The sequence below is a fragment of the Scatophagus argus genome, chromosome 13 (assembly GCF_020382885.2).
Source record: "Scatophagus argus isolate fScaArg1 chromosome 13, fScaArg1.pri, whole genome shotgun sequence".
In the NCBI taxonomy this organism is placed as follows: domain Eukaryota; kingdom Metazoa; phylum Chordata; class Actinopteri; family Scatophagidae; genus Scatophagus; species Scatophagus argus.
The window spans coordinates 23,862,974-23,935,062 of NC_058505.1; the positions used below are offsets into that span (position 1 = coordinate 23,862,974).

Genomic DNA, 72,089 nt, shown 5'->3' on the forward strand with positions numbered 1-72,089 from the left:
AGAAGGCCGAGAGACCCTTTAGGCTTCTCAATTAGTTTTAGTCTCTCAATATCTAATATCTATCTTGGATGCAGAGTTATTTCCTGGTTATGTATGCATGGTTATGTGAGGTATTTTCAGGCTAGAGTGGCACATGTGTAATATATTATCATCTGACCTCATATTTCTATTTCACTGTTTACTTTTAAAGAATCTATTAGTCATAATGTATATTCATATTCATAAAAGTGCTCTGCTTTTAGTCCACTTTTAGCAACTGCCAAAAATGGCTAGTACTGAGGTTAACTAAGCGGACCTGGATTCGGATAAGCGGAGGAAGACAAGACGAGAAGTTCTGAACAGTTGCAGTTTGGTTAGGCTCAAAACAAAATTATGTTTTTGGATAAAATAAGGAAGTTAATTTACGTAAATAACATAAGTATGTGTCTTTCGTTCCATTACTTATTTTGCATATGAATTTAACATACCTTCAAAACAAGGCAACTAGCAATTGGTTACACTTGGTAACACCACAGTCACCCCCAAAGTTTGTAATAATCACATGTAGTAATAATAATAATAATAATAATAATAATGATACATTTTATTTTTCAAGGATTCAAGGAACTTAAATATGGTAAGATTATAATTCACGCGCTAATGACACTCGGCTACGCCAGTCGGAGGTCACCAAAGTCAATATTGAGTCGGTGTGTAATTTGGCAAAAACCTTGTCGGACTCCGTAGCATTCTCTGGTCCCCTCCCGAATCTGACCAGTGATGATATGTTTAGCCGCATGTCATCGCTCCGTCGCTGGCTGTCACGGTGGTGTCCAGAAAACAACGTGGCCTTTATAGATAACTGGGAGACTTTCTGGGGAAAACCTGGCCTCATTAGCACAGACGGCATTCATCCCACTTGGGGTGGTGCGGCTCTTATTTCTACCAATATGGCCAAGTTTATTAGACAACCAACCCCCTGACAACCCAGGGTCGAGGCCAAGAAGCAGAGTCGCTGTCTTACACACTTCTCTGCTGCTTCTGTAGGACTGCCACCCTCCGTTAAAATTAGAATAAATAAAAATATAAATGCACACAGTAATACTAAGTTTAACAATCCCATAGAAATAGTGTCAGTGCCTCGTCCTCCCATAGTCCAACCAGCACAAAATTTAAGAAGTGTTAATCATAATAACCTCATAAAAATACAAACTAGCAAATATTTAGAGCCAAAAAATAGGACAGTGTGGATTATTAAATATACAATCCCTCCACTCTAAATCCCTCCTAGTCAGTGATCTAATTATTGATCATCAGTCTGATACATTCTGCCTCATTGAGACTTGGTTACGGGATGAAGAATATGTTAGTTTAAATGAATCAACTCCATCTGGTTATATTAACTGTCATGTTCCTCGAGGCACAGGCCGAGGAGGAGGAGTGGCAGCAATCTACCACTCCAGCCTTCAGATTAACCCCAAACCTAAATCTATCAATAGCTCATTTTAGAGTCTCGCTCTCAGCCTGTCTCACCAAAACTGGAAGTCAGAAAAGCCAGTTTTATTAGTTGTTGTGTATCGCCCACCTGCTGCTGCTTACTCAGAGTTCCTGTCTGAGTTTTCGGACTTATTATCTAGTTTAGTGCTCAGTACAGATAAAGTCATTATAGTAGTTGACTTTAACATTCATATGGATGTTGACTCTGACAGTCTTAAGACAGCCTTTAGTTCACTCTTAGATTCAATAGGTTTCCTTCAAACAGTAAATGAACCAACACACTGCCACAATCACACACTCGATCTGGTTCTCACCTACGGCCTAGAAACTAAGAACCTGTTAGTTGCCCCTCAAAACCCTCTCCTTTCAGACCATTCACTTGTAGTTTTTGAACTAACTCTAGAAGACTTTACAGCACACAACAAAAAGGTCTACTACACCAGATGCCTCTCTGAAGATAGTGTAGACAGATTTAGGGATGCAATCCCATCACAGCTCCCCTCAGCACCATGTACCAGTACAACAGACCGTACTGATTTAAACGTTACTCCTGCAGCAATTGATTCTTTTGTTAATAACACTGCAGCCACGTTGCACACAGTTTTAGATATGGTTGCCCCACTGAGAAAGAAGGTTAGAAATCATAGGAGGCTAGCTCCTTGGTATAATTCAAATATACGAACACTTAAACAAACATCAAGAGGGATGGAGAGGAAGTGGTACTCCTCCAAATCACCTGAATCCCAGAGAGCCTGGAAAGACAGTCTATTGGCATACAAAAAGGCCCTTCGTGAAGCCAGAACTGCCTATTATTCAACATTAATAGAGAAAAACAAGAACAACCCACGTTTTCTCTTTAGCACTGTAGCCAGGCTGACCAAGAGCCACAGCTCTGTTGAGCCTTGTATTCCTGCAGCTCTTAGTAGTGAAGACTTCATGAGTTTCTTCACCAATAAAATCAATAACATTAGAGAAAAAATCAATAAAGATCTTCCCAGAATAGCCGATATAGTGCCATCTCTAGAAATCTCTTTTAATCCTACTCCATCTCTGGACAGGTTCCTGCCCATAGACCTCCCCGAGCTGACCTCCAGCATTAACAAATCTAACCCAACTACATGTCTCTTAGACCCCATCCCAACTAAGCTCCTCAAGGACGTCTTTCCCTTGATTGGCGTTTCCTTCTTAGATCAGATCAACTTATCCTTAACAACAGGTTATGTACCACAGGCCTTCACAGACCTTCACTTGACCCAGACATCTTAGCAAACTGTAGGCCGATATCCAACCTCCCGTTCTTATCTAAAATACTCGAAAGAGTGGTTGCAAATCAGTTGATTGATCACCTACACAGGAACAGTCTCTTTGAGATGTTTCAGTCTGGTTTCAGAGCCCATCACAGCACAGAAACAGCACTGATTAAAGTCACAAATGACCTCCTCATGGCATCAGACCGCGGGCTTGTCTCCATACTTGTTTTGCTAGATCTCAGTGCTGCTTTCGACACTGTAGATCACAGCATTTTATTACACAGATTAGAACATGAGACTAGGATCACAGGGACTGCGCTACGCTGGTTCAAATCATATTTAACAGATAGATTTCACTTTGCTCAAGTTAATAATGTTTCCTCTTCGTATATAAGGGTTAGCCTCGGTGTTCCACAAGGTTCAGTGCTTGGGCCGATCCTGTTCACCTTATACATGCTCCCTCTGGGAAATATTATTCAGAAACATGGCATAAACTTTCATTGTTATGCTGATGACACTCAGCTGTACTTATCCTTAAAGCCTGAAGAAACAGAGCCGTTAGCCAGACTCCAGGCATGTCTTAAGGACATAAAGGACTGGATGACCTCCAATTTTTCATTATTAAACTCAGACAAAACTGAGATCATTGTTCTAGGCCCCAAACACCTTAGAAATAGAATAGCTGATAATATTCTCTCTCTGAATGGCATTACTTTGGCCTCCAGTACGACTGCGAGGAACCTCGGCGTTATCTTTGATCAGGACGTGTCATTTATTCATCACATTAAACAGACCTCTAAGACCGCCTTCTTTCACCTCCGTAATATTGCTAAGATTAGGAGTGTCCTCTCTCAGAGTGATGCTGAAAAACTTGTCCATGCTTTCGTTACTTCTAGGCTGGACTACTGCAACTCACTATTGTCAGGATGTCCAAATTACTCTATTAATAACCTGCAGCTGATCCAGAATGCAGCAGCTAGAGTTTTAACAGGAATCAGTAAAAGGGATCACATCTCCCCCATCTTAGCTTCTCTTCACTGGCTTCCGGTAAAATTCAGAATAGACTTTAAAATTCTCCTACTTACATATAAGGCCCTAAATGGACTAGCCCCATCATATCTGCAGGATCTAACAGTCCCATATATTCCCAATAGATCACTCAGATCACAGAGTGCAGGTTTACTTGCAGTTCTCAGAATTCCTAAAAGTAGAACGGGAGGACGAGCCTTTAGCTATCAGGCAGCCCTGCTGTGGAACCAGTTGCCAATCTGGGTTCGACAGGCAGACACCACCTCCACTTTTAAGACTAAACTTAAAACCTTTCTGTTTAGTAAAGCATATAGTTAGCACCAAATAAAGTGTGTAGGGCTGGTAGGCATAGTTACACTCACCTCATGATATATAGCCACAGGTAGAATAGGTCTGACTAACTGTTAATCTTTAATCTCTATCATAGCTAAGCTGCTATGGGCCTATGCTGCCGGGGGACACAAACATGATCCACCAAGCAGTTTCCCCTCCTCCTTCTCCTCTTCTATCCTCTCCCCTCGTCAGATTAACATGCAGTTCATTATTTTATGTCACTAACTGTGTGTCCAGTGCTCCTTGTAGTCTTGTGTCTCTCCCTCCCTTTCTCTCTCTCTCTCTCTCTGTATTTTTCTGCAGATATCTCTCTATCCAGATCTTCAAGTTGAACTGTAGCCGGCTCTAAGACCAACCCAATGTGTATTGTTGACATCTGCCTGTCATTCCTCTGTGTACCGACTATCGGCGGGGTGGTTCTCCCTACGGGCCGAAATCGAACTGATAGGATAGTGATTCTCAACATCACATAAAAAAGAATACATGAATGTTACAGCAGTTCATTATAATTTTCATTACTATAATTTTCTTATAACTTGTGAAATGTTAAAATCATATTGAGGTGGTAGCAAAAAGTGAAACTAAACAGTTGAGATTTTGTTTTACTTATCTTTTTAGTAATGTCATTTCTCATGTTGTTAATTGCTTTCCTGCCTGTACAACATCCATTGCACGTCTGCCCGTCCTGGGTGAGGGATCCCTCCTCTGTTGCTCACCCTGAGGTTTCTTCCATTTTTTCCTGTTAAAGGTTTTTCTGGGAGTTTTTCCTTTGTCGATGTGAGGGTCGAAAGGCAGAGGATATTGCTGATGTTATGTTAAGCCCTTTGAGACAAACTGCTTGTAAAAATGGGCTATACAAATAAAGTTGACTTGACTTGACTTGACGTTTATTGTCATACCAGCTCACATTTACATGTTTATGGTACAAAATTAGGACTCAGGTCCTGGGAGCAATAAGTAGTTCAATAAAAATAGACTATATAAGCTAAATACAAATAGAACAAATAGAATATAAAACTAAATATTTAAATAAGGAAGCCAGTTTTAGCATGTGCAGCATAAATATGCATGTGCAAATGTGTGCAAGACATGTGAGATATATGAGGTAGTCCAGGAAAGTAGTCTATAATATTGCACTTGTGGTATTGCACTTGTAGGATAAAGTGTTTGTAGTGCAGGTTTGTGTTGTCGGGGGTGGGGGGTCTACAGGGCATGATTGTGATTGTGATTGGAAGGTCGCCGGTTTGATTCCCCCACTGGACAGGCAGGAAAAATGGAGTGATAATGCCCCCCCCCCACAATTAGCCAGCTGATGTGCCCTTGAGCAAGGCACTTAACCCCCAGTTTGCTCCCTGGGCGCTTGATGCGCTCCTGTGTGTTTCACTGCATGTTGCATGTGTGTGTGTTTCAATCAGTGATGGGTTAAATGCAGAGAAGTAATTTCCCAGCTTGGGATTAATAAATTAAATTAAAAAAAAAAAAAGCCTGGTGGTCCTGCTCCGGATGCTCCTCAGCTGCCTGCCTGAGGGGAGGGATTGGAAAAGTCTGTGTGCAGGATGGGTGGAGTCCTTCATGATACGGAGGGCCCTCCCCCTGCATCGTGCTGTGTAGAGGTCTGAGGTGGTGGGGAGGCTTCCCCCCATGGTCCTCTGTGCAGCCTTCACCACCCTCTGCAGAGCCTTCCTCTCAGCAGCGGTGCAGTTGCCGTGCCACACAGTGATACAGGTGCAGAGGACGCCCTCCACCGCGCAGTGGTAGAAGCTCCTCAGCCCAGCTCGCCACCACTTCCTGAGGGAGTAAAGATGCTGGTGGGCCTTCCTGACCAGCCGGGAAGTGTTGGCATTCCAGGTGAGGTCTTCGGTTATGTGCACACTCAGGTACCTGTAACTGGAGAGCACTTCCACAGCTACTCCTCCCATGTGTAGGGGGGAACCTGTCCCTTCTGAAGTCCACCACCATCTCTTGTTGTGGTTGTTTTCTCTGCACCACTGCACCAGGTGTTCCACCCGCATTCCGACTCATCGTTGTTGTTGATGCGTCCAACTACTGCTGTGTCGTCTGCAAACTTCACAATATGACTGCTGGGATGCCGCGCCGAGCAGTCATACATCAGCAGGGTGAACAGGAGGAGGCTCAGCACACAACCCTGGGGAGAACCAGTGCTGAGGGTGATGGAAGAGGAGGTGGAGTTGTGGATCCTGACAGTCTGAGGCCTGTTGATTAGGATGTCCAGGACCCAGTTCCCCAGTTTTTGGGCGCCTTTCTTGACACTCAAGGTCACCGTACAGATAACACGTAATTAAATAAAGGTGTATGATATGTTTCATTACAAACTGCAGCTTCAACTAAGACATTTAATTTTCTGAATAGATTTCTTTTGTTGTGTGATGAATGCCATACACTAAATGACAATTTAATGTTTGACATTCACCACACAGTGAAAGATTGAGAAGATAATCATTGTACTGAATTTTACCATTAATATGACCTTGTCCTAAAGCATGATGACTATCTACTTTTACTTTCCATTGTTTTCTCTCCCACCACATTAACATCTTTACACCAACTAATAGCAAAGGCTATTATTATTACAGCTTAACATCATACTTTAAATGCCCTAATTTAAAACAGCGTTGTTTCGTCTTTATAATTGTATAGTGCTGATTGAATCTTGATGGCTGTAAGTACCACTGTCTCTAAAACCCTGGGGATAGATTCTATTAGACAGTTTCTGGCTTCTTTCTCTTCACTCTGTTTCTTGAAGGTCATTTTCTCTCTTTCAATTAATACCCTGTTATTAAATTATACTGTTGCTCCATAATGATCTGATGGCAACATTTCATCCAAAGAGAATATATTGGCAGTGTATGGAGAAGGTCTGTACTGTCTAAAAAGTGTCTTTTACAGTGTTGGTTGGAGCTTTCCATTTTCTTCACGAATCCTCTCATTTCAAAAAGTCTTATCTTTTACAATAGAAAGACATCTTTGGTACTGAGCTTTGTGTTCCCGCTGTGTGGGCAGTTCCGTGCACTTCTCTTTGGCTTGACCATGCCTGAATTTCAACAATTAGATTTTAACATTAAGATTTCCTTTGTGCAGCCACAGTGACTCACACGCACTGACCAGTTTTTTCTTTTATATATTCTTCACCAACTGACTTGCTGATATGCTTGTAATTTGCGTTGGTAGTTTCATAATTCAAATGCTGTATATTCTGTGCCTCCAGATTTAGTTCCCTTGAAAAACTTTGTCTATTCCTTCAAATTCACACTTTTTGCTGAAAGAACACAAAGATCACAAAAATGACAAATATTTTTATTTTCATGTTATTCATTCTGTTAACTGTTCAATTCTGTTGTCTAGGTTTGATTTTCTCACATGGATGTCTAGATGCTGTGTCAAGCTTAATGTGCTCCCTTTATGATTGTTGTCCATATTTTGATATGAGTACCTTTGGCGATCAAAGGCTGGTGTCTTGTAGAAAGCATCCATTTCTCCTGGCTTAATGTTACAAACACAAAAGGTGGCCATTTCTCAGGAGACAAGGCCACTAATTATTACTTCAGAAATCAGAAATTTCATAATAACAAATACAACATATTTCTGTTACACAAAAGCGTTCAACAACAATTGAGTGTTAAAATTAAAGTCATGAAGTTTGAACTATTGTAACTCAAAAGTACAATAACATAACAATGAGCTACACTGTTGGACTGGGTAATATGTTCTTGAATTACAATGAACACATACACTGTCTTGGCAGCAAGGTGGTGTTGGGGTTAGCGCTGTCGCCTCACAGCAATGGGGTTCGATGTCCAATGGCCTACTTGGAGTTGGATTTTTTCTGCAAAGAAGCCGAGTGGCAGAGGGTGTCAGCTTCGGTGGCATAAGGATTCCATCTCTGCTTTTTGCGGATGATGTAGTCCTATTGGCGTCATCAAGCAGTGACCTCCAGTTCACACTGGGATGGTTTGCAGCCAAAGTGTGAAGTGGAAGATCAGCACCTCTAAATCCAAGGCCATGGTTCTCAGCCAGAAAAGGGTGGATTGCCCACTCTGGGTCGGAGAAGAGTTGCTGCCTCAAGTAGAGGATTTTGGGGTCTTGTTCACGAGTTAGAAGACCATGCCATGAATACATAGCCAGTGCTTTGAATTTCCCCTCTGGGATAAATAAAGGAATTCTGATTCTGATTAATATCTGGGCGATTACATTATTCACTGTACCAGTAGCCATACATTTGTAAAGTAGAATGTTAGACTTAGATTTAGTTATTATATTACATACTTTTGAACTGTTCTCGGGACAAGACCTGGCTTAAAAAGTAATTTTCCAAAATTATCTTTCAATTTGTTTCCAGTGCTAAACCATATATTTATTTTGGGGCAGGAATCATTTTCATATGTTGTTTAGAAATGAGTTATGAAAAGCTCATTGCAAGTTTCCTCACCATTCTCAAAATTGTGTTTTTTTCTCCCCATAAACCTGGAGTAGACGTGTGATTTCCAGTTTTCTGTAGCCTATTAAATATGAAAGACTGGTAACACACTCATAGATTGCCATGTCCAGAGTATTTTTTCCATTTTAGAGCCACAATTTTCAGATTTAAATGAGTGACCATGTCAAATGAAAAATTTATGTATGAGACTCCACAAGGTAGAAAATCTTATACAAACAGTAGGCTATGTGTGAATTTGCTTATATTCTAGGGCCATTCACCTCCTTCTTCTGTGGGCCTATAGTGAATATAGTGGGCCAATTGTTTGTGCTTTCTTAACAATGTACCATTTGCATATTAACGTGTGATCAACATATCAATATAACACCAGTATTTCACAGCAAGGTAAAATTGTTTTGTTCTTATTAATAGCAAATTCTTATCACTTTACCATACAGTGAAATGTCCCATTTTATATTTCGCTTTCTGCTACATCAATAAACTTAGACCTCGATTAGAAATGCTTCATACTCGTAGAAACATTATGATACAAAATTGATTTTGTAGATTTTAAAAATGTTTTTATCTTAGATTTCTGGATTTGTTAATTCGTAAACTGGGCTCCGTGAAACCTCTCCGTGACACTGTCTTGTTAAGACAATCTAGGTTACACGTTTTGATAAAAAAAAAAAAAACACAAAAAACAGATACATATTACAGGGGTATCACGTACCCGTTAGAAAAATATATTTTAAAATTCCTGTCTCTGTAAATCACTGAGTAATACTTTCGATCAAACCTGTTTATATAGAGGCGATATAATAAAACTGTGATATAGAAAACACAAAATAAATGAATACACAAGAAAGAACACATTACATCACCCCCCTGAGGCTTTCAGAATGCTGTAGTCCAAAGCGCGCTCAGCGATTTGGCGCTTGAGTGTCCCCGGTTTACTGTATGCTCCAAACTAGCTGTGGTTATATAGACACGTTACTTTAGCATTTGACTGGTTTTACATATACATATACCCCTATGCTGTTAATGGAAAATCATGTCTGAGGAAGAAAATAAGGTTTCCGATGCACTTTTCAAAGATGTCAAATTCTACGTGGTAGGGGACATTGACTATAAGGTGAGGCTCGAACCTTAGCTTCTTCTAGCTAAAATGGTAGCTCGCTAACTTGCTAACACCATTCGATCCAAATGAGATGGTGCAGGAGCAGCTAACCAGCTAGCTAACTGTCTAACAGACAGGCTATACAAAACATTGAGCTTCCTCTTTGGCTGTTTGTCTGGTGATTCCTATATCATGCTCTGTGAAGTTGTGTGTGATTCTGTGTTGATGATACTTGACGGTAAATATTTTGTACAGAACCTAACGTTTCCTAGCACTGGTCATCATGAAGCCCTTTAGCGTGAGCTATGAATTTCGTATTTACACAGATGGTTAGCTGTGAGCTTTAGACTTCGATTTCTAAGTTAGTAATAAAGCTGGCGTTTGTTAACTTGCTTCATGTAAATCGCGACCGCAACATTGTTACTGCGTCGTTCTCACAGAGGTGAATATGATTTTGTACGGTCGTATTTTGCATTCACCTGCAATTGTCAACATTTTGCTGAATTGAGCGCCCCTTACTGCGCAGGTATTGCCGCTATTTCATTCGCTGGTACTGGAGACATGTCACACAGAGGTACTTCCTGCTAAATAGTGGTACCTAGGCTCACAGAGTGCATTAATACAGCAGATGCTACGTGTGAGCTGTTATATTATTAAGTAATGTGATTTTGGCAACAAGTGAAATGCAACATCGTTGTGAGGTGAAGTAATAGACCGTCAGGTAATTTCTCAAGTGAAATAAGAACATGAGAGTATAGTAGTAGTAGTAGCAGCTTGTTGTAGGCTTTTTACCAAACATGTTCTCTTACTGATCTATATCTTCAATGTTAATGAATTATATAATGTTCTTGTTGTGTAAAATATTCACAATTCCACTTTTCATCCTTTGCGCTTGGCTTGTCTGGTGAAAACCACTCTCACTGCTCACTTTTTTCATCCTTTGCATAGTGTGACTGGTATCAGATATAACAAGCTGGATTTGCATTATGCTCGAGTGGACATATGCTCATTTTCAGCTTCATATTTGTATTTTAGGTCTTTTGGAATAGGTTTACATGTTTTAATGTTTAAAAAAAAACACATTATTTTTCTCATACTGTCCATTGCTGCAGCAACATATTAACCCACTTCAATTTCTCAAGAACCGCTCCTGAAAAGCCCATTCAGATCTGAGTCAGTGCCACTCACTGTGTGTCTGGTCAGCACTGTTGCTGTTTTATCTTCCATTTAGCTGCACTTCTACAATGAATATCACCACAAGAAGTGTTTCTAAACCCAAAACTGCTGGCTGCTAATCAAATTTATGCAGAGTTGTGAAGCAATTCAAATAGTGACATTAACCTAGAAAGTACCTGCCCTTGCTGCAGACTTTGAGCTTTCCAACTTTGCAAATGTTTTACATGCACAAAAAGATGTATAACATTCAGGACATGAAAAAACCAGCCAGCAAACCATTTGTGACTGAGGGAATAGATGGATGTTCATGTTCACACGACAGTGATGCCTGTTGTCAGTGCTAACTTTAGTTTTATTATGGTTTCTCCTTTGCCAAGCAATAGCCTGTTTATCCAAAACACATTTTCTGGAGCCTGGTTCGCTAAGGATTCTGTTGGAGTTGATGGTATGCCATTCAAGCCCTGCAATCCACTATGGCATTTTAGCACCTTGTAAAGAATCTGTCTTACATGTTTGTCTGGTTTGTGTTTGGCTCTTCTGGTCAGCCTTTATAGAGAACAAGAATTGACACATAACGATTAGTGGCAGATCAATCAAAGTGTGTTTGTTGCATTATTGCTCATTAAACTGTAAGCCCGATATGTGAAATTGCATAAATAAACATATATATAGTCAGACACAAAGGAAAATAGTACAAGTCTATAGCTTTAGTTGTTAAGTTATATTTAGATATTTATGGCTTTACATCTGTGCAGACATTTTTAAAAAAACCTCACATCCCATTAGTAAAATGCTTGAACAGTGAAATCAGTCTAATGTTAATAAACAATAGGCTACAACTATGTTTTATAGACTATGCAGTTTTTGATCTGTAGCATAAATGCCTTTGGTTGCTCTAACTGATTAACATTACCATCAACCACCCAACATAGATTCTGCTGACAGTTTAAACCCTCTAAATCAGACAAATAAAATCAAAATGCCTCCAATTCAACAAAAATAAAGTTTCTTTAAAATGTCATATTTTTGAGTAAATCTAAAGCAGTCAACTGTTTGCATGAGTGTCAACCCTTTTCCATCATGCCTTTTTCCAGGATCAGGTCGATCTACCAGATGATAGGTAGCTGGTGTAATGGTCAGGTGCCCAATACTTTTGTCCAGATAGTGTATTTGAATGAGAGAAAAATGTTAATTTAATGTTTAATTAATTGGACGAAAGAGAGACCAGGTTAGTATGAAAATGCGGGTAATTATTATGCCACAAAGGAAATTGTGACAGTGGGCACAGGTGAGACCTTTGTATAGTTTTTATTTAACATTAAATGGTAAAAATAAATAAGTTGAGACAACGTGTACAAAGAGCTGCTGGTGAGTAAGACACAATTTAGATTGGCAAACGGGCTGGTACTGTGTGTCTACTGTAGTGTATTTATTCCAAGTGACATGTAGTTTAGTAATAGAAATTTAAAAGGTAGTGGATGATGGCTAAAAGAGGATTATGTGAAAACACTTGTAAATGTTCAATTTCAAGGCCATATGTCAGAACAAGGCAGTGTGATTGAAACAATGAGTGGGTTTATGTACACATTGACAGGAGCCAATTGAGTCTAATAAAGATATAAATGCAGTGCTGGGACTATCATTATCAATGTCCACATGAATATTAAGTAGTAAGTACTAAGTAATATAATTTTGCTGAAATCTCTGATGATATTTCAGGTGGTGCATTTGCTGAAAGCAGGGAAAGGGAAGGAGGTGTCCTACAATGCTCTGGCCACTCATATCATTGCAGAGGATGGGGACAATCCAGAGGTGGGCGAATCAAGAGAGGTTTTTGACCTGCCTGTTGTCAAGGTAAAGTTTGTGTCAAAATATGTACACACTTTTACAATTTGCCTGTCTGTACTCAAAAGGCTGGTTTTGTCTGTGGTGCCCATGGTGAATATGAAGTTACAGCCAGCAACCAGTTAGCTTATCTTAGCAAAAAGACGGGGGCTGACTAATAAGATATTTGCCAAAATGTCAGACTATTTCTTTGATGGAATCAAAAGCAGAACATGTGGTATTTTGGTTATCCTCAGCACATGGTAGGCGATCATTTTGTTATGTTACATTGAACCAGTGCTTCTCAAATAGTGGGGTGCGATGCCAGGGGGGGGCGCGTGTGACCCTGGGGAACATGCTTTTTTTGCCGTACTAGAATAAAGTGTAATTGCACATCCACTACAGTAGTTGGCAGTGGCGCTCTCATTGTCAGAGTGTGGGCAGGGAGTATTAGCTCTATGGTGTAGCATTTTTTTTGCACCGAGCAGGCGATATGAAGTGCAGTAAACGAACCCTTAAGAGACAACATGAAGAAATTTTTAACAGGGATGAAAAGAAAGGCGGAGAGAGACGAAGATAATGAGACAAAAGTAACTCACCCGAAAGCTAAGACGAGGAAATATGACGAAGCATATGTAGCGCTTGGCTTCACTGTGACTACAGTGGGAGACAAAAGACCGGTGTGTTTACTGTGTCTAAAAATGCTGGCAGCGGACAGCATGAAGCAAAATAAATAAAGACGCCACTTGAAGACATTACATCCCAATCATGCTGATAAGCAGCTGGAGTTTTTTCAGCGAAAACGTGCCGAATATTGCCAACAATCATCCCGCTTTGTGAATGCTACTTCAGTAAACCAGCGAGCACTGTTAGCATCATATTATTACATATTATTAAATATTACGTATTATTATTACTATTATTTATAGTCGCGGCGGAGAGTGGGTGGGCGGGGGGGCGTGAATTGTTTTCTTCTTGCTGGGGGGGGGGGGCGCAACAGAAAATAATTGAGAAGCACTGCATTGAACTAATGTAACATAGAGAAAGAAGTTAATATCAAGAACTAACTTATTGTTCTCTTAATGTTTTCCAGCCGTCCTGGGTGATCCTCTCTGTCAGATGTGGAGACCTTTTACCGTATCTTTCCACCATCAAGTCTAAAATATCTCAAATAATTGTTATGCATGCTTAAAAGGTTCTAAAAACAATTTCTTGGGGACTCCTTGGTCCAGAGGATTAAAGGTTTATCAAAATTCCACAACTGCTGTTCTTTTCCTTAACCACAAACACTGCAGAGTTAATGGATTCTCCCCAGAATCAGGACAGATATTCTTTGGTGTGACAGCTTGTCTTCCCAGGGTAAGTCTGTGTGTGTATGTGTGTGTTTTTGTTTGTGTGTAAGTATCAAGTAAGAAAACCATCAAAACAGTCAAATGTGAGCAACATTTAATGTGTAATGTTAAATGTTATCCCAAAAAATATTGTGTACAGTGTAAGAGCCAGTCGAAACTTTGCATTCTTCAGTAACTGTTGCTCATACCTTTTAAAGAACATTTGACTATGAAGATATGACATTTCAGTGTAAATTATGACAATGTGTAATTTATATGTGTACTGTAGTAGCTAAGCCTAACTCAAATGGCTGCATAGACAGGCTAATAACTGACGTACCAGCAGTACAGCCTGACTTCCCCTTCTTGTTTTTGATGGAATATTTATTGCTCACTGTTAAAGTTTTTAATCTCCATTCTGCCAAACATTTCCCTAGTACAAAAAAGCAGTGTTCACCTAGCTCAGCACTCGAAAAAGCACATTTATGCTCCTCTGTCGAGCAACACCTGTCCCCTGAGTGACATTTTCTTCATCAAAATCAGAATCAGAATCCGCTTTATTTGCCAAGTACGTGTGACCATACAAGGAATTTGACTCTGGATTTTTCTCTCTCCTGTGCACCATACAAAATACAAAATAACAAATAATAGTAATAAAAAATGGAGAATATTCACAGGCTATTTACGAGAAGAAGAAAAAAAAATGAGATAAAAATATATATACATGTAGTGCAAACAGTGGAATGATGTAGTGCAAACAGTGTGATGGTTCATACAATGGCAGGTGGTTTACAGGGAGATCAGGGAGACAGCCTGGGGGAAGAAACTGTTTTTGTGTCTGGTAGCCTTGGCATACAGAGCTCTGTAATGCTTACCAGAGGGAAGCAGATCAAACATTTTGTGTGCAGGGTGTGAGGGGTCTGCAGTGATGCTTCTTGCCCGTTTTTTGACCCTGGACTGGTATAAGTCCTGAATGGAGGGCAGGTCGGCCCCAATGATTTTTTCTGCAGACCTGATTATCCATTGCAGTCTGTTCCTGTCCTGTTTGGTGGCGGATCCAAACCAGACAGTGATCGAAGTGCAGAGAACAGACTGGACGATGGAGGTGTAAAAGATGGTCAGCAGCTCCTGAGGCAGGTTGAACTTCTTCAGTTGTCGCAGAAAATACAACCTCTGCTGGGCCTTTTTCCTGATGAGGTCTACGTGGGACTTCCAATTGAGATCCCGGGCGATTGTGGTTCCCAGGAACTTAAAGGAGTTCACAGTAGACACTGGGTTATTGAGAATTGTGAGGGGCGGTAAGGTGGATAGGTTCTTTCTAAAGTCCACTGTCATCTCCACAGTCTTGCGCGGGTTTAGCTCCAGGTTATTCCGACCAAGAATTTCAAGAATTTCCCTCCAGGGATTAATAAAGAAATTCTGATTCTGATTCTGATTCTGACCACACCAGAGGACCAGCTGGTCTACTTCATGTCTGTAGGCAGCCTCATCATCGTCCCTGATGAGGCCAACTACTGTTGTGTCGTCCGCAAACTTAAGTAGTTTAACGGACGGGTCCCCTGAGGGGCAGTCGTTTGTGTATAGGGAGAAGAGCAGCAGGGAAAGAACTCACCCCTGGGGGGCGCCGGTACTGATGGACCTGGTGCCGGAGGTGATGCTCCCCAGCCTCACCTGCTGCCTCCTGTCAGTGAGGAAGTTGTAGATCCACTGAGAGGTGGAGGTCGGCACTGTGAGCTTGGAGAGCTTCTGGTGGAGGATTTCTGGAATGATGGTGTTGAATGCTGAGCTGAAGTCCACAAACAGGATCCTGGCATATGTCCCTGGGGTGTCAAGGTGATGGAGGATGAAGTGCAGTCCCATGTTCACTGCGTCATCCACTGACCGGTTTGCCAGGTAGGCAAACTGCAGGGGGTCAAGCCGGGGGCCTGTGATGAACTTCAGGTGGTTCAGCACCAACCTCTCGAGGGAGTTCATGACCACAGACGTCAGGGCGACGGTTCTGTAGTCGTTCAACCCTGTGATGGTGGGTTTTTTGGGGACTGGGATGATGGTGGAATGTTTGAAACAGGAGGGTACTTCACACAGCTCCAGAGATCTGTTGAAGATCTGAGTGAAGATGGGTACCATCTGGTCAGTGCAGATTCTCAGACAGGAGGGGGACACTCCATCAGGTCCTGGAGCCTTTCTGGTCTTCTGCCTCTGGAAGAGCTGCTACACCTCCTCCACATTGACCTTCAGTGCTGGTGGGAGGTATGAGTTGAGGGGGGAGGGGGAGGTGTCAGGTATGGCACAGAGGTTGAGTGTTGTGGATGGGGTGGGTGAAGGGTGTGAAAACCGGCAGTAGAAGCTGTTCAGCTCCTCTGCCAGTACCTTGTTACCAACAGGGTGGGGGGATGGGCTCCTGTGGTTGGTGATGTCTCTCAGGCCCTTCCACACTGAAGTAGGGTCATTGGCTGAAAACTTGTTTTTCAGCTTCTCAGAGTAGCACCTCTTTGCAGCTCTGATCTCCCTCAAGGGTGTGTTCCTGGCCTGTTTGTACAGGGTCCTGTTCCCACTTCTGTGGGCCTCCTCTTTGGCGCATCTTTGGCGCAGCTTCCTGAGTTTATTGGTGAACCATGGTTTATTGTTGTTGTATGTGCAGAAAGTGTTGGTCTGCGCACATGAGTCCTCACAAAAACTGATGTAGGATGTCACAGTCCCAGTCAGTTCGTCCAGGTTTGTGGCAGCATCCTCGAAGACACTCCAGTCAGTGCAGTCAAAGCAGGCCTGTAACTCCAGCTTTGACTCAGCTGTCCATGTCTTAATTGTTCTCACTACAGGCTTTGCTGATTTTAACTTCTGCCTGTAGGTTGGGATGAGATGGACCATGCAGTGGTCAGAGAGTCCATAGGTAGCACGGGAAACAGAGCGATAGGAGTCCTTTAAAACAGTATAACAGTGATCCAGTGTGTTACCATCCCTGGTGGGACACTTTATGTGTTGTCTGTATTTTGGGAGTTCTTGGCTGAGGTTTGCTCTGTTAAAATCCCCAAGAATGATGAGCAGGGAGTCTGGATGTTTTGCCTCCATGTCTGATACCTGGTCAGCTAGGTGTTGTAACGCCTCCGTTACACAGGCCTGAGGTGGAATGTAAACATTGACCAGGATGAACAAGTAGAACTCCCGAGGTGAATAAAACGGTTTACAGTTTAGTAATAAAGACTCAAGATGAGGACTGCATGATTTCCTTAACACTGTGACATCTTTACACCAACCTTTGTTGACAAAAAAGCACATTCCACCTCATCTCGTCTTTCCAGAGAGCTCTGAGTTGCGGTCCGCACGGAAAAGCCGGGCAGCTGGAGAGAAGCGTCCGGGATGTGTTCGCTGAGCCAGGTTTCAGTGAAACACAGGGCGGCGGAGTTCCTAAAGTTGGAGTTTTTGGAGATTAGAAGCAGCAGTTTGTCCAATTTGTTTGCCAGGGAGTGAACATTTGCCAGGTGAATAGACGGGAGCGCTGTGCGTAATCCCCGCTGCCTCAGCCTGACGAGCTTGCTCAGAGAGAGCCGCTGCACCTCTGACCAAAAACCCCGGAAAACTTCCAGAATTGTGGAAAAGTGTTGGAAAATTGGGTAGAGATGTATCTCTTATGCTCAAGAGTTCTTCTCTGGTGTATTGGAATGAGAAAACTACCAGAAAACTAACAAAAAGTACAAAAAAGATTGTCCACAGGGTGGAGAGAAACTCGGATGTACATGTAGGAGCCAAGCCGAGAGCTGTTGTTAAATGCCGACGCGTTATAAGTGACACTTACTGGACCACATACACAGCTCTCGGCTTGGCTCCTACATGTACATTAAAAGAGTAATAATAACCTTGCATCCCTTGTGTGTGTGAGCATTAGTGAGAGAGAGAACTGTCCTGTTCATTGTATTATTTTCAAGGTTTCTACCTGCACATGTCATGGAATTTTAAAAGATATATCCAGACAGGGCTGTCAAGACTTGACCTGTCAAGAGTTCATTTCCACAGTTAACACTCGCAATATTGCAACGCTCCAAGAAACTGGGCAGTGTGAAACCAACCTCAAAGTAATCTGCTGGTGTGCGTTAGAGGTTCAGGTGTTTGTTCATAAGGTTGTGCCAGACTGTGTCGCAAAATCTGCATTATTGTAGTGAGCTTGTGGTAACCACTAGCCTTGTGTCTTCAGTCTATCAGGAGGACGAGTAAGCTGGTGGATTTGTGTATTTCCTGTTAAGAATTTTTCAGGACTTGTTAGTCATAGCAGAACTCAGTGTGAAGTAACAAAGGTGACTGAGTAACAGTATTGTCAGCACTTGTTGTATGGTTGGTAAATAGTCATTTTTGTCAAATTGGGGATGCAGATACTAATAGTCAAGCTTGATTACCTGATGTGACTTGTATTCATGATGCAGTAAACCCCAAATCATACTTGAATTGGCTTTCTTTTTTGTTTTATTGTGAACTGGGTTGTACTGAGCTGTTCTAGTTGTGGGGAAAAACGAAACAGACTCCGCAGGTAGAACTTTGAGAATGTGGGACTCTCACACAAGCTCACTCACTCACATTCCATTATTGCCTTGTTTGCTTGTTCTGATGCAGCTACTGAAAATTAAATTGTATGGTCTATTTGTTTTTGTAGTCTGATTTGATTGCATGGTTGCACAGTTGGACTGAGCAATTTTATTAAAAAATTGTCAGATTGTCACAAGTTGAATTATTCTGTAACAAAGACACGGATTGACAGAAAATATACAGTAGGTTTAGTTTTGTTTTACTAATTTTACATAACTTTGAACAAAGCCCTTCCTCTGAATTTGGCACTTTACTTTTGAAAGACATGAGTAGTTCAACATCTTAAGCTCATGATTGTTTATTTCAAGAATTTCCCTTCAGGGATAAATAAAGGAATTCTGATTCTGATTCTGATTTGTATGTTTGTTTGTATACAGCTTCCAGGTGATCTCAATGCTTTGTGGTCTTACATAACCTTCTATGGAGGGGAATGTCAGCTTAACCTAAACAGAAAGGTTACCCACTTAGTAGTGAAGGAACCTGTGGGGGTAAGTCCTTGCTCTGTGTATAATCTTCACCTTTGTACTGTTTTCACTATCTTCACTATTTATCTTTATGTGCACCTTTAATTAAACTGTTTGTTTGGGTTTTTGTTTGGTTGCATTTTCTTCCTTCCAGGCCAAGTTTGAGTGTGCTCTGAAGCACCCTAGCATCAAGATTGTCACAGTTGACTGGATAACAGATTCTGTTAAAGGTAATGTTAGAGCACTCAATGTATGATGATGTACTTATGCATTCATTTCACTTTTTAGGTTGCATAGTTTGGTTGGTCTTTTGCAAATGTAGTTGATGTAGTAGACACCTCAAATTTTCACATTGAAGAAGTTGCAACCAGAAAATATATATAGTACTTTGCTTGAGAAATGTCTTAAATGATTAACATTTCCAGTTAATTTCTGTTGATTAATTTGACTAGTAATTGTTGCTCTACTTTGTAGTGCTGAAAAGAATGGTCTACTAATAAATTCACAGTTCACATAAAAATATCATTAACAATTTTAATAATTAGTTAGTTGTTTTGTTTTCACAAAAATGTGAATGATTACTTCTCATGTCAGGGGTTAGCACTACCCTGACATGCTGAGCTAATTAGTTATCTCAGGCTTTCTGCTCACTAGCTGCGTGCTGCTAGCTTGTGAGGTAGCTAGCTCACCACTGCAGTCTACATGTCAAGTGTGTGAATGGTTATCCTGATGAGCAGGTGGCACCTTGTCGGATATCCTCTGTAAATGTATGTTTGTATATTTTTGTGAATGGGTGAATGCAGCTTGTGTTGAAAAGGGCTTTCGTCAGACTTGAAGAATGCTATATATGTACAATCCATTTACACCTGACAAATGTGTAGTTTAAGTTTGTTGGAGCTTACCTCTTCTTACTTAGGACCTAAGCCCTTCAGAAACCAATGGTAAAACCTATGTCTGCCCTGACATGCAACCTTTATAGCTGACAGAATGAATAACTTATGTTCAGTCCAGGTGTGGCTTAGTGATATGGACTAAAAATCATATCTCTCTATTTATAGGCTGAATGGTTATACACAATATATATATTCTGGTGTTTTCTACTGCAGAGCGAGCTAAATGTTTCATTATTGGTCAAAGTTTCATGTGAGATGTGATAAGCACTACTATTACTACTACTACCAATAATAATAATAAGTTAATAATAATAATGACAATACATTTTATTTAGAGGTACCTTTGAAGGCACTAAAGATCACCTAATATAAAGCAAATAACCCATATTAAATACAAAATTGCCTGTCTATGAGATTTCTCCTTCAATTCAACAACAGTAACACAACAATAATAAACAAAATAGGAACAATTACAGGTTTTCCTCTCCTGCTTGACAAACAGCTGTGCTTTACTGCTGCCCATCTGATCTTTTAAATCTGTGTGTTGCAACCCTGAAATTTATGTAGACATGAGCATAGTGTAGTCTGTATTATCTGAATAAGCCCATTTATGAATAAAGCAAGTCATTGTCCGGTGAATTCACAGCAATGTAGTGGGGTTGTGAGTGTGATACAATACTATATTGATGATTTGGACAACAATTTGATATTTGCTGATGTCACAAGTTCTGTATACAATTGATAGGAGATGAGATCATAAGTCCTTTTAGTGCAATCAGTTTACAGGTAAAACTACCATGCCTTTCTTTTCTGCTTTTAGTCATAAAAGAAAAAGCAATGACAAATAATTGTAACGGGTTAAGTGCAGTAAAGTTTACTTTGAATTGACTCCACCACCATACATAAAACATGGCTTAACAACAAGAACATTTAACAAAAGTATCAAATTCAGCTCAATAATGTCTGTTAAGATTTGTAGACAAAACAATTATTTTTTGCTCGGTATCATTATTACCTTAACTTTATTACCTGCAGTATTTTACATTGCATAAATTAGCCTAGTGGGTACTGGACTTTTCTTCTACTCACAGTTTGTCAGATTAGATGTATAATTTATACTTTTTTCTGTTTTTGTTCTGACATTGTTGGAGCTGATATAGCTGTGCAAAAAGCAACAAGTTACCAAACTGCAGTTGCCATTACCTTGCCTGGTGCTTGCACCATTTGAATATTTATTTAGGAAGAAGGTGTCTTTCGAATTTAGCAGTAACTGAAGATTGATTGGATGAGGATTAATGTTCTCGCTTTTCCTTGATCATATTGAATTGTTAATTGTTGAAATGATATATTGATCCAAACTGATGGATTGTAGCTGCTTCACACTATTTTCTGCTTGTCTGTATATTACTTTCCATTATTTTGCTGATATTGCAGATAGGGTTGGGCGATATTGACAAAAAAATGTATCCGGGTTATTTAGGGCAGATAACGCAGATAACGATTAATTTGATGATTAATTGATGACAATTTCACTTGCATGTTTTTGACTCTAAATCAGTTACCCTATTGCACCACAAACGTTGTTCTTAAATGATACTCACAAATTATAAGTCAAGCTAACAACTTCATTCTAACAGGTTAAAATGGTAAGCAGTGATTAGTCACCAACCAGCCATCTTTGAAATATAATAAGCATTTATTGATAAATGCACTGTGATGCATTGCACAGTGCACAAACTGCTTCAAAATAAAGCAAAAAGTTAGTAACTTTGCCCTTCAGATTTTCTCATCTCAAGGTCACAAAGGAGAGCATACCCACATTAAAATTCAACAGGACAAATAAGTTCAGAAAAAAGTCATATCTGTTTTCCTGCTATTCCAGAGATCCGTGGTAGAGGCATAGAACTCGACTGAAGATTTTTATCTCTCCTCTTGTTTCTTCATACATCGTGGGTATGACTGTCTGGGAGAAATGCTTTTGAGTTTTTGGTAAACTGTATCCCGGGTCCATTTTTGTCATTGGATGTTTGAAACCCACCTTTTCCACTGTATGGAGTGGCTGCATATCTTTTCTAAGGCAATATGCCACGGCCCGTGTTATGTCCTTCCAGCGCTTACTTTGCCGGTCGTAAGGGACAGAGTGACTAAACGCATCGCGGATTCTTGCACTTATCGCCATAATCGCAAAGTAGCAAATATTAACCGCTCTGACAATTAATCGCACACAATACGATTTTGCATAAGCCTAATTGCAGATGTGTTTGAATATATATGTTCTATCGATATCAACTAGAGGTGCACTGGGCAGGGACAGAAGTTGTCCGGTTTTCAGTGTTCTTGACCTGGACCGTAGACCAGCCGGTCAGTCGCCTCTCTGACTTCAAGCTGGTCTGTTTTACGCATGCTCCACACATACGCACAGCGGCATAGGCAATAACATCACAGCTGCATGCTAACAAGTTCTTCACTTTTAGTGAAGAAGACACAAAGCTTACAATTTGTAATACATGTAAGACCAAAGTAAACTGTGAGGGCCTACCACAAAAAGGTTTTGAACAGCAAACCTAGTCAGACACTTAAATCACCCAGCTGAACATTTTGAAATTTGAAGAAGTTAGCAAAGGAAAAGCGGCTAAAGTTAAAGCTAGCGAGAGCTCACTACCAGACACAAGCCAGCAGCCTCTCCTATCTTTCCTTGGTATGAGTAGAGAAAGGACCAAAGCAATTACAAGGAAAATTATGGAATTTGTGACCGTGGATTATCCATAGTTAAGAACAAAGTGGTAGGGTTTATTTAGGGTTTATAGTGGTAGGGTTAAAGGTTTTATTTTTTGGAGGGGGTGGAGGGTTTGTACATGCTGTCATTATAGTTCTTAGAAAGAGAAGTGCAATCTGTAGCGCTTGGCTTCACTGTGACTACAGTGGGAGACAAAAGACCGGTGTGTTTACTGTGTCTAAAAATGCTGGCAGCGGACAGCATGAAGCCAAATAAATTAAGGCGCCACTTGAAGACATTACATCCCAATCATGCTGATAAGCCGCTGGAGTTTTTTCAGCGAAAACGTGCCGAATATTGCCAACAACCATCCCGCTTTGTGAATGCTACTTCAGTAAACCAGCGAGCACTGTTAGCGTCATAGTATATATTATTAAATATTATTACATATTATGACTACTATTATTTATAGTCGCGGTTGGGGGGGGCGTGAATTGTTTTGTTCTTGCTGGGGGGGGCGCAACAGAAAATAATTGAGAAGCACTCGTCTATGGTATGCTGTGTGTGTGTATGTGGCTAGACGGGGGAGGGTGTATGTGTGAAGTCCTGTGGGGGGGTGGGATGTGAGTATTTCACTGCAGGGGTGTTATTGCTTTTACAGTTCTGGGGAAGAAGCTGTCCCTGAGTCTGTTTGTGCTGGTTTTAATGTTCCTGTACCGCTTTCCTGATGGAAGTGGTACAGACATATAAAAAATAAAAGTTCACAAGCAGCTAAGAAGACAGTCCAGTTTGTTTCAACTTCCTGAGAAAGAAGAGCCGTTGTTGGGCCTTTTTCACCAGGTATGAGGTGTTCACTGACCAGGAGAGGTCAGAGGAGATGTGGATGCCCAGGAACTTAATGCTATCCACAGGCTCCACTGCCTCCCCAAATATACAAACGGGAGCATGTTCAGTCTTCCTGGACCTCCTGTAATCCACTATGACCTCCTTGGTCATATATCAGAGACTCCATCGACGTCACTGTGGACCCCCACCAGTACGCCTGCAGGAAAAACTGCTCCACGGATGACACCATCTCATCAGTGGTCCACACTGCCCTCGCCCACCTGGAGAGCAGAAACTCCTACGTCCTCCTGCTCTTCCTGGACTTCTCCTCTGCCTTTAACACCATCATCCCACAGACCCTGGTACAGAAACTCTTCACAACTTCACCTCCTCCTCCATCACCCTCAGCACCGGTTCCCCCCAGGGCTGTGTGCTGAGCCCCCACCTGTTCACTCTGCTGATGTACAACTGCTTGGCAAGGCATCCCAGCTGTCATGTAGTGAAATTTGCAGACGACACAGCAGTGGTGGGACGCATCAACAACAACGATGAGTCGGAATACAGAGAGGAGGTGGAATACCTGGTGCAGTGGTGCAGAGAAAACAACCTCTGCATCAATATGACGAAGACCAAAGAGATGGTGGTGGACTTCAGAAAGGACAGGCGCCCCACCCCTCTCCTGCACATTGGAGGAGTAGCTGTGGAAGTGGTCTCCAGCTACAGGTACCCGGATGTGCACATAACCGAGGACCTCACCTGGAACACCAACATTTCCCGGCTGGTCAGGAAGGCGCACCAGCGTCTCTACTTTCTCAGGAAGCTGCGGCGAGCTGGGCATACTTGCACACACTTGCACATAAATACTTAGGCAGCTATATATTAAAACCGGCTTCTTATTTAAATGTCTAGTTTTATATTATTATTATATTCTATTTTCTGTTTAGCTTAAATTCTATTACCTCGTACTCTTATATTTTTATATTTTTTATAGTTACTTACTGCTCCCGGGACCTGAGTCCTAATTTCGTACCATAAACATGTGAATGTGAGCTGGTATGACAGTAAAGTTCCTTGAATTCTTGAATCCTTGAATCCTGATGTTCAGGATGAGGTTGTTCCTGGAACACCACTGTGTCAGGTTCTGGATCTCTGTAGTGGGTCTCATCATTGTTAGATATGAGACCACAGTGGTGTCGTCCGCAAACTTAACGACCATGTTTGTGGAGTGGATAGCAGAGCAGTCGTGTGTGTAGAGGGTGAATAAGGCAGGGCTGAGCACACAACCCTGTAGACTCCCCTATCCTCACCCCCTTGGGCCTGTTGGTAAGGCAATCCCTGATCCAGGAGCAGAGTGAAGCTGACAAATCCAGGTTGTGGAGCTTCAGGGCCAGCATATTCGAGGGGATGGTGTCGAAGGCCGAGCTGAAGTCCACAAATAGCATCCTAACATAGGTGTTAGGATGCTGCAGGTGAGTCAGGGCCGTGTGAAGTGCTAGTGAGACGCTAGAACGGTTCTCCTTGCAGGCAAACTGCAGACTGTCCAGGACAGCGGGGATGGTGTCCTTGATGTATCTCAGGAGGATCCCCTAAAAGCACTTCATGATAACCGGGGTCAAAGCGACAGGTCGGTAGTCATTGAGGCATGTTATGGCTGATTTCTTGGGCACAGGCACAATGATGGAGGACTTCACCGTGGACAGCTGCATGGACAGGCTGAAGATGTCCAGAAAGACTTCTGCCAGTTGGTCAGCGCATGACTTCAGAGTGTGTCCTGACACCTTGTGTGGACCTGCAGCCTTGTTGATGTTAATCCTCCTCAAGGCGGAGGTCACTTGATGCAGCTGCAGGACGAGAGGCTGCTGCCGCACCTCTGAGGAAGATGTGCAGTTCTTCTTCTGCTTGGAGAGTCGAAGCATGCAAAGGAGCTGTTTAAGGTGTCCGGCAGAGTCGGGTCATGGCTGACTTGCTGGTCATTGCGCTTATAGTCCGTGATGGTCCTGATGCCTTTCCACATGTTACGTGGATCGTTGTCATTGAAGTGCTCCTCGATGCGCTGCTTGCACCTGTGTTTTGCCAGCCGGATGCCCTTTTTCAGTTCTTTCCAGGCCCTGCTGTAAGCCAGCCGATCTCCTGCCCTACAGGCTGCATCCCGGGCTTTTAGCAGGGGCCACACTGTGCCGTCCACCCATGGCTTTTGGTTAGGAAAAACCGTGATTGTCTTTGTGGGTAAGACAGCATCAGTACAGAAGTGAACATAGGACAACACAGCTGACATGTATTCCTCCAGATCAGCGTCTGCTTTGAACACTCGCCAGTCTGTGTGCTCAGAGCAGTCCTGTAGGACCGAGGAAGCCTAGTCAGTCCAAACCTGGATGGTTCTGGTGGTGGGTTTGGTCCTGCAAATCAGAGGTCTGTAGGCAGGGATCAGCTCCACGGAGATGTGATCAGACATGCCCAAGTGAGGAGCTGCTACAGCCTTGTATGCCCCTGGGATGTTGCAGCAGACCTGGTCCAGAATATTGTAGTCTCTGGTCGGAATGTTGATGAATTTGGGGAGAACAGCTTTTAATTCCACATGGTTAAAGTCCCCAGCCACGATCACAGCTGCCTCTGGATCAGAGCAGTATAGCTCCTCTAGTGCTAGCTTAGAGTTAGCCCTCGGTGGTATGTAGGTTGCTATGATCATGACCGAGCTGAGTTCTGTAACCAGTTTAAACGGTCTGCACTTCACTGCAAGATATTCCAAATCGGGGGAACAGAAAGTTCCTATTATGTTCATTGCTGTACACCACGAGTTGTGAATTTCCAGAGTTTTTCCCCAATTCCCACAATTCAGTCCTTCCATACTGAATTAAGGCTTCGAGCGATGGAAATACAAACAAAAACATGAATAAAAACAGAAAAAGCCTCGAGCCTCAAGCCACTGCGTGCACCCGCGCCGCCATCTTGGTTTCATTTAAGAACAGTGTTTTTGGTGCAATAGGGTAACTGATTTAAAGTCAAAAACATGCAAGTGCAATTGTCATCAATTAATCGTCGTTAATTAATCGTTATCGGCAAAATGCCCTAAATTATCAGGATACATTATTTTGCCAATATTCCCCATCCCTAATCGGTGTGCTGTTGAAGTTTGACATACAGTGCATCCGGAAAGTATTCACACCGCTTCACTTTTTGCGCATTTTGTTATGTTACAGTCTCATTCCAAAATGGATTAAATTCATTTTTTCCATCAGAATTCTACACAAAATACACCATAATGAAAAGTGAAGCAAGTTTGCTTGAATTTTTTTGCAAATCTTTTAAACATAAAAAAACAAAAATATTCATCCATCCATCCATCCATCCATTTTCTATACCGCTTATCCGTCAGGGTCACGGGGGAGCTGGAGCCTATCCCAGCTGACTATGGGCAAGAGGCGGGGTACACCTTGGACTGGTCGCCAGTCAATCGCAGAGCCAACACACAAAGACAAACAACCACACACTCTCACACTCTCACCTAAGGGCAATTTAGAGTAGCCAATTAACCTAATGTGCATGTTTTTGGTATTGTGGGAGGAGAACCCGGAGAACTCCGGAGAACCCGGAGAAAACCCACGCAGGCACAGGGAGAACATGCAAACTCCACATAGAAGGGCCCAGACAGAGAAAACAAAAATATAACGTACATAAGTATTCACACCCTGTGATCAATACTTTGTTGGATCCCCTTTGGCAGCAATTACAGCCTGAAGTCTTGTCGAATATGATCCTATAAGCTTGACACACTTATTTTTGGGCAGTTTCTCCCCATCTCAAGCTCCTTGAGGTTGGATGGGGAGCATCCGTGTATAGCCATTTTCAGATCTCTCCAGAGATGCTTAATAGGTTTCAAGTCCTTCCCTCTTTTCACCCACAGATAAAAGCAGGAAGGATGAGCAACTCTATCATCCCAGACTCACATATATGGAGCCTGAAGAAGAGGAAGACAGCGAAGGAGAGTCATATGACCAGCGTTCCCATTCAGATGGAAGCTACAGCCCCCATCGATCACAGCTGTTCAGTGATGGCTCATCTGGTGAGGAGTCCAGCCCTCGCAGGCGTCCAGGACCCAAAAAACTTAACTCTGTCTCCCCAACCTCCCCCCGCAAACCTGAGCACAACAGTGAGCGAATGTTCGACGACTCTGACGATGATTCCTCCACAGAGAAGGAGGGCACCAACCTTAACTGGACACCAGCTGAAGTCGCCACACCACCCCATCCTATTCCAAGTGGCACAACCAGACAGCGGGGTGGGCCACCTGGCAACAAAGACCCAGTGTCATCTACAGGCAGTGGGCTGATCAACCTGTGTGCTACTGTGCCTCCTGTACCTGGCAGTGGAGGAGCTATGCCTGCAGAGGTTTGCTCAGCCACTGCCATTAGTCACACTACACAGCCAGGTCAGTATGTCAGGAAAGTTCATAAACCTTTTTCACAACTTTGCTCAGTTCTTCCTAAATTGTTATTTGTCCGCATTAGGCCTGCATTGCAGCTTCTTCTTCAGTCTGCCATCTTGGTCTCAGTTTGAGTTATGCCAGATTGTGTGATGAATACCTGCTGAGTTGTAGGGCTACAATGAAAATGGAATCAATGTGGACCACTCTCATGATTTGAAATACAGCAAAAAAAAAACAAGTTTTGTCCGATGTTTTTTCAAATCAGCTTCTAAACCTTTGGAGTGTGCACACTGCCATGTTAGCTGGTGTGTTCTGTGTTATTTAATGTTGTATGGGTTGTAGCAGCACTTTGGTTGTAAAGTTTGACACAGGTTGTTTTTGGTGTCTGAGACTTATCATGGGCTGTCAATGGACTTGTCTCACAGTGAGATCTCAGATCACCGTTTGAACTGCCAACCAGATTTCATCATGTTTCTCTCAAGATTGAAAAAAAATCATGTATGGGGCGCCTTAAGGAAGAAAAGTAATAATAATCTGTTCCGTGTAAAAAGTTTATCATTTGCTATTGGAGATAATTTGACTTGTTAAAAGTCAGTAACTGGAGACTTCAATTGAGGCTCGAGATTTGGGTCTCATGAACAATCTTGATAATACAGCATGTGCTTTGAATTCCTTAGAAATAGCTAGGCATTATTTTAAGCAGACCAGATCGTATGCAGCAGATTATAGAATACTCATTACAACCATAAGAGGCTTGAAGCTTGACTTGGGTGTGTGACCCAACTTGACGTGGACTCACAAAAAATGACTTGTTACTTGTGACTTGTGTCTGGTTAAAACTTGTAATACAGTAATTTTGTTTTCTTCAGCATTGATATATATTCTTGATAAACACACACTGCTGGTCACAGTATTTGTAATGAAAAAATAAGAGAATGAGAAAATATAATTTTTCACTTTGCAAAGAAGGTACTTTGCTGATTGAGATTCTTTGGAAGGATTGCACATCTTATTTAATTTTTGTTCCACTTATTTACTTTTTTGCAGTTTTATCATACCAAGTTGTTATCTGTTTCCAAGCCAGCATCCTGTTGATGAAGGTTGTAACTCTTTTTAGGTGTATCAGTTCCTGAAAGTATCCCTGGGTGGAGCCCAGCTGCAAGAACCCTCCGCAACATCACCAACAACTCCGACATGCAGCCAGCCAATCAATCTGCCAACGTAGCACATGTAAGAAATTTATGAACTTACAGCAGTGGTATTGTGTTGTTTCATGTTTTAACCTCTTTTTGTCTTCTTTTGTTGCAGATAATTCAGAATCTCACAGCCAATCAGACAAAGCCAATCGAACATCAGACCTGTCAGAGCCATGCTCAGACCCCTAACAGCGCCAACCCTCTTCTGTTCAATCAGTCCAAACTAGTTGGCCAGCCCCTCACATCAGAGCAACAGCAACAGTTACTGCAGCAGCAACAGACACACCAGACTGCCCAGCAACAACACCAACAGTTACCACCGCAGCCGCAGCATCCCATGATGCACCTCCAACAGCAGCATCAGATGATCCAGCTTCATCACCAACAGCAACAGACACAGGTTTCACAACAACAAGGGTTCCCACAGTTGCCCCAGCAACAGCAACATTTTCTGCAGCAACAGCAGCAAATACACCAACAGCACATGTTTTCACAGCAGCAGCCCCAGCAGCAGCAGCATGCATTCTCCCAGCAGCAGCTGCGGCCCCAACAGCTCCTACGGCCTGGTTTACAACAGCTGCAACAGCAGCAGGTACTGCAGCAACAGCTCCAGCAGTTCCAACAGCAGCAACGCATGCAGATGTTACAACAACAGCAGCAACAGCAAAATCAACAGCACTTACATCTACAGCAGCAACAGCAGCATTTCCTTCAACAACAGCAGCACATGCAGCACATGCAGCAGCAGCAGCAGCAGCAGCACCTGCTAAATCAGCAACAGCAAGTTCTGCAGCATCAGAACCAACAGGCCCTGCAGCAGCAGAACCAGCAGACAACAATGCAGCCTCACCTTCAGCAACCTCCTCACATCTCCCCGCTGTTTGGACATGAGCCAGGACAAGACAGTGAGTACACCCAGAGTCAGAGGGGATGGTGATTGTGGTTTCCACAATGCTGTACAGTTTTTTTTATTTCTTTAGTAAAATATTACTAGTCTGGAGTCTGTACCTAAGTTTTGACCAATATGACACTATTGGTATTTACATTTGGAACTGGCACTAAATTTGTGGAAGAACACAAAATCCTTATAGAATTCCAGACACAAAAGATAAGTTACGATAACATGAACTTTATTGATCCCACAACAGGGAAACTCACTTGTCTTGGCAGCTCACAAGAACAGAGTAGAGTGCAAAAAGCAAAAGTGTCCATAACAGTTTCAAAAGAAAAAGAGTTATAAATTAACAGTTTTAAAATAAACACTGCACAATATACTGCTGTACAGGCTATATGTATATCAGCATAGCAGTGGTGATTGTGGGTTACTATTGCACAGTTCTGTGAGGATAGGGAGGAAAAAAGGCCAAGACTATTGTACAGCTTTAACAGAACTGCGGTAGCGCTTCTTCCTACACTGAGGTTGTAGCAGTCTGCCACTGAAGGAGCTGCTCAGAGCTTCCGCTATCTCCGCGGAGTCCAGTGGGCAGCCCAGGACAGAGCTAGCCCTCCTGACCAGCTTGTTCAGTCTCTTCCTGTCACTGTCAGTGCTGCCCGTTCCCCAACAGACCACAGTGTAGCAGAGGCTACCACAGAGTAATAAAATGTCCATAGCAAGGGCCTGCACACTCCAAAGGTTTAGAATTTAGGACTTGCCTGTCTTGCTGAGGGTCAATAACATGTGTGTACCATCTGTAATTTTTATGTGTAAATTTAGATTATTTACATCTAGGTTAATGACATCAACATTCTGTTCAGTTTATTTATATAGCGCCAATTCAAAACAAAAGTTAACTCATGACACTTTCCTATTAGAGCAGGTTTAGACCAAACTCTTTAATTAAATTGTCATACAGAGAATCCAGCATTCCCCCTTGAGCGAGCACTTGCTTGGAGCAGACCCCAGCTCTAGATGGGCAGCCATCTGCCTTGACCGGTTGAGAGAGAGAGAGAGAGGGAGAGGGAGAGATAGACAGACAGAAGGTGGTGCGTGAGAGAAGGAGCACACAAGCAGAGATGCATAGCAGCAGCAACAGTACCATAACTATTGGAACTGTAGATAATGATAATGACAATTATCAACTATCGACTAACTATAAGCTTTATCAAAAAAGTAAATTTTGAGTCTACTCTTAAATGTAGAGAGGGTGTCTGCCTCCCGGACCGAAGTCGGAAGATGGTTCCGCAGTGTAGGAGTTTGATAACTAAAATCTCTGGTTCCCAATCTACTTTTGAGGACTCTAGGAGCCACAAGTAACCCTGCATCTTGGGAACGTAAACAATATGCAAATGATTGTCAGAACCCAAAGTTTCCCCATGGAACATTGCATTGTAGACAGATAATTAATGTTACTCACCTCACCTGTCAGTGGTTTTAAAGTTGTGGTTGATGAAATTATGCATCATTAATGAGGAATATTAGTTACATTACCATACCTGCAGCGATTTCCTAGTAGCAGAAACAATAAACATGTCTCCCTTTTAAGAGAGGCACTATGTACAATTGTGTAGAAGGCAAAGTACTTTCATTGATCATTACATCTTCTGACTAACTGACGGCATCAGTCAGAATATAACATTGTGTGCTCTTCTGCAAATCAATGAGTTCACCCACAATCCAGGTTCATAAAATGAAATGGTTTGGTCCTTCTAATAAATTATGAGCTCCATCAGAGGTGTCTGAAAATATTAATTTTAGAAGCTGAGATACTGAGAGTTTCCCCTGTCTGGAGAGTTTCCTCTGTTGGTCAAGTTTGTGATTTACCTACAGGTTTTAGTTTTACTGCTTAAATGTCCCATGATTTTTGCAACAGTGAAATTAGTTTAAAATTATTGAAAGCAGCCTGGGTGCTGTGGGTGTGACATTAAACGAGACTACCAAAGATATTCAGAAAGCCAATTTTTACTTTTCGTTTATTGAGAGTAAACCTGAATGTCCTCGAAACAAAATCCTCATTCTGAAAAAAATGACTCAGGATTGATCTAGTGCCAATACCAGTATTGGAAATGCTGGTATTGGCACTGCTGGTATCAGTGAGTACAACTAGAACCCTGCTACTTTCCAGGTGTGTCTTGTACACCTGTATGCAACTAACAGATTTTTTACTGCAGTAAAAGTATCCAGTATCTATAAATAGCAAGCAACTTGTGTAATTTCATGCATATCTGTAACATACAGAATTAGTATTCTACAGCCGTTTAGTAGCTATACACAACGTTAGGATGCCTAAATCAGTATCACGAAGGAAAAAATGGCATTGGGATCTCTCCAGTCATTCATCAGATTAAATGGAGCACCGAACAACAGGGAAATGCAGATATATAACGAGAATGTTTTTTGTACATGATTAAGTAATTTATTTGAATAAGCTGTGTTACAAGAGTAGCTCCATAAGGAATGCGAAATGTGTGCACATGGGGTTGAGCGGTGGGAGAGTGTCGAACGCTGTGGAGAAAGATGACAAGTTTGTCATTAATAAAAAGTGGCACCTTTTCAAAAGGTGCCACTAAAGTTCTCATGTTGTTTCCAGACTGCAGGAAAAGGCAAAGGGGGTGAGCTCCAAAGCAAGAATGGACTTCAACCGGGAGGAAATGTCTAAAAATTGAACAGGAATGGCTGACTGCTGAAATATAGTTTTTGTTATTGTGGTTATATAAATGTAATTTATGTTGCTGGTAGGTTGCTGCTAGACCACTTCATTAATACAGGGGTGTATCATTAAGATACTACTACTATTACTACTACTACTATACTACTACTATACCAATAATGCTTGTTGATCTTTTCTCTTTCCAGTTCTTTTTGATATTTTTAAATGAAAAAACAGGAAGTTAAGAATAGAATTAATATTGCTTTTTTTCCCTCATATGCTGTATATAAATTAAATCCCACTAGCTGCCATGTGAAGAGGTTTTGGTTTGTCTATGGCCACAGTGGTAGTAGAGGGAGGAGTCAATCATTCTGAACAGAGGGTCAAAGATTTTGCTCAGAACATAACAAGTAAAATATGATGCGTTATTGTTCATTAAATCATTCAGCATGATATAAGAATACTCCTCCTTGAACAGAGTAAATACCTGAAAATAACTGTCCATCACTCTACACACACACACACACTAAAGTTGACTGCAGGACATTTTCTTTTAAAATATTTCTAATGTGTGGTAATTTTTCCTGCAGTCTTCAAATCACTAAATTAGCCCCTGTTTCGAGTGATCTGAAACTGAATTTGTGAATGACAGTTCAGGCAATGTTCTAACCATTTCAAACATAATTTATGAATACATCCCTGGCAATCAGCTGGCTAGTGCTTACTTTTACTCTTGAAACCATGTTCATGTAATTTAGATTACTCCATGTGTGGACCTCAGGCTTTTAGTTTACATAACATACCTGTAACAATGACAGATGACCTACGAGCTAGTCATGAAGGCTCTGAATTCCTTCACCTGTATGTGATTTTCAGACAGATTACTGGTGGTTCTGCTCTTACAGGTGAAAGACTTGATGCGCTTAGGACAACAAGCATTTTCTTGTAGAATGAAACCTCACTTTTGAAAATTTTGTACGGTGCTGGAGTGTTTCAGGGACAGCTGCCCCTACTCCTCACAAACAAAGTGTGACAGAGAGATCACTTATCTGAATTGAGACTAGTGAAATGCGCCATTGATAAATGTCTTAATCAGAAATGGAGTTGGTGAGCTAAGACGTGAGGATGGAATTTTTATGTAACAATAATGGATCTAAAAATGTACCTATTTTTTTTCTCACAGTTATGGAGAAATCTGAAAACTCTTTGTCGTTTTAATGGGTCGTCGTAACATTAAGTAATTGACATGCAGAACTGTCAAGCTTTTGGAAAGTATTCACACCCCTTCGCTTTTTGCATATGCATTGTTATGTTAAAGTCTCATTCCAAAATGGATTAAATTCATTTTTTCCCTCAAAATTCTACACAAAATACACCATTGTCAGCAAGATGTCTCTGTTCATTGCTGCAGTCATCTTTCCCTCGACTCTTACTATTCTCCCAGTTCCTGCTGCTGCAAAAGATCCCCACAGCATGATACTACCACCACCATGCCTCACAGTAGGAATGATATTGGCCAAGTGATGAGCAGTGCCTGGTTTCCTTCAGACATGATGCTGGTTATCCATGCCAAAGAGTTCAAACTTTGTTTCATCAGACCAGAGAATTTTGTTTCTCGTTGTCTGAGAGTCATTTTCATATGGTTCATATATCGTCAAACTCAAATACACAGTGGACCAACATTTAAAACCTGGACAAAGTCGCCGGCCAACATTGATATTTATTGAAAAAAAATCTTCATCGAGATATAACAATGAACCTTTTCATATGGACCCAAACAAGTTTTGCTTAAACATTGAATATGGAACAAGCAAAGCTTAATACTATACAATATATTTCCTACATGCAAATTCGAATTTCAAGTAAAAAATACACATCAGTGGCATTCATTTCCTAAATAAAAATGGTAAGCCTCTTTTTTTATTTGCAGCCTTCTGTTTTAAATTTCAACAGTAGCCTTTTTCCACAGGCTAATAATACATTTAAAAATAAAATAATAATAAACCAATTAACTAATAATAATATCCTTCAATGAACGTGCAACCATTCAAGCCCATGCCTTGGAGTAGCAAGAAAAAGTGCATGAAGTAAATGTTAATTAAAGCTCAGTTAGCTACGCACTGATCTACTCTGATGTGTCCCAGCCACACGACTGCTCAGCGCAACATCTGAGCTGCCTCATCTCGAAGTTTGCGGATGGTACAGCTGTGGTTGCGCATCGTCAACAGCGACAAGTCCGACTACAGGCAGGAGGTGGAACACCTGGAGGGTTGGCGCAGGGAAAACAACCTCTGCATCAACGTGAAGAAGACCAAGGAGATGATAGTGGACTTCAGAAGGGACAGACATCTTCCCCTTCCTTCCCTGTACATCGGAGGGACAGCAGTGAAAGTGGTCACCAGCTTCAGATACCTGGGTGTCCACATAATGGACAACCTCACCTGGAGCAGCAACACATCCTGTCTCATCAGGAAGGCACACCAGCGTATCTACTTCCTCAGGAGGCTGAGGCGTGCCGGACTGGGGAGCTCAATTCTGACATCTTTTACAGATATGTGGTGGGGAGCGTCCTGTGCTCCTGCATCACTGTGTGGCATGGCAGCTTCTTCCCAAAAGCTATGAGACTGTTGAACTCTGGAGGTCCTCAGTAGCCCCTGGTGCTACCCCATACCTTACACCCCACCCACACACACACACACACACCCACACACCACCACCACCACCCCCATTTTCCATGTCAACTGCGAACGGGTTACTGAGCAGTTCAAACCTACATTTCTGGACATCAAAGACGGCAAATCGCCGGGTAAACTCAGCGCCAAGTATGCTGAGTTTTTTAGCAAACTGTGCACATGGGAACATGGCAGTAGAGATCTGTGTTTTCATGGTTTGGCTCTTATAAAGTTAAGTACTCATGTTACTGACAAGATATCCAAGATGGCGGTGCGGGTGCATGCAGCGGCTTGAGGCTCGAGGCTTTTTGTGTTTTTATTCATGTTTTTGTTTGTGTTTTCATCACTTGAAGCCTTAATTCAGTATGGAAGGGCTGAATTGCGAGAATTGGAGAAAACTCCAGACTGTTTGCACCTCCAGAGCTGGATTTTATCCCACCAGAACTGCAGCGGACCACAGAGGCTCTTGCCATCCCCCCTCTGTGGCCTTGGAGACGGAAGAGACAACGTAAACAAAAGCGGGATAAGAGGAGCAGGCTGCATGCTAGGCTGCATGCTAACCCACACAGACCGGCTCTGCCCAGTCATTCACAACTCGTGATGTACAGCAACAAACATAATAGGAACTTTCTGCTCCCCCGATTTGGAATATCTTGCAGTGAAGTGCAGACCGTTTAAACTGTTTAGAGAACTCAGCTCGGTCATGATCATAACGGCCTACATACCACCGAGGGCTAACCCTAAGCTAGCGCTAGAGGAGCTATACTGCCTGATTAGCAGCCAAATGGACGCTAATCCAGAGGCAGCTGTGATCGTGGCTGGGGACTTTAACCATGTGGAATTAAAAGCTGTTCTCCCCAAATTCCACAAATTCATCAACTTTCCGACCAGAGACTACAATATTCTGGACCAGGTCTGCTGCAGCATCCCAGGGGCATACAAGACTGTAGCAGCTCCTCACTTGGGCATGTCTGACCACATCTCTGTGGAGCTGATCCCTGCCTACAGACCTCTGATTTGCAGGACCAAACCCACCACCAGAACCATCCAGGTTTGGACTGAGGAGGCTTCCTTAGCCTTACAGGACTGCTTTGAGCACACAGACTGGGGAATGTTCAAAGCAGACGCTGATCTGGAGGAATACACGTCAGCTGTTTTGTCCTATGTTCACTTTTGTACTGATGCTGTCCTACCCACGAAGACAGTCACGGTTTTTCCTAACCAAAAGCCATGGGTGGACGGCACAGTGTGGCCCCTGCTAAAAGCCCGGGATGCAGCCTATAGGTCAGGAGATCGGCTGGCTTACAGCAGGGCCTGGAAAGAACTGAAAAAGGGCATCCGGCTGGCAAAACACAGGTACAAGCAGCACATTGAGGAGCACTTCAATGACAACGATCCACGTAACGTGGAAAGGCATCAGGACCATCACGGACTATAAGCGAAATGACCAGCAAGTCAGCCACGACCCGACTTTGCCGGACACCTTAAACAGCTTCTTTGCATGCTTCGACTCTCCAAGCAGCAGAAGAACTGCACATCTCTCTCAGCCAGAGGTGCGGCAACAGCCTCTCGCCCTGCAGCTACACCAAGTGAGCTCCGCCTTGATGGGGGATTAACATCAACAAGGCTGCAGGTCCACACAAGGTGTCAGGACACACTGTGAAGTCATGTGCTGACCAACTGGCAGAAGTCTTTCTGACCCCGGTTATCATGAAGTGCTTTTAGAGGATCCTCCTAGGACGCCATCCCTGCTGTCCTGGATAGTCTGCAGTTTGCCTACAGGGAGAACTGTTCTACGGAGGATGCTGTCTCGCTAGCACTTCACACGGCCCTGACTCACCTGCAGCATCCTAACACCTATGTTAGGATGCTATTTATGGACTTCAGCTCGGCCTTCGACACCGTCCCCTCGGATATGCTGGCCCTGAAGCTCCACAACTTGGGTTTGTCATCTTCACTCTGTTCCTGGATCAGGGATTAGGGGAATCTACATCTGCCCCACTGATCCTCAACACTGGCATGCCGCAGGGTTGTGTGCTCAGCCCTGCCTTATTCACCCTCTACACACACGACTGCTCTGCTATCCACGCCATGGTCGTTAAGTTTGCGCACGACACCACCGTGGTGGGTCTCATATCTAACAATGATGAGACCCATTACAGAGATGAGGTCCAGAACCTGACACAGTGGTGTTCCAGGAACAACTTCATCCTGAACAGCAGCAAGACCAAGGAGGTCATAGTGGATTACAGGAGGTCCAGGAAGACTGAAAACGCTCCCGTCTGTATATTTGGGGAGGCGGTTGAGCGGGTGGACAGCATTAAGTTCCGGGGCATCCATATCTCCTCTGACCTCTCCTGGTCAGTGAGTACCTCACACCTGGTGAAAAAGGCCCAACAACGGCTCTTCTTTCTCAGGAAGTTGAAACGGACTGGACTGTCTTCTCAGCTGCTTCCAAACTTTTATAGGGCCACAATTGAAAGCATCCTGTGTCTCAGTGTGACTGTGTGGTATGGCAGTTGCACAGCACAGGACAGGAAGGACTTAGCCCGTGTGGCGAGGACAGCACAGGGGATTGTGGGCTGCTGTCTACCAAATCTGGACTCAGACAAACAAACTGTTTGTACCACTTCCATCAGGAAAGCGGTACAGGAACATTAAAACCATCATGAACAGACTCCGGGACAGTTTCTTTCCCAGAGCTGTTAAAGCAATAACCTCCCTGCAGTGAAACACTCACATCCCATCCCCCTACAGGACTTCACACATAAACCCTCCCCCTTCTAGCCACATACACACACCTTCTCACACACACACACAATCAAACAAACATACCATAGACTGGCACTAAGTGCACTTTATTTGCTTTACTTTGTATTTTATATTTTTATATTTTTCTTAAGTGTGCATTTTTAAATTTTTCTGCTGCTATTTATACATGTGCTTTTAAGTTGAGAATCTGTACAAAATTTCATTATGCTTGCATAATGACAATAAAGACTCTTGATCTTGATCTTACATACACCGCGTTCCAAATTATTATTCAAGTGATATTTTTCTCTGATTAGTCTAAATCGTCGATGCAAATGACAGCATAATTTTGAAGTCATTAACCGTTAGAGTATAAATTGAATGTTGAACAAACCTCCCAATGATAACAGTATTTTTTTCAAAAATAAAAATCTTAAAATGCATTGTTCCAAATTATTATGCGCAACGGAGTTTCAAAACATTTTATAGATTGTAAAGAACTAAAAATGGTCATTTGTTTGAATTTGCAGCATTAGGAGGTCATATGTACTGAAATCAAAAGCTATTTCAATCAAGAACACCTCAACAGGTTAAGTTACATTTTAACATAGGACCCTTTATTTGATAGCAGCTTCACAATTCTTTCATCCATTGGACTTGTGAGTTTTTGGAGAGTCTCTGCTTGAATTTCTTTTCAGGATGTCAGAATAGCCTCCCAGAGCTGCTGTTTGGATGTGAACTCCCTCCCACCCTCATAGATATTTTGCTTGAGGATGCTCCAAAGGTTCTCAGTAGGGTTGAGGTCAGGAGAGGAGGATGGCCACACCATGAGTTTCTCTCCTTTTATGCCCATAGCAGCCAATGATGCAGAGGTATTCGTTGCAGCATGAGATGGTGCAGTGTCATGCATGAAGATGATTTCGTTACGGAAAGCACGGTTCTTTTTTTTTGTACCACAGAAGAAAGTGGTCAGTCAGAAACTCCACATACTTTTCAGAGGTCGTTTTCACACCTTCAGGGACACTAAAGGGGTCGACCAGCTCTCTCCCCATGATTCCCCATTTTTTAATATTTTGTCGATCAAAATATCCGTCACGTCCTGTTTGCGACACCTTTTCCCGCCAAATAAGTGACTCATTTTGGCCTCCGGTTAGCTAGCAGTGGACAAATCAAAGAAGAGAAAAGTTGTAGACAAAAATAGATTGTTTAATGCGTCATGGACAGATTCGTTTGGTTTTACTGCTGATAAAACTGGCTTACTGGTGTGCTTAACGTGTGGTGAGAAATTAGCAAACATTCTTTTATTTTATTTCATATATATTTTAGGGCTGTGCAATTTAACGCATAATTACCACGTATGCGTTAACTCGATAATTAATTAACACCGAGAATTATTTTATCCCGCTGTTGTTTTTATGATAATAATTATTTTTAAAGTCCGTTGCTCACTTGTTCACTAAAAACTGCGTTAATGCACAATAAAATAAAAAATAATAATTGACATTGTTAATTAAGCGTTGACTTGTCCAGCCCTAATGTGATAATGCGTTAACGTTTCCACAGCCCTAATATATTTATATATTATTTTATTTGAAAATAAATGTGTAAGTGCCAGTGTCTTTTTCTCTCAAAGTGCAAAAGAATTAGGTGTTTTGCGCTGTAAAAATTTGTCGTTTTCTGTTTAAAGTTTATTTATTTCATAAAAGTAACATACTATAGATCTCATATATGTAAAGCATAAGTTTAAGGAAACTGTATGTGATTTAGTGGTCAAATAGGTTTTGTGGCTCCGAGTGGGTTGTAACTTGGTGGGAAATGGGGCAAATGGCTCTTTTCATGCTAAAGGTTGCTGACCCCTGCTCTGGAGGATCCCACACCTTGATGTTCGTGGGACTCCAGAGGCACCAGCAATCAAATACCTGTTTACTGCTTTGTAATGGCATTTTAGCAGCTGCTTTCTTAATCCGATGTATTTGTCTGACAGAAACCTTCCTCATTGTGCCTTTATCTGCACGAACCCGTGTGTACTCTGAATCAGCCACAAATCTTTTAACAGTACGATGATCACGCTTAAGTTTTCGTGAAATATCTAAGGTTTTCATACCTTGTCCAAGGCATTCAACTATTTCACGCTTTTCAGCAGCAGAGAAATCCTTTTTCTTTCCCATATTGCTTAAAAATGTTGGTCTGCTTAATAATGTGGAACGTCCTTCTTCAGTAGTTTTTCCTTTAATTGGGCTCACCTGGCAAACTAGTTAGCACAGGTGTCTGAGATTGATTTCAGTGATCCAAAGAGCCCTGAGACACTGTACCATCCATGAGTTTAATTGAAAAACAAAAATGTTACCTTTATGACACTTAAATACAGTTTGCATAATAATTTGGAATGCACTGTATTTAGGGCTTTGCCACCAGTCCACTTTTTGGCCCGCAAATCTCTGGAACATCATTGGCTCCACATACAAGACAAACAGGTCTGTCTTTTACATATGTAAACAGATATTCTGCCTCCCACCTGTCTAGAAAGCTCCTGTTTTCTTTCTTTTCGCCATTTTTGGGAGGGGTGGCACATTGCCAGTAATAGCATGAGGTCGCTATGACTACTGTCAACAGAGAGGGTGTTTATTTTTAATTCAGGTCAATTCAATTTTATTTAAAGTGCCAATTCATAACACAGTTATCTCAAGACACTTTACAGGTGTGTAAACAACTACAAGAAAAAACAACAAAAAATAAGAGAATCAGAGAGAAACAGGTCCCAGGGCAAGACCATACACTGAGTAAGCATGTAGCGACAGTGGCGAGGAAAGACTTCCTTTTAACAGACAGAAACCTCGAGCAGAACCAGACACAGTGTAGACAGGCGGTCACGGCCTTCTGCTGTGACCGCCTGGGAGGGAGATGGGGGAGAGGAGAGACAGGGAGGATAGAGAGAACAGTCCTTGGTTTTCCTGAACCTATAGATTCACTTGTGTAACTGGTTTCTATTCTAAATTTCAGTTCCACAGGATGGCTTCCTTCTGGGCTGTGTGTTTGCTATTGCTGACTACCCAGAACAGATGACTGACAAACAACTCCTGGCTACCTGGAAGAGGGTCAGTCACATAATATAAAACAGAAGATCATAGTCTTTAGTTAGAATTGTTGAAAGAAATGACCAGCAGCTTATGTTGTTAATGGTTATAATGATGAAACATATATGAGTCAGTGGGACATTGGTATTTAATATTCCAGAGACACAAAAGTAGTGTTTAGAATGAAAGATGAAGAAAAAAAAATGGTGAAAAGATGTTATTAATAAGTACCTCCTTACTAAACACTGAACTCTTCCTCAGGTCATCCAGGCATGTGGAGGTGCTGTTGATCCCACTCTGAGCAGCCGCTGCACACATCTCCTATGTGAGAGTCAAGTCAGCAACATGTATGTACAGGTAAGGATATGCGCTATCTGAAAACAACTGTGATCCTCAACTATAAAACATGTCCTGACTTGGTTTCTTTTTTATATCTACGTAACACCACCTCAGACCCACAAAAAATAGGCAGCATATAACAGAGGGAGAAAATATTGAAGAGAAATAAGTCACAAACATGTTTGTTGAGTAGTGATGGGTTTGACTGACTTTCTGAAAGTTGGATTATAGCTTTGGGGGAAAGCACCTGAACTTGCAGATTGAATGTCAAGCTCTTCTGCTTCTTGATTTAGTTTTGTTTGATTCAATTTGCCAAGCACATGTCATCTTTTTCACAACTGTTTTTGTTTATAATATTTTCTCATCAAGGCACTCCGAGAGGGGAAGCGCTGTGTTACAGCCCACTGGCTCAACACTGTACTGAAGAAGAAGAGGATGGTTCCTCCATTTCGAACGTTACATCTGCCCTTCGCCTTCCCTCCTGGAGCAAAACCTTGCTCTCAGCATGTAGGTCCAACTCCCGCCAATAACTGCAACTTTGATTCACACAATATACGTTTGTTACTAGTCTGAAATGTGAGATCTATTGCTATACGGAGGAAGGCATCGACTCTAAAGAACTACATTTCCATGAAAATATAAAGGAAATGTCTTTTGTTTTCATTATTCCTCTTTTCTTGTGGAGTTCTTATTTAACTAGATGAAAATCTAATTAGGTTTTCAGTATTAGAATTTCCATTTATGCATTCAGAGGGAGACGTGATGGCCAGAAAAGTGATCCACTGCAGTTTCGTGGTGATATGTGAAAGGAACTTAATTCTGTTAATTTTAGGCCATCTAATTAACTTGTCTGGAGAAAAAGAACTTAAGATACTTAAACTTCTTGTGGAGCAGCAATGGGAGTCTGCAAGTTTTCTAGCCGGTGCTAGTGTCCTTTTACACAATAGGTTGCAAACGAGCTATCTCAATTTTTGCTAGATCTCCCAATTTGATGAAACCAGTAGAACTGTTTTCACTAGCAAGAGTAGAGATGCAGTCCTAATGTCACCAAACTCAACACAGTCAGTTCTGTCCATGAAAATGAGTCACTGACAAGTTGCAACCTTGCAGAAGTCCAACACTCATTTAGAATATTAATGTTATGCTACAGCCACAAGTAGTGACTCTTTGCTTAATGCAGTCTGTGCTCAACAGAAGAAAGTGGCTCAGCTTGCCAAAACTGAAGCTGTGAGCAGCAGTGGGCATGTATCAGAATTCTTAAAAGTTAGCAAACTCAGCTAATTTAAGGAAGGAGTGACACCAAATTTGTCAATGAATGATGACCATTTTCTTGCTAAGCCCCACCGTTAACATTTTTCAAGTCACACATGTAATTGCTAACTATCAATTTTGGCATCGATAGAGACAAATTTAAAAAAAAAAAAATCATCCATCTGTTTTTCCAAAAACTCAAAATGACAGAAAATCTATCTTGATTATCATTTATGGTTCAAGATACTTTTTGTGGAGTATGCTAAGCTGCAATTGTGTGTAAACTTTAAAATCAGATATGTGAGGGAGTGTGGCCTTTCCAAACTTTCACCAAAGGGTGACCTTTCCCTTTGGGCCGTAATGCAACCATTTGTCTGATTGTGTTTCTTGGGAAGCATTTGTACACCAGTTCTAGTTACAGGGCCAAGATTCATGTCTCTGTCTCATTCCAGCTTATGAGTCAAATAATAATAATAAAGAGAAGAGCCTGTGTCTATGCAGCACTGTTTTAGGGCAGAAAAGTACTGACTTGTTGTTGAAAGAAGAAAAACAACTTACAACTCATAGAATGATAAAACCACAACACTCACCCGCAACATTTAATGTCCTATTGATCAACTCCCACAAATGGATTTTCTGTTTCTATTATGATAGTTTCAGTTTGATAAAGCTCAAGATCAGAAGGGCTCAAGATCACAACCAGAACAAACCTCTCCTCATTCTTTTCAGTGACCAGCACTGGAAGTTCAACATGGCACCTCATGGCATAGAGCTCTCTGAGGATCTTAAAAAAAAGAATTTCCAATTTTCTTGTAGCTTTGGCCAATAAAGATGGTCAAGGCTATAAGAAAGTTGCCAACACCTTGAAACTGAGCTGCAGCATGGTGGCCAACACCATGGTCGACTAAAGAAGTTGAGTGTACGCGCTGAGCATTATACCCAGAGGTTGTCCATGGAAAATAGATGTAGCAGTGCTGTTAGCATTCCTGCAGAGTTTGAAAGGGTGGGGAGTCGGTCTGTCAGTGCTCAAACTGTACGCTGCACACTGCATCACATTGGTCTGCATGGCTGTCGTCCCAGAAAGAAGCCTCTTCTAAAGTTGATGCACAAGAAAGCCCGCAAACACTTTGCAGAAGACAAGCAGACTAAAGACCTGAATTACTGGAACCATGTCCTCTGGTCAGATGAGGCCAAGATCAACCTATTTGGTTCAGATGGTGTCAAGCATGTGTGGGGGCAACCAGATGAGGAGTACAAAGACAGGTGTCTCTTGTCTACAATCAAGCATAGTGGTGGGAGTGTCATGGTCTGGGGCTGCATGGGGAACTGGCACTCGGGAGCTACAGCTCATCAAGGGAAACATAAGGGAAACGTACTGTGAAATACTCAAGCAGAGCATGATCTACTCTCTTTGGAAACTGGACCACAGGGCAGTATTCCAGCATGATAACAACCCCAAGCACACCTCCAAGTCGACCACTGCCTTGCTAAAGAAGCTGAGGTTAAAGGTGATGGACTGGCCAAGCATGTCTCCTGACCTAAACCATATCAAGCATCTGTGGGGCATCCTCAAACGTAAGGTGGAGCAGCACCAGGTCTCTAACATCCACCAGCTCCGTCGTCATGGCAGAGTGGAAGAGGATTCCAGTGGCATCCTGTGCAGCTCTGGTGAACTCCATGCCCAAGAGGGTTAAGGCAGTACTGGAAAATAGTGGTGGTCACACAAAATATTGACATTTTGGGCCCAATTTGGACATTTTCACTTAGGGGTGTACTCATTTTTGTTGCCAGCGGTTTAGACATTAATGCCTGTGTGTTAAGTTATTTTGAAGGGACAGCAAAGTTTAATTTCTTTAGCACTCTCCCCTGAAAGATATAATAAAATATTTACAAAAATGTGAAGGGTGTACTCACTTTTGTGACATACTGTACACTATATAGACAAAATTATTGGGATGGGGCTTTTTTTCAAGGGGTAGACTAGGTCCTTTACTTCCAGTGAAAGGACATCTTAATACATTTTGCACAATGCTGTGCTTCTAACTTTGTGGCAACAGTTTGGTGAAGGTCCTTTTTGATTCCAGCATAACTGTGCCCCAGTGCAGAAAGACGATGCACAAAAATCCACAGTTGGATGAATTAGATGTGAAAGAACTTGACTGGTCTGCCCAGAGCCCTGACCTCAAAACCGATCAAACATCTTTGGGCTGAACTGGAATGGAGATCACTACCCTTTCAAAATCTAACTTACCAGAAAAATTAACATGTACATACATCAACAAAATAAGAACTACCTGAAATGATATCTTCAAGAAAAGTTTATTTAATGTGTGTTTTGATGTTTTAATTTGGCCTATGCCCATCTGTTATAGAGGGGGAAGAATTTATGATCTATACTAGATCTATCTATCTATCCTACCCCATCTAATATATGATTTGTTGCCTATAAAAGAACTACAGTGACAGCCCCAGTGCTGGTCACACAAAAAAGGCATATGTGGCTCTTTTTCCCTTCAGGGGTTGAACTTTAATTATGCTGGTCTTAAAGTTTAGAAATAATTATGGTATTCTATACCATTCTATAGTTTTGACATTTTGCCTTACATCTCTTTTTTGTCACTTTCTTTCCTCTCAGATTATATCAGTGACAGGTTTTGTGGATGCAGACAGGGATGACCTGAAGTTGATGGCCTACCTGGCAGGGGCCAGATACACTGGATATCTGTGTCGCAGTAACACCGTCCTCATCTGTAAAGAGTAAGAAATTTCAACCACAAAAACAACTTTGCATGATGACCTACCCGTGATTGCTGTCAGAAGTAGAAACTGCCAGCCACAGCATTTCTAATATCACCATGTCCCATTTTCACTCATTACATAGGCACCTGTGTTTGTAATGACATTAGAATATTGTGTGTTAGTGTTGTAGAACATAAAATTCATTAGGGTTCTTCTTTAGGGGAAAAAAATGAATTGTGTCATTTATCAAATATTATATATATATCAAATATAGGATCAGATGTTGCTGATATTATGATCTTGCTGCTCTCTCTTCAGACCCAGTGGGCTTAAATATGAGAAGGCCAAGGAGTGGAAGATTCCATGTGTGAATGCCCAGTGGCTGTGTGATATATTGCTTGGCAATTTTGAAGCACTGAGACAGATTCAGCACAGCAGATACTCAATATACACACACCCTGAACCACTTGTGCCTAATCCACAGCTGGTCCAGAACCTGTTGGGTATGTATAGCTGAATATACCATGATTTAAACTAGAGATGCACCGATCGACCGGCCAGGGCCCAGAATCAACCGATTTTCTGCCTTCTCGGACCAGACGGGAATCTGTCCCATCAGTCTCCTGTATCTCCGATTCCAAGCCTGTTTATTTTTGCGCATGGGTCACACATCGCACGTACAGCAGGGCAAGGCAGCAACTCGAAGCTGCACTCTAATAAGTTCTTCAAGGCGAATGAAGAAGACACAAGCAGGAGAAAGCTACAACTAGCTAGTGCTCAGTGCCAGACACAAGCCAGCAGCCTCTCCTGTCTTTTGTTGGTATGAGCAGAGAAAAGACCAGTGCAGTTACAAGGATAACTATGGAATTCATGACCCTGTTTGATCAGCCGTTCTCTGTAGTTGAGAATACAGTGTTACCAGAGTAGTGTGGCTCCTTTAAGAAATATGTAGTATGCAGTATGTATGTGAGTGACTGGTGAAGCAAGAAGTGTGAAGCAGAAGTGTGTACGCAGAGTTAGCCACAAGTTTGAGTGGACTGTAAAAGTCCAGTGCAAGTTACAGTCAGTCAATAAATAAATGATATCACTTCTCAAGACCAAGCAGGGCTCATGTGTGCTGTTTCACCACTGTTTGTAAAGTAAAGTGGTTAGCCCTGAAGCAGAAGTAAGCTTTTCACAGAAGGAAAATCCCACCTGCTTGCCAACCACAGTCCGGAAACTAAGCAGAAAAAAGATTAAAAAGAGGCTTAAAAAGAGAATTTATAAGCGTACTGTAAAATGATAATAAGTTACTGACATTTGTTTTGTTATATAAATCTGTTGCACCTGTTTTGGCCAAGTAAATTCAGTGCAATTCAGTTTATTTATATAGCACCAATTCACAACAAACGTTATCTCATGACACTTTCCAATTAGAGCAGGTCTAGACCAAACTCTTTAATTCAATTGTAATACAGAGAGCCCAACATTCCCCCTTGAGCCACTTGGCGACAGTGTCGAGGAAAAACTGCCTTTTTTTAAAGTAAAATATGTCAGATAAAGTTGGGTGTACAGCTCATTTCAGTTATTTGTACCTTTCCATTTGCTTTATTTTGAGTGGAAATTGTAAAATTGATTTCTTTTATTGTGAAAGTGAAATTTTGCGCTAAAGAAAAGTTGTTTTTGTTTGTATATGCTGTCATTTATAGTTCTTAGAAAGAAAATCAGGAAAAAGTTGGAAATCGGAATCGCCCAAGACAATTGTGGTGCACCTCTAATTTAAACACAATAATTAGAATGATTTTAACAATTATTTTATCTTGTGTATTGAGTTTTATTACGATGGGACAGTTGGCAATAGTAATAAAATAAAGAAAGTAAAAAGAAAATATCACAATATTCTGGGTGGGCAATGGATTACATGGTGGATTTGTGAATTATCCCACTTGCTAGCTGTCAAAAAGTATTATATGTTTTTTTTTTATGGTGTGAACATGTGTAATTGTATTTTTACACATGTATGAGTAATAGTGGGTGTGTACGAGCATGTACGTATACATATAAATGAAACTCTCTAACGTTGTCTTTTGTTATTCTCTGTAGCCTCTTGGAGAATACCCATCAAAGTATCTCCTGAAGCTTTGGCGGTGAGTGTGTTGATGTGCTATTTAATGCTTCATACTTGTATGTTGGTATGGCTGTTTGGTGAGTCAAAAAACGTTTAGTCATTAGTTAGTTGTTTTAATTTTTACTATCTACTTAAATACAAGAGCAGCCTTGCATCACGCTATCTTATTTATTTTATTCAGTTGAGTTCTTTATTTTATTTGGTTTATTCAGGTGATCTGTGATCAACTGAGCCACAGTGTTAACTGAGCTGAGCAGTTGAGCCCATTAATACAAGTGTAGCAGCAGCATAATTCATCAGGTCACCTGTGACACACTGTTTCTACTTCCCACAAGAACCATTCAACTTAATGTCTTCTAGCTACTATTTGCATGCATATGGGAACAATAAAAGCCTTGTTAAGAAATGAAGGGTTTCACTTCACTGAAACAGAGCAGCTCAAAACTAGGCTTTGTATTAAAGTATTTATAGCTGACATGACATGACATGCATATTTTTGTGTCCAAGTCCATTTTTTTTTTTTTAAATATTTAATCCATTCATGACATCTATCACTTTATTCTATAGCTATAGCTTTAAGCTATTGATTTTCATACATTTTTCAGTAAATTCAAATAATTATATTCTTTTATGTTTTGGTGGTGCAAGTGAGCAGACTAAGAAAACTATTAAAAATTTTATTTTGACAATGATAAAGTCAAAATAAAAGTAGTTGGGGAAGAGATTGAAGTGAGCTGCATGCAGCAACTGGGAGGAAAAAAACGCATTCACTTGGCCGCATCGTGCTGACAAATTTTTTTTCTATGCAGCTGAAGTGCTCAAAGTGATTGCAGAGCCAGAGCCTCTCAATTCGCGGCACACACAGCTAATGCATTCAGACTGGGAATACTTTAATACACAAAACTAGGATGAGATATTGTCTACTAATGTTGACCCAACATTTGAAAATGTTCCAATTTTGTTAAATGATACTTCATTGTTTGCCATTTAGAAAAGTGTTATGGTGTTGTAGTGTTGTATTGAATGTAATCTTATTTGAAGTGTTGATGGGTTAAGGTTAGGTTTAAGTCTCTATTTAAGAAAACTTAAATAGAAACTGATGACTAAAACACGTTACTATTTGAAATGAAAATGCATTTTTTTCCAGCATATTTCATGTTATAACTAATGTTGTCAGGTGGTGTCAGGTGGCACAACAAATGTTTGTCAGGTGGTGCAACCAATTTAAACCAAAAAATGATAGGTTAAAGTGACCAAATGGTTTCTAAATGTAATGTGTGTAGTTATTATACTAAATATATGAATTTCTGTCTTTGTGTAATTATTTTCCTCTCTTTAAATGTAAAATTGGATGTTAACGATAGTTAAAACCTGACCTACAGAATGCAAAAATCTTAAATTATTGAAAAAAAAACCCCACAATGATAAAATAATAATGTTGCCCAGTGTAGACACCCTAAGGGATAGTTGCCAAAGAATTAATCTTAAAATAAAGATTAGGAATGTATATATATATATATATATATATATTTATAAATATTTGGTAGCGCCACCTGACATTTTTTTGTTGTAAAGTTCAAAATACTGTTAAAAAAATGAATTAAAACAGTTAGAAAATGTATTCAATAAATGAGACTTGTTCAAACACATTGTTCTGGACTCAAAAATATGCATTACATCTATATTGAAAATACTTTCTAAAAATTTTTTTTTTTGAAGCTTTATGTCATTGACCCTTTATCAAAAAGGAAGGTTTTAAGTCTATTCTTAAACTTAGAAAGGGTGTCTGCCACTGCGAGCTCTGCAGGGCAGAGCTGGAGATATAAACATCTGAATTTAGACAACTACAGAGTTTATTTTTAAAGTTTTGGGATTGAAAGTGAGTTTAGATGCACACTTGGTTCTCAGGCTCTGCAGCAGTATGGTGGTGCTGCCAAAATCCACTGTCTTATTTGACTGTTAAATGGAGGGGAAGATATACTTCATGAAAGAGGATAGATGGTAAAAAGAAAAAATACTGAAGGATAACAGAAAGAACCACAGTCACTGAGTCACAGACTGCTGACTTAAGTTGGAGTCCAAACTGAAGTCCAACGCACAGACACACACAGCATCAGTACTGTTTTGCTAGGTTGTGGTGAATTGCAAAAAAAAAAAAAATTGCGGTCAAACTTGTGAACAAAACCAACCAAAAATTATTTTATTTGCATCCCTATTTATTACACAGGTGTGAACACAGCAATAGTCCCTCTTATTATGCTTAGCTAGCTTTGGAGCTTCAAGCTCGGAGGGCTACTTTCATTAATCAGGGTCACTTTAACTCCACCCATGTATCACCTGTTCGCCTATTTTTCAGTTAGTTTGAAGTCAGGTAGAGCCAGACCATACCAAGATGACGAAGGCAAGAGCCACACTGAGCTTCATACACAGCTGTTCAGAAACCGATGGGTGACTTCATGGTAGCTCTGTACACTATTTATTTCAGAGTTCACATGTAGCTTAAAGAGAAATTCTGGTATTTTTAAACCTGGTTCCTACGTCTTTAGACACCAAAAAACATGGGGCCTAGGTTTAAACATGATGGAAATTTTGTTCCTTTACTACAGATAAAAGTGACCAAACAGAGAGTAAATGATAGATAGTGCACCACTTTAATGTGTTAGGTCATGTGATTGCATCTTAAGTAATTTGCGAGTGTGGTGTCGTGTTTAGAGTCTCCAGCTGCTCCAGAAGCAGAAAATGACCGACTGCACCAACCAGCCTGCAAACAAGAAGGCCAGGTCAGTAAAACAGATCTGGGTACACACTTTTTGTCAACGTGAAATGGCAGTTTTTGAACTTATATCTGAACTGTCCAGATTTCCATGTAGTAATGCTAATATGGGTAAAACCTCAATTCTGTGCATGCAGACTAGAGGAGATCCAGTCCCCTAGTAAGAAGCTTCCACCAGAATCAACTCCCAGAGTCATGTTCACAGGCTTTGAGCCCACACAAGTACAGCAGTACACAAAGGTAAAGTCAGACGTTACCAAGCCTTTCAAATAGTGACCAACCATCAGACAAAATGCTAAATTTAAACTTATTCAATATGTAATAAAGTACTTAAATTAGGTCACTAGCTTTCTGTTTCTAAAAACACAAAAGCAGTTTCTCCATCGTCACCTGCTCCTAAATGTTCTGTCCTCATCTGTTCCTCCCTTTCCTCTGCTGCAGAGGTTACATGCTTTAGGTGGCGAAGTAGCAGACAGCAGTCAGAAAGTCACTCACCTCGTGGCCAGTAAAGTGACCCGCACCATCAAATTCCTCACTGCCATGTCTGTGGTCAAACACATTGTCAGCCCAGAGTGGCTGGAGGAGAGCTGGAGGAACCAGATGTTTATAGGTATGTTTGTTTTTCTCTGTTTAATATAAGGACTGAAACTTCAAGAAAACCTTACTTACTAAAAATAAATAATAACAATTTAATAAATAACCACAGTATAATAAATAAATAACCAAATATCCTTTCCCACTTCTGTTTTGTTTTTGCTCTCATTGCAGAGTTATTTTATTTTAGAGCAGTTGTAGTGGTCATTCAGATACTACTGGAAAGAATTAGAATGTGTGAAATTATAAACTAAGTAAAGTAAGTGATAGAATTTGTTGTACACATTAGTGACTCGGTTTGTATGTGTTTGTTTTGTAGATGAGCAGAGTTATACTCTGAGGGATGCAGAGGCAGAGGTGTTGTTTGGCTTCAGTCTGGAGGAGTCATTAAAGAGAGCTAACAATGCACCACTTTTCAAGGTAAAAGAATTTTCACATTAAAACCAAGTGGGTGGGCCTCAGATTTAGTCAAAGGTGACAGAAAACATTATTTGACATGTATTTTGTTCATAGTGAAACTGAACACAGTATGTGTACTTGTTGGCCTGTTTTCAGTGAGAAAACGTGCATTAACCTGATGAAATGAATGATTCATACATATTTTTTATAGAAGTCATTCTCCTAGTTCACTAGTTTAAATACTTGAAATACCTCACAGACACACAATTTTGGTTCTGATACATGTGTTTTGTCTCTATCCTTCTGGCTAACTGTGTGTCTGTCATTAAGGGAAAGTACTTCTACATCACCCCAGGGATTTGCCCCAGCCTTAGCACCATGAAATCCATCCTGGAGAGTGCTGGGGGAAAGCTGCTGGCCAAACAACCCTCCTACAGAAAGATCATTGAGCATAAACAGAACAAGGTCTTTCATAATACTTCTTATTTTTATTTTCGATATTTTTTAATACTGTTGCCCACTGTCAAATTTATGTTTTTAGAAAAATTTTTAATATGCTTGATATGTTATATGATATGGGTGGTATAGTGATGGTTGTTTTATAATAGGGATGGAGTCATTTTGGACATAAGTATTTGTTCAATCTATAGAGTTTTTTTTTTTTTTTTTCCTTTGTAAAAAGAAGGGGGGGGGGGTGTCTCACCACCTCATTAGCTAGCAGTATTCGCACTCATCGTTGTGATGCTGGTGACTGGAGAGACACACTCCTGTTAGAGGCTTCCACCAGCTGATTCAATTCAATTCAATTCAATTCAGTTTATTTATATAGCGCCAATTCACAACAAAAGTTATCTCATGACACTTTCCAATTTGAGCAGGTCTAGACCAAACTCTTTAATTTAATTCTAAAATAGAGAGAGCCCAACATTCCCCCTTGAGCAAGCACTTGGCGACAGTGGCGAGGAAAAACTGCCTTTTAGAAGGCAGAAACCTCAGAGCAGACCCCGGCTCAAGATGGGCGGCCATCTGCCTTGACCGGTTGGGTTGAGAGAGAGAGAGAGAGAGAGAGAGAGAGCAGGAGAGCGAGAGAGAGAGAGAGCAAGGGAGAGAGGCAGAGGGGGTGGGGTGTGAGAGAAGGAGCACACAAGCAGAGATGCATAGCAGCAGTAATAATACCAGAAGTATCGGAAATGTAGACAATGAAGTATACAGAAGGTATTATGGTGATTTTGATAACAATAGTAGTAACAATAATGGTAGTAATTGCACTGAGTCGTAACAGATTTAAATCAGATTATGACTAAACAGTAGTAATTGCAGTAGGTTTTGAGCAGGACGACAGCGGGACCGCAGCAGGAGGTCCAGTCATGATCGATAGGAATCTGCGGGACAAGAAGGCACAGGGACTCCAGGGAAGAAGTTGAGTTAGTAATATGCATTAATGGGACATGAATGTGTGCAGAAGGAGAGGGAGAGGAAGAAAGAGCTCAGTGCGTCATGGGAGGGCCCCCGGCAGTCTAAGCCTATAGCAGCATAACTAGGGGCCGGCCTAGGCCAGCCCTAACTATAAGCTTTATCAAAGAGGAAAGTTTTTAGTCTACTCTTAAATATAGAGAGGGTGTCCGCCTCCTGGACCGAAACCAGAAGATGGTTCCATAGTAGAGGAGCTTGATAACTAAAGGCTCTGGTTCCCAATCTACTTTTGAGGACTCTAGGAACCACAAGTAGCCCTGCATTTTGGGAACGCAAAGTTCTGGTGGGATAATAGGGTACTATTAACTCTTTAAGATAGGATGGTGCCTGACCGTTCAGGGCTTTATAAGTGAGGAGGAGAATTTTAAAATCTATCCTGAATTTTACAGGTAGCCAATGTACAGAACAGAACAGGAGAAATATGGTCTCTCATGCTGGTTCTTGTCAGTAGTCGTGCTGCAGCGTTCTGGATTAGCTGGAGAGTCTTTATAGATTTATTGGGGCAGCCTGATAGAAGGGAGTTACAGTAATCCAGTCTGGAGGTAATGAATGCATGGACTAATTTTTCTGCATCTTTCTGACTCAGGATGTGCCTAATCTGATTTAGTAGTACTCATTGTCTCAGGGCCTTTATGTGTGTGCGAGAGAGAGCTGCCCCCGCTCCTTGAACACAGATCTCTCTCTCTCTCTCTCTCTCTCTCTCTCTCTCTCTCTCTCTTTGATTGGGAATAGCAAAAATGCATTATAGACAAATGTCTTGGTCAGAAACATTAGTGAGATAAAATCTGCAAGATAATTTATTTTCTTTCTTTCTCTAGTAATAATAGAACTGCTAATGTTGGAACTTATCAATACTACATTCTTTAATAATTTTGATCTGGAGACCATTTAATACTAAGCTTTGATACCCATCCCTAAATAGTACAGATAAAAAAAACAGCAGACTAGCCTACCTCGACTAATTTGACCAAAGTCTGGCTTTATTTCTATTCATTGTACTAAATACATGTTGGTCTTTCTTGCAGAACCTTCCAGAGATAATTTTAATTTCCTGTGACAACGACCTTCACCTCTGTAGAGAATACTTCTTGAAAAACATCGGTAAGACACACACACACACACACACACACACACGCGCTTACGTTTGTTTAAGCGGGGACTATTGCGAAGTTTTAGAAAGTAGCTGGATTTGAATGAGTTGATAGTAGAGATGTCTGAACCTATCATTATCAGGGTCTATCATTTTAAAAGATCAGTGTAGTATTAAAAAAAATAGACAATTAAAACCAGATCTTTTCTTTACTGTTTTTGTCTAGTGTACTCTGCTTCGTCTCTCCTTACTATACTGTTTCTCTTTGCCAGAACTTTGCCAGGACTCAGACAAACACAAAAATCTTATACATTACATTAGATACACACTATAGTAATTTTGTAATATTATATGCCTCTGGTCATGTAACTTTCAACTCTTTGAAGGTGCCGTGGTGAATTTTCTTGCATACAAACTTCAGTTATGTTTACATTTGGTTTTCACCAAAACACACTGTGCATGTCTTTGCAGTCTAATAGACATGTTGATTCTGCTTCCTCCCTCATGAGACATTTGCAAAGCTTTTATGTGTTATTTATGTGCGTTGAGAGAGAGAGGGACTACTGATGTTGTACCTGGAATCGATCTCTTTTAGTTTGGGAGTCACAGCCCCTAGGGCCCCGATTACGACTGGCACCACTGTTTCTTTTACTTGCCACATCTTTTCTAGTTCTTCTTTCAGCCCTTGGTATTTTTTGAGCTTCTTGTATTCCTTCTTCTTGATGTCACACTCGCTTGGGATTGCTAAATCATATTATCACTGCCTTCTTCTGTTTGTCGACCACCACAACGTCCGGCTGGTTCACCATCACCATTTTGTCAGTCTAGATCTAGAAGTCCCACAGGATCTTAGCTTAGTCATTCTCAGCCACCTTAGAAGATGTCTAAGATGTCTATAGATGTCTTTATTCTGACCTTGGGCCTTCCAGCCCATACTTGTTGCAGATGTCCCTGTACACTATTCCAGCCACTTGGTTATGGCATTCCATATATGCTGTTCCTGCCTGCATCTTATACCTGCTGTTATGTGCTGCAATGTCTCAGGGGCATCTTCGCACAGCCTGCACCTGGTGTGCTGTCTGGTGTGATAGACCCCAGCCTCTGTTGGTCTTGTACTACATTCTTGTGTAGCCATGATTAGTGCTTCTGTGCTGTCTTTCAGTCCATCCTTCTCTCACCATTGGTAGGATTTCTTGATGCCAGCCACTTCCTCTGTCTGTCAGTGGTACATGCCATGCAAGGGCTTGTCCTACCGTGATGGTTCGTCCTCTTCCTCCTCATCATTGCCAGATTTCTGCTGCCTGAGGTATTCGTCAAGCATTTCACCTCTGCTGGGCCATCTTCCTGATGTGTTCCTGGATCTTTGTTGTTTCGTTCTGGACAGTGGCTCTGACACTCACTAGTCTTCACTCGCTCCTCCTCTGGCCAACTTATTATGCCAGCTATCTGATGACTGGCAGGGTGTATGTGGTGATGGCCTGGACCTTGTTCTTACCATTCAGCTGACTTTTCAGGACCTGCCACACTCTGTGTAGATATTTGACTGCAACTTAGTTGCTATGATGCCTGACAGGAGCTTCCATGTTGTGCAGAGGCTGGTTATTGGCTGGTAGTTGGATGGAATTGCACCCTTCTGAGGATTCTTCATAAGTGTCCATCAGCAGTTGGTTCACAGCCAGAACTGTGACTCTTTTATTTGACTGTCTCCAGTGCCTCAGGTATAGACTTCATTGGTAGCCCTGTCTTCATCAGACCCCTCTGTAGTTCTGAGAGATGACTGACTTTTCTCAGTTTTGCCCTGATCTTGGCCTCCAGCCTCCTCTTCCATGGGTGAGAGTGCTCCCTGCTCCTTGTTATGGTGCAAACCTTGTAGCTGAGTATTTCAAGGATTACTGTTGCTGTGGTGTACATCAGCTCATTGGTCTCGGTTATTGGCTTAGTAGGGATAGTCTGTAATACTGCATTCACATTTTCTAGCAGACTTTCAAAAGGTACTTTATCATTTCACCATGGTAATCGACCCCAGGGGTGACAAGTATCCAGCTTTGTCATTATCCAATCTCAGAGTGCAAGGATGATAATATCACCCTCCTGACCTGTCATCCTGGCTCCCTCCTTGCCATAGCATTGTTGTTGTACTTCATTGATCTCTAGTTGTGATAACAGTTGCTGTTGGCGGATGTTGGAACACTGTGCTAGTAGTTGCTTCTTTGTTAGCCTAGATGTTGGTTTTCGAAGCATCCATATATCGCTGAGCCTCTGCATCTATCCTTTCTCTCACAGAGATTGCTTGTGTAGCTTGTGTATTCCAGCAATTCCCTATTGTCCACGAATGTCTTGTTCCAGTAGCCCATTTCTCATCAGGTTGCCCTGGTGCCCCCAAAACTTGATGCGGACGTTGTTGACCCTGGCGAAGTCTGAGCCGGTGTGACTCTTATTTGTTCAGTTGCGCTCATGCCTGCGGTATGCCAATAGCATTAAGAACTTGCCTGAGGGTCCATACTGGATATGTAGCCCTTGCCCTGAACCCTGGCCTCTTGTACCAAAGTTGTGTGTGTGTGTATGTATATATTCTCCTATTTGGATGCCTCTGTCCTTGTTTGTACACTTCTACGTTTCTTGGTGCGTGACCTCCACCAACTAAAACCAGTGACAGCATATGAGTCACACATGTGCATGTGGGTCCTTGCACGCATGCATAATACACACAAAAGGAGACCACTTAAGAAATGTTTTCACTGCACAGCTAGTGCTGAAAAACTACTGGGTACCTTTTAAATAAACAATACAAAATGCTCAGGGGCACCAGATGAAATCCTGTAAACCATGGTGTTCCATTAGACCTTCTGCTGATGTGTTTTGTGTCACGGATTTTGTCTGCTGTCTCTGTTGTCCAGATGTCCACAATGCAGAGTTCATCTTGACAGGAGTTCTCACCCAGAAACTCAACTATGAGTCATATCCTTTACAACCAGTGGCAGCTCAGGACAAAAAAATTATCGTTGGTCGGTAACTGATGTTCCCTTTTCAGTATACTCTATGTTTGTGTGTGTGTGTTGCTCGTGATGTAAGATATTTTGGTTCGGTTAGTTATCCAAACATGGCACTGTTACACAGGTTAGTACCACAGATTGATTCCATACAGAGTAATGATGAACTTGATGAATATTTTCTGTAGTTGTGTGTGATTTAATTCACTAATTTAAATTTGGTTTACAGCACTGTGGGACTAAGGGTGTACCTCAGACATAAGCAAGATTGGCTGAAAACCATGGCTGCATTCAGCCAAAAATTTTGTAAAGAGCAGAGCTTAACAAGTCAGTGGCCACAACTCATTAATGATTCATCTAGTCATTATAAAATTTGCTATATGTCTTCAGGACTTTTTTGGGAATAGACCTGGTGAAGCATTTTGAGCCAGACCCATAGGGGACACCACAAATGCAAAAAGTTTATATCTCATAATCAGCTGCATGGATTCATAAGAAATTTGTACGATATTCATCACTTGGTCAATGGATAAAATTTCATTATGTTTGATTAAAGAGGGCATGGTATTCAAGATCCAAACAAATCGCCTACATTGCACCTACAGTGCTGAAATTTTCCAGCACACTCCTTTTGTGAAGCACACTCAGCAGTTGTGGAAAAACTGTGGTGTTGCAGCCACAGGTGTAAGCAAAACATTCTTTTTTTTCACCAAATGTGTGCAAACTTCACCAAAGTCTTTAACCATATCTGAAACCGTCAGAATGATGTGTACATTTTTCAGTATTTTGTCAGTTGTAAAAATTTTGATTGACATCAGCAATATTATTTATTTTATTAACATTTTATATTTGTTTCCAGTAATATGATTGAGTTGATAGAGTTTGCTGTTGTAAACATTACCATTGCTGGTCTAGAAGCAATATTTATTTAAATTTAAATATAAATTCTAATCCTGTTCTGAATTTGTTCTTTTTAAAAAATATATATTTCTTCAAAAATCTGTTATTTAGTTATGAAAAAAGAACTGATCAGAAATTTGATATTTGGCTGCACATATGCAGAAGAGCTGAAAATCTTTTTAGAATAAACTAGTGTATCAAAACTTAAAGTTTGAAGGTCTGATAATGTTACTTGCATTAACTGATGCACTTGCACTGATTTAAATTTTCATTAGCTGAAATGTTTCTGAGAGAATTTCCTTAATGGTCACACCTATAAGTTCACTTGATGGTGTAACAATAATAACATCAGGAAGGACAAGAAGATGAGGAGGAACAGATCAGGATGCCACCTGTGTACAGTTCTGCGACACTGACTTTTCTATGTTTCTATTTCTGTGCATATATCTCGACATGTTTTGTAGCTTTTTGTTAACTGGTTGAGAAGAAATACATGGTTATTTTTGTGAAATGAATGTTTAAATTATGGGGGATTTTAACTTTTTTCAAATAAAATGTGTAAAGGCTTTAGCTCATACAGATTTGTTTTTCAAATTAAAATTGTACATTTGTGAATAATGTCTTTGGCTTTGTTTGCTTTCTGATCAAGTTGTGAGTTATTATTAGGCAGTTAGAGTCCTCTGCCTCTGACATAAAGCATCAAGTGAAAAACTGCTTAAGAACCGCTCTATAATTGATAGTTTTGGGAATCAGTAACATCTTTGTTGACAGGTCAAACACTCAACTTCTAAATTCCTGCTTAAAAAAAGGACACATATCAGAATAAAAGTGCTGTTTCTGGTTGTTCATGTTGGAGGTTTTGAAAGCCTTCTTGAAGGTATTGCTCCCCGGTTAATGCAGATAATTCCTGATAGATTTGATTTAATTAACTGGTAAGGGGGGTCTGGGGTAGTTACTGGTGAAGTTATAATTGCTGGCTATCAGACAGATAGCCTGGGGGCATGTGAGGGTAGGGGTGCTAGGTGGGATTAGGGTGTGCAGAGTCACATGTGCTGCCCTCAAAGCTGTGACAGACTGTCTGATCCAAGGTCATGTGCTATATATTCCATGTGTGTCTTCCAACATACAAACAACATTTCATAGATGTCAAAACAGAACCAGAACTCAAAACCTTTAGAAGCAAGGTTGACACAGATAAAAGAAGTAGTGGTTTCAACCATCATTGTTCATATTAAATGGCCTCCTTTCATGGTGCAATCAACCTCTGTTTTATTTTGCTCCTTTGTGGATATGAAACTTAAAGATATTACAGAAGATAGGCTGGGTTCAGGCTTGTTTATTGGAATACCTAGCAGTCACTGTCCTGTGTTGAACATCACAGCTGGTTTAAACTAAGTTGGACGCAAAGCTGTGTTCTTTGAGCTTTAAACTGTCACTGTGTCCTGTAGAAATCTTTTTGTTTTCAAAGATGAAAAACACTGCAAAACCTGCTCCTCTCATGCCCTAACCTGAGTGTGTATACGCTACCAGTCAAAAGTTTGGATGCACCTTCTTATTCAATGTTTTATTGTTTTGAAAATTGTATATTAATACTGAAGACATTGAAATCATGACAGAACAAATATGGAACAAAAACATGTTATATTTTATAAAAACAACCCATATATTAGGTTCTTCAAAGGAGCCACCTTTTGCTCTGATGACAGCTTTACATATTCTCTCAGTCAGTCTCATAAATGGTTTTCCAACCATCTTGAAGGATTTCCCAGAGGTATTGAGTACTTGTTGGCTGCTTTTCCTTCACTCTGTGGTTCAACTCATCCCAAACCATCTCAATTGGATTTACATTGGGTGCTTGTGGAGGCCAGGTCTTCTGATGCAGCACTCCATCACTCTTCCTTGATCAAATAGCCCTTAGATAACCTAGAGGTGTGTTTGGGGTCATTGTCTTGTTGGAAAACAATTGATGCTCCCACAAAATGCAAACTAAATGGGATGCCTTGCTGGTTAAGTGTGTCCTCAATGTTGAATAAGTCACCAACCAGGGGTCCGTTTCATGAAGCAGGTTCAACGAACTGAGTTGACAAACCCTGAGATGACAAACTCAGAGTTTCCTGTTTCAACACAGCTGATTCGCATTAGTTTTGTTGACTCTGAGTATGTTAACTCTGAGTATGTTGACGCAAGCGCGTGCACCGCAACTGTAAAAAAAAAAAAACATCAATGGAGCCCCAATTCACTGATTCACCATGTATACCGGAGGAGAAAGAAACTGCAGAACATATTGTACACCTGTGGAGCTGGAAATTCTGATGGAGGCGTATGGCAAATATGAAAATATATTCCAAAAAAAAAGTAACACGGCAGCAGCGGCGAAAGAAAGACAAAACGCGTGGGGAAAAAATCACTGCTCGAGTCAATGCGTAAGTTTTGTGTTTAATCACTCATAAAATATTGCATGTACTTTGGTGAGACATGTCAAACTATTTAAATGTATTTAAATGATTTCATACTGTACAACTTTCATCAGCGCATGATGTTTTCACACATTCTATTCTCTTAATGTTTTATTAATTAATGTGGTGACGTTAACATTTGACTCCTGCCTAGCCAACAGAAAGAGGGCAGAGGCTCGTAAAACGGGTGGAGAACCTGCACCACCACCTCTAACAGAGGCAGAGGAGATGACCCTTAGCCAAACTACTGGAAGGCCAGTGGCTGAGGGAATCCCAGGGGGCAGCTCATCTGAGCCAGTCACCCCCCAGGACACAAGTGCCTTCATAACATGTAAGAAGTCCACACCTCTATATTGTTTTTTATGAAGCCTCTTTTAGAGACAGGATGTTTGTTTTTGAATCCAATAGACTCTGAGGGACGTCTCCAGCCTGATGCAGCCCAACTCCAGCCTGTTGTAAGTAACTCAACACACCAAAACTCATAACCAACAGTAGTATTAAACTTCAAAGATTAAAATGTTTGTCTTCAAAGGATAATGAAGATGAAGACACTGTGTCTGCTGTCACAGAAAGGCCTACAGAGGTATCAGATCAGCTTTACATGTACATGTGACATTCTTGTATGGATTTCTATTGACATGGAAGCTGACATTGTTATCCTTTTTTAACAGAGCGTAACTGGACAGCATGAAGAGGCAGCACAAATGAACACAGTGAGAGTTTCAGTAAACAGTTTAATTCTGTACAATTGTACATGTAGAACAATATGGCTTAATGTCATTCTTATGGATTTCCAGTTATCAGTCAAGGAGTTGTACAGAGTCCATCTCCTTAAAAACATTAAAAAAACAGATAAGGAAATGGTGTGCTTGGACCGCCAGATCCAAAAGGCAGATCTGGAAATCGAGATACTTAAATACAAGTTAGAGGTGGGTGTGCAGTCACAGGTAAATGTAGTTTATTATTGGAACGATATGAAAAACTGACAGAAAAATGTTCTCTTTGTCTCTCTCTGTCTGTAGGATATAAGGAAGACAAAATAAAATGAATGTGTGACAATGTGGTTGTGCTTTTATTGAGTTAACATGAAAAATGGTTGTTGCATATGAGATCCCTGATTGCTCTTTCATCCTGGTTTTCTGGGAGGTGGATGGGGTCCTCCTCATGGTCTTCTATTTGTAGGGCAGGGTGTTGCTCTCCTCTAATAGTCGCAATATTATGGAGAATAACACATGCCACAATTATGTCATAGGCTCTCTCAGGGGTTACTCTGAGATGACGTAAGCACTGGAGACGGGCTTTCAACAGGCCTGTAGTCATCTCTACCCTGGCTTGTCTTATCTTGAAGTGTGCCACATTGAAGTGCTGCTGGGGGCCTGGTTAAGGGTCTGGGTAAGGGGTTATGAGTGTGGGTTGTGCTGCTGGGGGCCTGGTTAAGGGTCTGGGTAAGGGGTTATGAGTGTGGGTTGGCAGGGGTAACCCCTGTCACCCAGAAGGAAGCCTTCAATCTCTCCTGCAAGTAAAGTCACATTTATTTAGTACTGTTATTTTTCACAGACAAACTAGGGAAATATCTTTACAGTGACAAACAGCCACCAGTGCAATGTTTCAGGCCACTTACCACAGTCCAGTCTGTTGCTCAGATTAGACTCTCGGTATATATCATGCACACACCCGGGCCACTTGGCTTCTACATTTGTGATGATGTGAGCTGCATCACAAATGATCTTAACAGTACAGAAAATGAGACAGCTTAGTTGAAATGTTTGTGCTCTTACATTTAAAGAGAGTAGTCAATGTATGTACCTGCACATTAATGCTGTGGAAGGACTTCCTATTCACATAATCTCCTTCATTTTGTGAAGGAGCAGTGATAACAATGTGAGTGCCATCAATGACATTCAAATTTTTGCTCCCAGAGGTCACAGCAACATGTTATTAACAGAAAAGTTATTATTCATTTGAATTTTTTTATCTGCAATCCCATGGAACTCTTCTTTGATGGCTCTCACAGCCTTGTGGCCAGGAAAAACAACAAAAACTGAAAGCAACGTTTTCAGAGCGAGGCACACCTTTCTGACAGCTCTGCAAGCAGTGGCTTTGCTTATGTGCTCTGCATCTCCAATGTTGTATAGCACACTTCCATTTGCAAAAAAAACGTAGAGCAACACAAAGTATCTGTTCGATGGTGAGTGCATGGCCATGGTGGGTGATGTGAGCGATATGAGGACGGATGAGGTTGTGTATGTATTGCAGTGACTATAACGAAAAACGATAACCCTCAAATAAAAAGTCGGGAGAGTATGAAAAATTATGCAAACGTGCTTGGAAAATCCTCGCCCAACGCAATCGCAAGTAGTATTGCTTCTTCGTCCAAAGGGTCCTCCAGAAACAGACATGCCATTTTCGTGAACTTTGCAGGTTCGACGGAGACTCAATGAATAAGGAAACGGTTCAGCTTTATGTTCTCTGTAAAGGGGAGGAGTCAGAGACAAACTCTGGGTTTCTGGAATAAAACCCGCTCCCAACCAGGTTATGTTCACAGACTAAGTTACCGTGGTAACAGACTCTGAGTATGAGTTACCTCGCTTTATGAAACGGGCTTAACTTACTCCTGAACTTACCCCAATCTCGGGGTTAACTTACCTCGCTTATTGAAACGTTTAACTTAGGGTTTCGCTGATTTCAGGCTTAACATACTCAGAGTTTCCACATAACCTGCTTCATGAAACGGGCCCCAGGTAACCAGCAAAGCACTCCCCACCATCACACCTGTTAGAACCAAAAATCTAGAGCAGGTCTAGACCAAACTCTTTAATTACAGTAAATTGTAATACAGAGAACCCAACATTCTCCCTTGAACAAGCACTTGGCGACAGTGGTGAGGAAGAACTACCTTTTAGAAGGCAGAAACCTTGGAGCAGACCCGGCTCTAGATGGGTGGCCCTCTGCCTTGAGTGGGAGAACAGACAGAGAGAGGGAGAGGAGGGTGGGGCGCGAGAGAAGGAGCACACAAGCAGAGATGCATAGCAGCAGCAATAATACCAGAAGTATTGGAACTGTAGATAATGAATCAGAATCAGAATCAGAATCAGAATTCCTTTATTAATCCCTGGAGGGAAATTCTTGTTTTTACAGACATTGCACATGCAGTATTCCCGACCAAGAAAGGAGAAAAGTGCAGAGTATAAAAAATAGGATAAACTTAATAAAGATAGGATAAACAAAACTAAAATCTCAAAGTACAGGTATTTACAAAAAACTGTATTCAAATTTTTAAGAAAATTTAAAATACAGGTATGTGCATGTGTAAAAAGCCAATATGTACATTTTATATATACAGTGAGTGTGTCCATCACAGTGCTGAGTTTAACAGTTTGATGGCGACAGGCAGGAATGATTTCCTGTGTCGCTCTGTGGTGCATCGTGGGAGTATGAGTCTGTTGCTGAACGAGCTCCTGTAGCCGATCAGCACATTGTGGAGAGGGTGAGAGGGAAAGTCCAGTATAGTTCTTATTTTGGACAACATCCTCCTCTCAGACACCACTGTCAGAGAGTCCAGTTCCTCTCCCACAACATGGCTGGCCTTCTTGATGATTCTATTGAGTCTGTTGGTGTCCCTCACCCTCAGGCAGCTGCCCCAGCAGGCAACGGCATATGTGATGGCACTGGACACCACCGACTCATAGAACATCCTCAGCATCGTCCTGCAGATGTTGAAGGACCTCAGCCGCCTCAGAAAGTAGAGGCGACTCTGGCCCTTTCTGTAGACCATGTCCACATTCTTGCACCAGTCCAGTTTGTGGTCTAAGTACACCCCCAAGTACTTGTACTGTTCCACCACCTCCACAGTGTCCCCTTTGATGTTGATAGGGGTCACTGGAGCCTTAGTCCTCCTCAGGTCCACCACCAGTTCCTTGGTCTTTGTCACATTGAGCTGTAGGTGGTTTTTCCCGCTCCATGTGACAAAGTTGTCCACTACCGTCCTGTACTCTCTCTCATCCCCCCCAGTAATACACCCAACCACTGCAGAGTCATCAGAAAATTTCTGAAGATGGCAGGACTCTGTGCAGTGCGTAAAGTCTGTGGTGTAAATCGTGAAGAGGAAGGGAGAGAGGACAGTCCCCTGTGGAGCCCCGGTGTTGCTGATCACTTCATCTGACAGGCAGCACTTCAGGCGTACGTACTGCGGTCTGCCCGTCAGATAGTCTGCGATCCAGGACACCAGTGGGGCATCCACCTGCATCGCTGTCAGCTTCTCAGCCAGCAGAGCCGGCCTGATGGTGTCAAACGCACTCGAGAAATCGAAGAACGTGATTCTCACAGTGCTTGCCGGCTTGTCCAGGTGAGTGTAGACTCTGTTCAGCAGGTAGATGATGGCATCGTCCACTCCAAGGCGGGGCTGGTAGGCGAACTGAAGGGGATCCTGAAGCGGTTGGACCATGGGCCTGAGCTGCTCCAGGACGAGTCTTTCCAGGGTCTTCATGATGTGTGACGTCAGGGCCACAGGCCTGTAGTCCTTGGGGTCGCTGGGACGCGGCGTCTTCGGGACAGGAACGAGGCATGACGTCTTCCACACCACGGGGACCCTCTGAAGACTCAGACTCAGGTTGAAGACATGATGAAGTACTCCGCTTAGCTGGGGGGCACAGGCTTTCAGGACCCTGGGGCTCACACCATCTGGGCCTGCAGCTTTGCCTGCACGGAGTCTCTGCAGCTGTCTTCTCACCTGGTCAGCTGTGAAGGTCATCGTTGGGGTGATGGGTGGGGGAGGAGTGCTTGTGGTACCCAGGTGAGAGTGGTCCACCCAGGCTTCTGGGGACGAGGTGTGAGCGAGGCCATCCAGATGGAATGTGGGTGGAGGGAGAGAGGCTGGAGTGGCCGGTTGCTGCAGCCGTACTGCTGAGGAGTCGTTTGAAGTGTGAATTGGGGTCCCTGTGTCGAATCTGTTAAAAAACTGATTCAACTCGTTCGCCCGTTCCACACTGCCATCAACTCCTCCGCTGTTTGGCCCGTAACCTGTGATTGTCCTCATGCCACTCCACACCTCTCTCGTGTTGTTCTGCTGGAGTTTCCACTCCAGCTTCCTCCGGTACCTCTCCTTTGCCTCCCTGATCTTTGATCTCAGGGTGCGCTGGATAGCTCTCACCTCCTCCCTATTGCCTGCTCTGAAAGCCCTCTTCTTGTCATTGAGGATGGCTTTGATGTCCTTGGTTACCCACGACTTGTTGTTGGGGTAACACTTTACAGTTGTGGTTGGGACAATGGTGTCCACACAGAAGTTTATGTAGGCAGTGATGCACTCAGTGAGCCCATCAATGTCCTGGCCGTGTGGCTCACAGAGTGCCTGCCAATCTGTCACCTCAAAACAGCCCTGGAGTGTCTCATTGGCCGCGTCTGTCCATCTCCTCACAGTCCTTGAAGTTGTGGGCAGACGCTTTACGAGAGGCACATAGCAGGGGGAGAGGTGGATCAGGTTGTGATCTGACCTGCCTAGTGGGGGGAGGGGGGAAGAGCTGTAACAATCCCTTACATTAGCATACAGCAGATCAATTGTTCTTCCCTCTCTGGTAGGACAGTTCACAAACTGAGTGAAAGTGGGGAGTGTTTTGTCTAGGTTAGTATGGTTGAAATCACCCGAGATTGCAATGAATGCACTCGGGTGCTGAGTCTGTATCCGGGCTATTGCAGAGTGAATAGTGTCACATGTCCTGCTGGGGTTTGCAGAGGGGGGAACATAAACAGTTACCATGACAACATGTGAAAACTCCCTGGGCAGGTAATATGGACGTAGTCCAACGGCACAAAGTTCCACATCCGGGCTGCAGATGCGCTCCTTCACCGTGAAGTATACAGAAGGTAGTATTATGATAATAATAATGGTCTATCTGGGCCCTTCTATGTGGAGTTTGCATGTTCTCCCTGTGCCTGCGTGGGTTTTCTCCGGGTACTCCGGCTTCCTCCCACAATACCAAAAACATGCACATTAGGTTAATTGGCTACTCTACATTGCCCCTAGGTGTGAGTGTGAGAGTGTGAGGTTGTCTGTCTTTGTGTGTTGGCCCTGCGATTGACTGGCGACCAGTCCAGGGTGTACCCCGCCTCTCGCCCGTAGTCAGCTGGGATAGGCTCCAGCTCCCCCGCGACCCTGACGGATAAGCGGTATAGAAAATGGATGGATGGATAATGGTCTAGCCCAGCCCTAACTATACACTTTAAAGTTTAAGGAAAGTTTTACGTGTATTTTTAAATTCAGAGACGGTGTCTGCCTCCCGGACTGAAACCAGAAGATGGTTCCACAGTAGAGGAGCTTGATAACTAAAGGCTCTGGTTCCCAATCTACTTTTGAAGACTGTAGGAACCACAAGTAGCCCTGCATCTTGGGAACATAAAGCTCTGATGGGATAATAGGGAACTATCAATTCTTTAAGATATGATGGTGCCTGGTTGTTCAGGGTTTTATATGTGAGGAGAAGGATTTTAAACCCTATCTTGAATTTTACAGGTAGCCAATGTAGAGAAGCCAGTATGGGAGAAATATGATACAAGATACAAGATTTATTTGTCACACACACAATCATACACGGTACAATGTGCAGTGAAATTCTTTATGTCCCTGCTACCAAAAAATAGGTAAGTAAAATTTAAATATTGCAAAATAGAACACTTATAAAAAAAATAATAAAATTAAAAAAGTGAAAATGTGATCTCTAGTGCTGGTTCTTATGAGTAATCTTTAGAGACTTACTGGGGCAGCCTGATAAAAGGGAGTTACAATAATCCAGCCTGGAAGTAATAAATGCATGGACTAATTTTTCTGTATCTTTCTGACTCAGAATTTGCATATTTATTTCAATATTACAGAGGAAATGTGTGTTATGTGTGAGTTAAAGGACATGTCCTGGTCAAAGTTAATTCCTAGATTTCTTACAGTGGAGCTTGAGGTTAAGCCATCTAGCATTGCTATTTCAATGGATAATTTTTTTCCAAGGTGATTAGGACCCAGAACAATAACTTTGTTTTGTCTGAATTTAGAAGTAAAAAATTGCAAGTCATCTAGATTTTTATGTCTTGAAGACATGCCTGAAGTTCATCTGGTTTCATTAACAAGTACAGTTGTGTGTCATCTGCATAACAATGAAAATGTATAGAGTGTTTCCTAATAATATCACCGATGGGGAGCATATAAAGGGTGAATAGTATTGGCCCGAGGACAGGACTTTGGGAAATTGCCAAATTGAGCGAGATTCAATTCCTTGTGTTTCTTGGCCCATGCAAGTCTCTTCTGCTTGCTGTTCTTCAAAGTTAATTCTTCTTCTTCCTCTCTGCTTCTTTGCCTCAATTTGACCATGAAGGCCTGACTTGCACAGTCTCCTCTGGAAGGTGGATGTTGAAATATGTCTGCTAGTTTATATCGGCTCTAACTTATAGCACTGTAAGTGCTATAAATTGGCAGTTTCTGAGGCTGGTAATTATAATAAACTTATCCTCTGAAAAAGATGAAAAGATGAAAGTGACGTATTTTGTCATTGGAGGGAACTCACTCCAACGAAATTCATGCTCTGCATTTAACCCACCCAAGTGCCGTGCACACAAACAAACAGCAAACCCGGGGCAGTGGGCGACCGCGTGCAGTGCCCGGGGAGCAGTGGGGGTTAGGTACCTTGCTCAAGGGTACCTCAGCCATGGACACCGGTACGGGGAATGGAACCAGCGATCCACCGGTTACGGGTCCGACACCCTAACCGCTGATCCACGCCTGCCCCCCCCCCCCCCTGCACTTGATAGATATAGATACAGTATATATATATATATATATATATCTACACACACACTCTGAGATTTTCCTATTTCCTGTTAATAATGACATCAGGTAAATGAAGACATTAACATAAGTAAGTACATCTCTAAGAACACACACATGCACACACTATTTGGGCATTTCTAATTAATTCCAATTAGAAATGCAAATAAGGAGTGACATCTTTGATTAAGCAGCAACCGAGCTCCTTGTTGGTTTGTGATGTCCTCCTCTTACGCAGCCCAGTTTTGCAGAGAAGGAAAAAACAGTATTGGGACACAAAATGTTATAATTAATGTGGAAATGCTTCATTTGAGATATTTCTAGTTAGGGCCCTCTCCCCTGCTCCATCAGACACGTTTGTAATATCTTTGTATCCTGTGGAACACAGAAGTTGGTAGCCCAGACTAATTAGAACAGAGACAGGAACTGGGATTCATTTCTCCCCACAATTTGCATAGTAGCTAATTAGCATATGATGGAACTAATGACTAATAATTTAGCCAATTACAGGGCTAAGCCATCTTATTATGCTTTTGGAAGAAATGAGGTTGAAGGAAAATGTATTATTTTTGTCATAGACAAAAAGGAGTATGGGTCTTTATTTATAAAGCAAACTTAAAAACAAATTTGGGTCTTAAGCATGACTTAAAACCATGTATATGTACTTATTTATAAAACATTACTTTGATGTGGAAATGATCCTATCTTTAGGTAAATGAACAATGTGATAGGAATTATCAATTAATTTTATGAGGAATTAGCAGACCTTCAGTCATTTTGGACACATCACAAATTTCTTAGCAAAACAATTTCTTTTTAATATCAGTTACAGCTATCATTCTCATCTTGTTCATTGCAGCACACCCTCAGGCTGTGTGTTTGGCTTTCTTTGTCAACCCACTATTTAGTCGACTAAAAAAGAATAAGTTCAAGTGCACTTGAACTTATTATTTTACCTTTTATCTAAAATGAATAAATAAATCTTTTTTCGTTGCATAAGAAATTCAAATTTGTGTTGAACTGTGAACTAATTATTATTTTTTGTTTTTTTATAGATTTTTGGTTTTGAAAAATAATTCTCATTCAAGAATGAGTGCAAAACTGTAAACGACATTAACTCTTTAGCCACACAGATGGGGAAGACAAATTAGCTAGAAATCCCGGAAGGATTACTAATGCTCTTCTTGTTTGGCCAGCAAGTATAATGCCAACATGAAAAGCAAAGAACAGTCATTGTTAACTAGTTCAAAAATAATAGCACGCCCTGTCACAACATTTAGTTTTGAAAGCTAACTATATTATATCTTAATGCCACCTAAGTATACTATCTATTAGCATAATGTTAAATATTATTAACTATTAAAATTTCTGGAAAATTGTCCACAGGCAAATTGAGGTCATCAGCTTATTATATAGATATATGGACATAGATAGATTTCTCAAGATTTCTCAAGCTTAGTCCTTAAACTGTGGTACAGTGGACCATAACATAAAATGGATGTCATTATTTGTAAATGTTAACTGGAGAATAGTTTGGCCTTTGGTTATAGGTTTGCTAAATTCTACTTTGTATTTAGTCTCCATTCTTGTCAAGTAGCCCCGTTTTCTATTCTTAATGTCAATATTCTGTTCATTGGATTCTTAATGTTAATAATGTAATGTTAATATTCTTAATGTTATGTTCATTTCCTTCCATTGTCTGAAATTCTAAGACTGTATTGAGCTCTGTCTATGTAGGCTCTGCTTGCCAATTAAAGGTTCTTGAGATGCATGAGAAGGAAAATTAAAATTCATCTTACAACAGTTCATCAATTCAGCATACATTTAAAAACAATCTCATGAACCTGAATTGTTTACTGTATATACAGTACAAATTCCATTCATATTTCATAATGCTCAGTGCTGAATGCTGATCAGCTTAGCACAAGCTTGTTTCAATGATATATACACTTTCTGATGAATCCCATATAATGTATTAGTGTTTATTGTTTATCGTTCAAATACATTTATAGTGTTTTAAAGCCAGTTTGCTCCCTTTGCATCCTTAACTTAGCCAATAGAATGACTGTAATGATACTCATTATAGTCATCCAAAAAGCATGCCAGTCAGCATCACCGCAGCATACATTCTCAAGTTTTATTACTTGGTTTGGACAGTAGCTTAATTCTTTACTAAATAGGCAGCATACCTTTTCTCTGTTTGGCATTAAAAATGTGTTGTTGTACTGTCATTAAAATGTTTCTTGAAAGAAGACATATTTCATTAAGTTCAATCCTGTGATTGATAGCAGAGGGGTTTGTATCCTATACATGTAAAACATTAATCAGAGCAGAGGTGTGAGCTTTTTTGTGGTCACCAACTGGTGTGACTCCACTGCCCTCTATTGGCACAACATAGCACCGTACTGTGAAATGAATTAGGAAAGCAAGAGGAGCAGCCATTTCAGCACTCTGGATGTCATTTATTAGTTCTTCATCCTCAAGAGAAGCAGACGTTTATGGGAGCAAACAGCCTACAAAATGAGAAAATACATTTATGTACAGTGGTATAAACTCAGCAATTTTCAATGTAATAGAGGAATTTTTAAAGGCATGCAAAGGTTCATATTTTGGTAAGATGATAAAACAACAAAATATATATAAAAGGTCAACACACTGTAGAAACAATGATATTTTTAAGCTCATGTGGCTGCCTTACATATACAAGAACGTGCTGACATTTGAAGAAATATAATTTCACTCTTATTCAGTCTTATTTAGATGTTATCAATGTTCGATAATCGATCAATCATTTTATGTCCTCCATTTTATGTCCTCTTGCCCAGGGGTCAGAACCTTTAGCATGAAAAGAGCCATGTGACCCGTTTCCCACCAAATTAAAACCCACTCGGAGCCACAAAACCTAAAAAAGGTTACACCACATATAGTTTCCTTAAACTTATGCTTTATATATGAGAACTATAGCAGGTTACTTTTATTAAATCAATAAACTTTAAACAAAAATTCAACAAATCAATGAACAGACAAAATTTTATTTTTTATTTTATTTTCCATTTTTAACAACGAAAACATCTAATTCTTTTGTACTTTGAGAGAAAAGACTCTGGCACTTGTACATTTATTTTCAAATACAATAATATGAAAATATATTAGGTTAACGCATTAGGGCTGGATAGGTCAACGCGTGAATAAATTAACGCAGACAAATATTTTTTTATTTTATCGTGCATTAACTCAGTGTTTTTGTGAGCAAGTGAGCAACGGTTAGATAACTAGTGAGCAACAGACTTTAAAAATAATTGTTATAATAAAAGCAACAGCCCATAAAATAATTTTCGGCGTTAATTAATTAATGCATTAATGCGTTAACACATACACGATAATAACGCGTTAAATTGCACAGCCTTAAAATATACACACACTAAAAACTGTTGGGTTAAAAATAACCCAATTTGGGCTGTTCTATAACTCAACTGCTGGGTCAATATAGCACCAGCCCAGCAGTAGTTAATTTGACCCAGCAAGATGGGTTAGTCCATTTTAACCCAACAGATGAGTTAAATATTCTACCCAAATTCTGGGTCAAATTAACAGTAAATCTGGGTAAATTCAACCACACATATTTGTTATATATTCTACCCAAATGCTGGGTCAAATTAACTGTAAATCTGGATAAATTCAACCACACATATTTGTTATATATTCTACCCAAATGCTGGGTCAAATTAATTACAATTCTGTGTTGTTTCAACTACATATATTTGTTCAGTAATCTATCCAAATAAATTGCAATACACTACCCATATCTATAAAAATGTTCAACTACAAACCTACAACAAAATACATGCTAGATTTGGTCATGCAAAGCATATATTATGCAATAAACACTTAAACAATACTGGAATCTTCGTAAAAATTTATTACAAAATAACAATATAAAATGTTCAAGAACAGTAACAGTTCAAATCAGTGTCAGTAAAACAACTGACAACAGTTAACAGTGTCCATTTTTTCAAACACCTGT

General features: G+C 41.2%; 1 protein-coding gene across 2 annotated transcripts; it reads left to right on the plus strand.

Moving 5' to 3' along the window:
• The first annotated feature begins 9,449 nt into the window (after positions 1–9,449).
• paxip1 (PAX interacting (with transcription-activation domain) protein 1) lies at positions 9,450–58,420 on the plus strand. Of its 2 annotated transcripts, XM_046407883.1 has the most exons (24): positions 9,450–9,658; positions 12,539–12,673; positions 13,737–13,780; positions 13,939–14,002; positions 18,927–19,037; positions 19,168–19,243; positions 27,349–27,507; positions 27,637–27,873; positions 28,988–29,100; positions 29,179–29,971; positions 41,077–41,171; positions 41,412–41,507; positions 41,859–41,996; positions 45,376–45,497; positions 45,798–45,982; positions 47,562–47,605; positions 50,299–50,366; positions 50,497–50,599; positions 50,801–50,969; positions 51,273–51,373; positions 51,683–51,817; positions 53,851–53,926; positions 56,813–56,873; positions 58,119–58,420. In XM_046407883.1, the coding sequence occupies exons 1-24, from the start codon at positions 9,578–9,580 to the stop codon at positions 58,132–58,134; spliced, it is 3,222 nt and encodes a 1,073-aa protein (XP_046263839.1). In that variant the 5' UTR covers positions 9,450–9,577; the 3' UTR covers positions 58,135–58,420. The 2 variants fall into 2 exon arrangements, with proteins under 2 accessions (XP_046263839.1, XP_046263838.1); XM_046407882.1 differs by having other exon boundaries at positions 9,451–9,658; positions 27,349–27,873.
• Positions 58,421–72,089: the final 13,669 nt, after the last annotated feature.

Coding starts and splice junctions, on each gene's coding strand:
- paxip1 (XM_046407882.1), top strand. CDS start 9,578: ATGTCTGAGGAAGAAAATAAGGTTTCCGATGCACTTTTCAAAGATGTC. Junction 51,818..53,850: donor TTGAGCATAAACAGAACAAG/GTCTTTCATAAT, acceptor TCTTTCTTGCAG/AACCTTCCAGAGATAATTTT. Junction 53,927..56,812: donor ATACTTCTTGAAAAACATCG/GTAAGACACACA, acceptor TCTGTTGTCCAG/ATGTCCACAATGCAGAGTTC.